This window comes from Tachysurus fulvidraco, chromosome 12 (assembly GCF_022655615.1).
Source record: "Tachysurus fulvidraco isolate hzauxx_2018 chromosome 12, HZAU_PFXX_2.0, whole genome shotgun sequence".
In the NCBI taxonomy this organism is placed as follows: Eukaryota; Metazoa; Chordata; class Actinopteri; order Siluriformes; family Bagridae; genus Tachysurus; species Tachysurus fulvidraco.
The window spans coordinates 22,334,859-22,406,947 of record NC_062529.1 but is presented as its reverse complement, the minus strand read 5'-3'; the positions used below and the strand labels follow the sequence as shown (position 1 = coordinate 22,406,947).

The 72,089-nt window shown below is 40.1% G+C and overlaps 1 protein-coding gene, 1 long non-coding RNA gene and 1 pseudogene across 2 annotated transcripts; all 3 read right to left on the bottom strand.

The window, feature by feature from the left end:
- Positions 1-15,073: 15,073 nt before the first annotated feature.
- LOC113651448 (paraneoplastic antigen Ma1 homolog) lies at positions 15,074-16,315 on the bottom strand. The gene has a single exon (XM_027160208.1). The coding sequence runs from the start codon at positions 16,313-16,315 to the stop codon at positions 15,074-15,076; it is 1,242 nt and encodes a 413-aa protein (XP_027016009.1).
- A 13,618-nt stretch (positions 16,316-29,933) lies between these two features.
- LOC113651452 lies at positions 29,934-32,335 on the bottom strand. The gene is made up of 5 exons (XR_003442662.2): positions 32,053-32,335; positions 30,851-30,933; positions 30,432-30,667; positions 30,169-30,344; positions 29,934-30,089 (listed from the first exon to the last, which is right to left on the bottom strand). It is a non-coding gene; the product is annotated as an uncharacterized LOC113651452 (long non-coding RNA).
- A 4,158-nt stretch (positions 32,336-36,493) lies between these two features.
- Positions 36,494-68,504, bottom strand: LOC125146032 (annotated as a pseudogene).
- Between the last annotated feature and the right edge of the window lie 3,585 nt (positions 68,505-72,089).

Sequence of the window (72,089 nt, the reverse complement as noted above, 5' to 3'; positions counted from 1 at the left end):
AACATAATAAACAGACAAAAAACACACAAAAACAGTTACAGGGCATAAGAAAACTAGCTGTCCCTACAACCACCACCAATAGTAATTGCGATGCATGGTTTAAATCCACTGTGGCGAGGGGGATGCGTAGGGATCTCCAAATGTCTTTGTGGCGATAAGCGTGGAAAGCTCGAGTTATGGGAACAACCGCATCCGAATCACCCCCTGTCCATGAGTCCATGAAAGTGGGTGGCCCTTGCATATCCTGTAGACCTTGTTGCACATCTTTGGTGTGAGATGTCCAGAGTTTATATACAAAAGAATAACGTACAGTACTGGCGTACCGCGGCCTGCCGTATATGGTGGGTAATAATATACGCATGTGCATGTCCACGTCCATATGTCCAACGACGTACCTCATATGTGTGTACCTGCAAAAACAATCCCCTGTCCAGAGAATAATCATTCTGGTGGCACGGATGAACCCACAGTCCTTCAGGGAGGACTAGATTTGCGTGTGCAAGGATAAGTGACACGGGGCGTGTGTCCTCAAGCAACGTGAACCAGGTGTCAGCCATCGGTGGGGAAGGGTATGTTAGCCAGGTGCGATGTGGTGATACACCCAGGTCGAAGTCCCCCCAGATGAAGTCAGACAGGTCTACCTCGTTGTCCAGTTGGATGCACGTGTAGCAGTAACCGGGGGCGTTGTCGAGGTGACAAGCGACACCTCGTGGGCTCGCCTCTAACCGGGCACAAGTGAGGGGTCACTGGACTTGTCTCTGGTCACTCCGCGGGTTCGACATAGCCTGCAACAAAGCCTTACAGACAACAGAGAGACAGGCAATAGACCAGTAGACACAAAATACCAACACCCATTACGAAATCATATGTACAGAAAAGTTTGTGTGTAGTCAGTCTGGATTCAGTCACAATTAAGGCATTAAGGCCATCACCAGTAATGTGGTGCCTAATGTACACAACACTTATGAAAGATATACACACATAGGGGATACAGACAAACAGGGACACACACCAATATGTTACAGTCCTATATATGCGCAACTAGTTCCAGTTCGAATCACTATTGTTCTCGTCCAGCAGTGGGAATGAGTCTGGATCCAAATAAACCAACATACACTGATCCTCTTGACTTAATACATAGTGGAAACTTCTGGTTAGGCCACATCTGAACAGTCATATCTGTAGTGATTGGCACAGCTACCGGCTGATACGTACAGGATCTACTTATGTTGCCCATCCATTTCGGCCCATGTGTTCTGGCTGCTGACCCCAGCAGGCAAAGTGCAGGACATAAATATGTATCATTATATGGAGATTTATCACACTCGTCCACACCTCTAGTAGGCATTACATAGGGAGTTTGATTAGACCGGTCATGGCATATTACACAGATACTGTTTGCAGCAACCTGGTGAGTGGTTTCTGTCAGCCACTATCGATAGAGGTTTCCCTTGATGCCATCAGCTGTGGTATTGTATTGGTTAATACTGTTCACTTTAACGTAACGTCCTGAAGTGCCTCGTGCTCCCTCCGCACCCTGGAGCGGCGGATTTTCGCATTTACTATTGCCTGAACTGCCACGAAAATCAATGCCTGCCTGATGAAGCTGAAAGCCAGGACTCCAGGCAGTGACGTAGACATAGACTTCATATGTTTCAAGGAATAACGTTTTCTACAATGAGGATGTATAAACTGAGTCCGCGTGGAGACTGTAATACCATAAGGCATGGATTAACTTACAATGTCCGCCGTCGTCACCACTGGCAGGTTGGCCATTGACAACAATGCTGGTTGTTGGATCTTGGGTCGCTTCCCCTGGTCGCTTAATTCGAATCTCTAGGGTCAGGGTATGATGAGACTGGCTTTTCGCCCACTGTATCAGGTCTGATACTACTGCCGGAAAGGGACCAGTGTAGTCAAAAGAATACATCATAAAGTACAATGTGTCATTCCATGTTTTCCTGTGCTTGCTAGCATGGGCGAATAATCGTAGAGCACACTTTATGTGACTTTCAATAGCTGTCTCGGCTAATGTCCTGTCAACTCCCGCTATTATGGGATAGGAGCTTTTCCCCTGAAAAACTGTGCGTCCTCCTATAGTGGCGGAACCTGTGCCTGTACTACGCCTGAGCCGTGAGCCTGGTTCAGAAATGTTATAGGGCAGCGAGTCATTATGAGTGTCGTTTGATTGTAGGGTATAGGCACGAATTTTAACTGTAAGAATTCCTACTGTGATTGCCAGATTCAGAAGTATGCCTATCACACATGCCATACAAAAGATTTGTACAGTTAGTCTGTCCTTATATTGTTTATGGGTTCCATCGAGTTTATCCAGTGGTTTCTCATCTGTGCTCTCCTTTTGGGGTGCAGCTAGTTGCACCATGTTTCACAAACGTTCTGATACAACTTTATACAATCTCTAATATCTAAATATCTAATCCCTCACCGAGCTTGTGTAAACTCTTGGGTTATCCTCAACAATGTCATCTACAGGGGCAAGGATTGATGTCTCGACATTCCTTGGCAGGTGGATTTGCTGTGTGCGTGCTCTAGCTCTGGCCCGTGTTCCAGCGGCCGGGCTTGTCACTAGGTCAGGACCATAGGGATCACTATCATCCTTGTCGTCAGAATACGGAATCCTGTATTGCTTTGATTTCAACACTGTCTCCCAGTCTTTTTCTTTTCTTTTGTCGGCGGGTGACTGACCTGCCCGCTGTTGTCCTGCCTCAGATGTGGAGGGCTGTTCCCCGGTTCTTTGTTCTACGGCGTGTGGCTGTGTTTGGGGCTGCGCCCTTGTCTTTGAGGTTGAAGGTTCTTCCCCAGTATCTGAAGGGGCCTCTTCCCCAGCATCTGCTACAGCTGTCGCAGGACAACAATGATTAAGGTGATACCAGTATTCCTTACCTTCGACTTTGACTGCAGTGGGGGTAGCTAACACTACTTTAAAAGGTCCTTCTCTTCTTGGCTGTCTCCAATGTTTTCTCTTGAATGTTCTGATGTACACGTAGTCTCCTAGTTCTACTTGATTATGTGGTTCCTCCACTGCTGTGCCATGTGTAGCCGGACTCACCTGAGAACACAAGAGTCTATGGATATGGGTCAAATGCTTCACATAGCTTGACATTTCACCTTCCATCTGTTCAAGCGATGGTTCCTTATAGGGTCCTCGTGCAAAAGCCACAGGCATCGGCCTGCCTGTCACCATTTCATGAGGTGTCAAGTGTGTTGTACGATTTGCTGTAAACGCATTTTCATCAGAGCCAATGGCAAAGCCTGTACCCAATTCAGGCTTGTGCTGGCGCATATTTTTGCAATTTTCTCTTTTAGCACACCGTTGGCTCTACCTTATCTGCCATCTGTGGCATCTGTATCTCTACTTCTACTCTTACCAGAATTTATGTTTGTTCACTGACTTACTAACATGGTTGTGTATGATTACATGATAACATGATTGTCCCCTAATCTATCCTTAAAATCTCCATCTTCTGACATATGTACTCTAGGGTCTTTAGTCATGTTCCACTTCACTACCCTTTCTGCCTCTTTCATCTTAGGCCCAAAATCTTTGGATTCAAAACCTTGCCCGATCATCAGGGAGATGTGGGAGACTGCATCTCCATCTTGATACCATTCTTGAATCTGCTCAGGGAGTACAGCATATGTAGCTACTCCTTGCTGGCCAATTATCATACTGTCCATGTCGATATCATACTGTTTTCCAGGGTCCTCTAGCTTCACTGCAATCTGGATGTATGTAGTTTAGCCATGGTTTCCATATCGAGTATTCTTGCCATATTTTTTTGATGTATCTTTGTCCTTGACTTCTATCCAATATACTTTGTCCAGTTCTGTCATTTCCTTTTCTTGGCTTACTACTAGGTATTGTCGAGCTAACATTACTGGAAGTGTTATCCACACTCCTGTTGGCCCACAGTGTATTTTGGCTCCTAATTTGCAGAGCACATCTCCCCCAAGTAGATTGGTTGGAGTGGCTGGGAAATATAGTAAATATTCTTTTCCAACGCTTGTAAATATTGCTCCTTTATCAATCAGGAATGGGGCCTGTACTTCATTTTCAATTCCCACCATAATTGTTGGTTCTTGTGCAGGATGCAATGAGGTGGTACACTGCACCAGCTCCCCCTCTTTCTTCTCTAGGCCTCTTCACATTCCTGCTGGGGCTGGGCCAAATGGGCTCCCTCCTAGTGGTGCTGGGGCTTGTCCTTGAAATCCTGGGCCCATCCATTGGCCTGCCGAAAATCTGTGCAGGCACCTGTTATCTTCCTTGGCTTCTCATGTGCACAGCGCAATCTTTGTTATATCCATCTTCCCTGGAAAAGCATCACAAAAAAAGCCTTACGCTTCATGTAATTCCATTATGAAGTCAGAGTACGTGGCATTTCTCCCATTCTCATGATCTGGGAATCTGTGTGTCTCATGCACAGATTTTCATCCGGTCTTTCATACTTAATCTGCTCCTTCATACTTTGCGTGGGCAGCTTTTCCGCATGCAGAGCATGTTATGATGAGGCTCAGCTTTCCCGTGTCCCACGTGATGCATAGGTTTTTCATCTTGTCAGATATTTCTGGAATCATGAAATTCATTCATGAAACTGTTTCTCAAGTGTGCCTCGTACGCTGTCACTTCCCCCTCACTCATATCCTGCTGGGGGAATGAGGCCGCTGTGCGCGTTGTGTACTGTATGTCAGTGAGGCGATGGAGATATTGCGCAACTGTCTCGCTGTCCTCTTGTTCCTCGACCTCAGCCTGGTCCCCAGTCACGCTGTTGAGGTGCATACTCATGGGATAACTCGTTGGGTATTGCATTGGGTATTGCATCATAGTTGGAGGCAGTGGCTGTGTCATCATCACTTGTGGTACTCCTCCATTTTGAGGTGGCACAGCCTGAGCAGCGGTTGGAACCACCATGACTGCCGCCTGTTTTGAGGCATGGAATTTATCTTCCTTCTTCTTCTTTTCATGGCTTTCTTGTTTATTTCTTGCTAGTTCTCCCAGCTGCGCCTTGTGCAATTGCATTACTAAATCTTCTGCATCCTTCTTTGCCTCTCTCCTCCTCTTTCTGTGTAACTCTGTATGGTGTATTACATTCGCTTCGAAGGTGGCCCATGGCATGGTGTTTAGACCCACCACTGTTTCCAGTTGGTCTTGGACTTCCTCAGGGAGTGCCCTTTTTAACATGAGTTTAAACAGTGTCTCACTTGCGGGTGTCTCATCCCATGCTGCTCCCATCTCCGCTCTCCAGGACTCCTGGAGTTTCAGTATGAACTCGGCAACCCCTTCTTCTTCTTCCAGCTTTATTTTTTTTCCACTTTTCCTGGGTCTGCCTTGGTTGGGTAGGCCGTACTTAACTGATCCCACAGGTCATTCCTGTATGGGACGAAGGTTATTCCATCTCCCCTTGGATCATCTGCCTCTCTTCCTAATCCAGCAAGGTGGAATATTTCCATCATTTTTGCTTTTCCTATGGTTTGGCATAGGATTGCCTTCAGATCTCCCAGAGCCAAACTTTGTCCGGTTGTTTGTTCCTCAAACTTTGTGATCCACCTTTGTGCTCCTTCGCACACACTTGGCAGTCTTTTTACCAATCCAGTCACATCCATAAATGTCCATGGCACATAATGCATTTGCTTTCCTTTAACTATCAGGGGGAGCTGTGTTGCTCTCGGTGCTTCTGTCTCCTCCTGTTCTTCACTGGAGCTCTCACTTTCGGGGGTCACCTGCTGCGTCTCCCCACCTTTACCTCTTCCCGTCTGGGATCGGGTCTGCATGTGTCTGTTTCTTTGGATGTCGCCCCATTTTTGTTTATCTGACTTCTTCCGTGTCTTCTTTGTTCTTTGGAGAATTTTAAATTGTTTCTCCGCTCGTCTCTGTTCCTCCTCCAAGTATTTATATTCCAACTCCAATTCCTCCACTTTCATCTCCAGTCGTGATGCTTGACCTCGTAACTCCTCCATCGTCACATCTGTTTTTTGGCTTCGTTCCAGAGCTTCCCTTATTGCTCTTTCCTGCTCTTCGTTCTGCCACATGCCTTCTGTTTCCAGGGGGGTCAGCTGCACTTCTCCCTCCAGTCTCACTCTTACTCCTCTCATATCATGCTGGGGCTCCACATCAACTGGGGCCGCCCTTGAGCTTATTTCGTCATCACTCACTATTTCCATTGGGGTGAGAGACTTTTGGTCACTCCGTCCTTTTATTCTCTCGCCGGGCATCTCTGTACCTTCCTCCAGCTGTTGATGCCGTTGCCGCACCTCCCCTGTCTTTCCATTGGGTGATAAATTCCCATCTGCCTTGGTCTGTTGTTTCTTTTCTTGCTCCTCCTGGACCGCTATGAGGGTCCTTTTTGTCGCACAGTCGTTTGGTTTGCTTAGGGACCCCTGTGCTTCGCTGAGGTTCTTATGATGTTCCATCTGCCCGGTCTTTATTGATCCTCTCCTTCCTGGCTGGCAGACATCTTCCATTCGTGGCTCCATATGTTCCCGTGCCCAATGAGTCGGTGTGCTGTGTCTCTTTAAACCTGGCGGGCATGTGTATTCAGTCAACCACTCCATATTACGTTTCTCTGCTTGCTGCCACGATAAGTGGGAGTCCCCTTCCTCCCATCGGGCATTAGCTTTCTCCACCTCCCTGTCCCAGTACAGGCGTCGGTATTCATCATCTTCCAGCGCTTCCTCTCTTCCTCCTGTAGCCCCTTTTGGGCATTCTGTGTATTTTCCTTCTTCTCCTCTGCTGCCGCCCTTTACCATGGGGGGCAGTCTTCCTGCTTTCCCTTGGGACGTTCTTTTTCTGCTGACGTCTGCCGGATTACTCCTCTGACTTGCCCTCCTATAATCTCCAATTCTATTTCTTGTGTTTCACTCGCCTCTCCCGTATTTATTACGGGATATATGCCATGGTGGTTGGGCTTATATTGTTTGTTGTAAGGTGGGGGCTGGAGCTGTTCCCCCCCCATTCACCTGATGGTGGGGCTGTAGCCTTCTCTTTCCCTTGTTCTTTGCTTTGTTCTGCTTTTAGCTTCTTTAACCCTGTAAAGCCCACCGTTGCAGAATTACAACACCACCTTGTTTATTTGTCCAGTCACTTGGCCATGAACTCACCCTACCTGCAAATTTATTATTATTTTTTTTCCCATGACTGGCTTTGTTAAGATTCGAATAAAATTCCTCAAAAATTTATTTTTCTGTGTTCATTACAATGTCTAAAACACATACATATTTAGTTATTTTGGAAAACTAGAGCTTATGTCCATGCTGTAATTCTACAACTTTGGGCCAAAGTGGTAGTCAAAATAGCCTGTGCACCTTATGTCTTACATAAAGACACTGCACTTCTTACATCATCACAAATCGAAATTTAAACTGTTAGATGATTCATTGTAATTCATTTCTAAATGTGCTTTTCTGTTAAATTTATACTTATTTTCAATTAGACCATAATTACAAGGACAGGTGCAAATGGATATGCTGGATAATATGTAGATTTCTCTTTCAGTTAGTCTATTCTTCCAGTTTACTGCAATTGTGGATACACAAACACACTGTGTAGCAAGTGCAATGTTCACCTGTGCTTTTCAGTAGAAAAGAGCTGTCTTAGGGCCTATCACTGCAACCAATCACAGACTTCCAACCACACCAAAAGTGACAGAACAAAAACAAAAGCAAAACAGAAACAAAAGCTCTCCTAAATATTTTCTTCTCAATACCCATATCAATAAATGCCCATTCATACATCATATTATTATGCACAGTAAGCAATCAACCTGCAAATGAATGCCTGAATGCTCTGTATCTGATCAGACAAACTGAGTACAAATACAGAAATTCTGCTCCTAGCAGAGCCCAACATTGCAATAATACAACATTTTCCTAAAAACTTACTAAAATTTAAACAAAGAAATTTTCTCATGCTTTTTACTTCTCCCCAGCATTTTATACTTACTCTCATCTTCCTACATTTTACCTCATCAAACGTGCCTCCTTCAGGCCACTGCAATTCTCCTTTTGTCCGGTCTTGCCATTTTTTCATGTACTTCTTAATTTCTTGTTCAGCCTTCTTGTGCTTTATTATTACAATTGCAGCTGGAGTAATTAAGTTCTTTTACCTTTCTCCATCATGCACCCTTGTCTCGCCCTTGTGGCACTGTCACGTGGTTCTGTAATTATTGCAGTTGACCGTGTATTCTTTTTCTGGAAAACATGGTTGTGCAGGATTCCTTCTAGTATAATTCTCAAGAAAGACAAGGCAGATATCAAGATCAGAGTATAAGTCCAATAAGTAACTTCAATTAAAATGAAAATTAAATTAAAATTGATTAAAATTAATCAACTGCACATTCAAATAATTACATACTCAAACAAGTATTGACCTATTCATTTAATTAACTCACTAATAAATCAAATAAAATCAAATAAACAATCAATCAAATAAACTACCAGTTAAATCACTGTTAAATCACTTAGATAAATAATCAAAACAAATTGTTAAGTTGTAAAAATTAAATTGTTGTTACATTGTCAAAAAGGAAAAAATACGAAATAAAAAATAAAACTTATAACATCATGTAACTCTACTCGGTTAGATAATGCTCCAAGTTTTCAGCTTCTAAAACCTCTAACACACAGAAAAGAGAGAAAGAAAAAACAACAATCTCATTGGAACCAAAACAATCTGTGTGTGTGTGTGTGTGTGTGTGTGTTACAAATGTCAAGGTGATTCTAGGCCTTACTGGCACAGAGTTACAGAAGCTAAAATGGAGGGTTTCTTTTACTGAAACAAAAACACTACATTAGGTTTTTATGTCTTAATGTAATTATAAATCATATTGTAGTTATGTCTAGTCCTGTTATGAATTAAAAACAGATTCTATGTATGTATGAATATGCATATGTGTGGACCCAGGAAGACTAGCTGATTGCATAGACTTTCAGCTAATGGGATCCGTATAAACAAACACAAACAACAAAAAAATAAAATAAAATAAAACAAAGACAAAAAATAAAATAAAATAACTTACACCTGGTGTAACACTACTGAAAAAACTTTCCCCAACAAAACAAACAAAACTTATGAAGTCAAAAAGAATGGCCCAAGAATTGTTTAAATTCTTTAACAAAATTAAAATGATTTATTATATGAATATTTTCCCACTAAGCATTAGTATCTGCTCACGAAAAGAGAAAAACTCAGAATAGTTCTGTGTGTATGTGTGTGTGTTCAGCTTTGGAAATTAAGTCATAACAGTCACGTTGTTTTCACAGTGTTCTTCAGTAGCTGGCACACCTGGCCCCTTGCCAGATGGCCTTTATCGCTCCTCGTTAAAATCGTCTCCTTATTGGCTAAAGATATCAGGGTCTCACTACTTGTTACTGGCTGGCCCAACTGCCACACAAACGGCTGGTGTTCCAGGTATTGGCTTCTAAGCTTTCTATCTCTGCTCTACGGGGCACCTATTGGCTCATGTGAGGCTGGACTACAAATATGACACCGAATTTGTAGTTCATCAACTAGGAAGTGAGAGCCGGGAAAAAATGGACGGGAGTGAACTCCGTGTCTTCGGTCAGAAAAATAACTATTGTAAAGCGAGCACAGCAATTTGGATTAAAAGGCTTAGATACTTCTTGGACCCTTGGGGATTTATTAAAAAATATTGAAAACTATGAAGCAAAGTGAATCAGATAAATCAGGTGAATCTTATTTTCACTCAGTTTGTCTCATACAGTTCTCTGCTATAATTGAATGCTTGTGTAACTTAAATAAATGTTATGTTCTGCTTGTGTGACTTAGCGCTTTTTTCCGTTGCAACTCATTTTATAAGATCTTATAAGTGCCATAAAACACTTCACAATTGCTTGTTTGTACTTTATCACACATCAAACTGAATCGTCATTCAGTTTGACAATACACAAATACACATGTGCACATAAACAATTCATACACATTACACACCGTACACGTATCATTTATGTATACTTATTGGTGTACACTTATTTATGAATACTCATTTGGCTCTGTCCACTTATCAATGTGTATGTTGCCGTATCCACTTATCGTGAATCGCCGTATACTTATGATGATAACGTGCACGTATATAAACACTTATAAATACTGGGTACTGTAGTGGAAATTTTTACTTTAGAGAAGAACACATGAATCTGTGCTTCTAGGCTTCTGTATTTCCCATGGCTGGTAGTTATTGTGACTAGAGATTTCAGTTGTTTCTTCCTAAAACTGCATTTAATCAGACCTTTCCCATGAGACCTTTTCTGTTCCTGTGGGATTAGCTTGGTCAGAAGATGAACAGGCGATGCTTCTAAGCCAATGGTGGATGATGTTTTGGTTTTACATGTCCTGTTTATTTTATTCCTGTCTATAAAATGCTGGTGTTATCAATAATGGTGGCCCTTCCTCTCTGATTTTACACGTAGAGTGTTGGGTCCTTCTGCAAAGCTGAAAACAATAAACCGTGAAAACCTTTATACTCTTGCCCGTGCCTGTTGGTGTGATATTTTTATGCTTTAATTCTCTCGAACCTCAAAACTTCCACAACAGTTTATAAAAATAGTTTGCGTTGCTTCACTCTGATCAACACTCACTAGGTCCCGCACAGGACTTGTAACAGCATAACAAAGATCTGGCACTTGGCTCACATTTTGCAAATTGACAGAATCATTCTCTGATAGACATCTTGAATCAGACTCTATAGATTCATCCGGTTCAACTCTTGGAGGAATCTCAAAGTTTGCACCAGAGTCTTCCAAATTCTCTGTAACATTCTCAGAAACTACTACATCCTTCTGAGAGGTTTCTTTTCTCTTAGAAGTCAACTGCCGGTTTGCAGGTAAGGGAAACCACACTCCATACATTTCATCCTCACTGTCAGAACTCTCATCAGCATTTTGATCAACCCTGTCTTCTGCTGCCTGCATTACAGGTGCATCCTTCACTCCCTGTCTTGGACTCAGTTCACTATTCTTTCTCCGTCTCAGCACTCTTTTCCTGGGTTTCGGGACACTATTAGGAACCTGCCGCTGTCTCAACCCTTGTCTAATAGGAAGAATGTGATTCCTGTGCAGAATCTTGACAGGACCAGTTCCACTCTCTGGCTTAAGACGAAACACAGGTAAGTTCGACATTTGACTCTGGACAATGTAGGGCTCAGCACTCCATCTGTCCGCCAACTTATTCTTCCCTTGCAATCCAAGATTCCTAATTAGGACTCTATCTCCAGGAACAAGTTGTGAGTAATGCAGTCTTTGATCATACCTTCTCTTATTTCCTGCGTTTTTCTTTCCAGCTTTTTCCTCTGCTAACTCATATGCAGACTTTAGTTCCTGCTGCATGGTCTTAACAAAGCGCTGGTAAGACTTGATGGATGTTCCATCACTAGACACTCCAAAACTCAGATCTATGGGCAATCTGGCTTCCCTTCCAAACATAAGGAAGTAAGGTGAGTACCCGGTGGCTTCATTCAGGCTGCTATTGTATACATGTACAAGATGTCCAATGTGACGGCTCCAGTGCTGTTTCTGCCTTGGATCCAGGGTTCCCAACATGTCCAAGAGTGTCCGGTTGAACCGTTCCGGTTGTGGATCACCCTGGGGATGGTACGGTGTTGTCCGGGATTTCTCCACTCCTAACAGGTCAAACAACTCATGGATGAGCCGGCTCTCAAAATCCCGTCCCTGGTCCGAGTGCATCCGTCTAGGCAGACCGTAGTGAATAAAGTATTTTTCCCACAGAACCTTGGCGACTGTGGACGCCTTTTGGTCCTTAGTCGGAAATGCCTGTGCATACCTCGTATAGTGATCTGTGATGACAAGGACATTACAGATGTTCTGAGAATCTGGCTCTATGGATAAAAAATCCATACACACAAGATCCATAGGTCCATCACTGGATAAGTGTGACAGTGGGGCTGCTCTCTTTGGCAGAGTCTTCCTCTGAACACATCTGGCACATGTCTGGCAGTACTTCTCCACCTCAACCTTCATTCTTGGCCAGTAGAATCTCTCTCTTACTAATCCATAAGTCTTATCAAAACCCAGATGTCCGGAATCATCATGAAGCGACCTGAGAACTACTTCATGGAACTTCCTGGGCAAGCACAACTGCTTACGATGAGGTCTGTCTGGGACTTGAGTGCATCGAAACATCACGCCGTTTTCCATTACTAATTTATCCCACTCCCTCATGATCAAGAAAAGGTCCTTGTGAGCATCCTTCTTGATCTTGGACAGATCTCCTCTTTTAAGAACTCTCCACATCTCTCCAAGACAAGGATCATCCTGCTGAGCTTGTGACAGATCCGCAGAACTTAGTTTTGGAATCATGGAAGTATCCAAAGTGGCTAAATTACAGTAAACTCTGGGGACTGATGTAGGAGATCCTCCCAAGGACGTGACAACTCTGCTGCCAGTTGCGATGTAATTGGACTTGTCCTGCCCTGGCAGCTTACACAGAGATCTCACTCCAGATGATGTTATATTAGTCCATTCCTGGTCTTTCACTCTCCTCTGCGGACGACGAGACAAAGCATCAGCATCGATATTTTGTCTCCCAGGCCTGTACTTGAGACTGAAATCATATGCTGAAAGGGCTGCCAACCACCTATGTCCTGCAGCATCTAGCTTGGCTGTAGTCAGAACATAAGTTAGCGGGTTGTTGTCTGTCTGAACCTCAAACTTAGCTCCGTACAGGTAGTCGTGTAGCTTGTCAACAACTGCCCACTTTAACGCCAAGAACTCAAGTTTATGGACTGGATAGTTCTTCTCAGAAGGCGTTAAACTTCTGCTGACAAAAGCCACAGGCTTTAACCCTTGTCCTTGGTCCTGGTACAGAACGCCTCCCAATCCTTCACAGCAGGCGTCAACATGTAGTACATACGGAAGCTGAGGATTGGCAAAAACCAACACAGGAGCCTGGGTAAGCCTCACTTTCAACTCCTTAAAAGCAGCTTCACAAGCATCGGACAATCTACGTCCAAATGGATCAGAGGCTTTGTAAACCACTCGTTCTGGGTTGGGTCCTGCTTTGATCTTCTTCAAACTTGCGGCAGGTAGACACCCTTGCAACAACTGATTTAAAGGGTAGGACACTTTTGAATAATCTCTCACAAATCTTCTGTAATATCCACAGAAGCCCAAGAAAGAACGAAGCTCTGACACGTTTTGCGGACGAGGCCAAGACCTTACAGCTTCTATTTTCGAGGGGTCTGTTGAGACACCATCTTGAGACACAATGTGTCCAACATAGCTGACAGACGTCTGACAGAAAGTGCACGTGTGTGCTTCAATCCTTCGCTCTGCAACCGATCCAACACCTTGAGTAACCTCTCCTCGTGCTCCTCTAAAGTCCGTCCAAAGATAATGAGGTCATCCAAGTAGACCAACACCTCCAACAGGTTCATGTCTCCCACCGTCTTTTCCATCACTCGCTGGAAGGTTGAGGGAGCCCCACAGATTCCTTGTGGCATCCGCTGGAATTGGTAAAACCCCACTGGGCAAATGAAAGCGGTCTTTTCTTGGTCTTCTTCACTCAGGGGGATCTGATAATATCCACTCCTAAGGTCCAATACGCTGAACCACTGACTTCCGTTTAAGCAGGCCAGAGCATCTTCAATGCGTGGAACGGTGTATTGGTCAGGGATTGTGCGACGATTGAGCATTCTGTAGTCCACACACATCCTTATTTGCCCATTCTTTTTACGGACTACAACAATCGGTGAAGCGTAAGGACTTCTGGAGTCTGCAATAATTCCAATTCAACTTCTCCAAGTGCTGCCTAACATCCTCGATGTCAGCGGGTGGAAGCCGTCGGGACCTCTCACGGAAGGGTTTATCTTCCGTCAGTCTGATGTGGTGTTGGGTACTCTTCGAACATCCCACATCGAATTCATCACATGAAAAGACATGCTTCCTCTCCAACATCTTTTTGGTCAGCCGCTGTTTCCACACTTCAGAGACAGGGGAATCACCAAAGTTAAATGAGTGTTCGTTCAGTTTAGTCGGACCACTATTCTCTTTGGGTTTAGGGACTGTAGACATGACCTCAACTGGAAACACATGTGCAATGGGCATTCCTCGTTTAATCACCACTGGACGAGAGGAGACATTTCTGATTGTAACTCCAATCCTTTTTGACTGGACGACAGTGGTACACTGCACCTCCGCTGCTACTAGCAGTTCCTCAGGAAAACATGATTCCTCTGGCTTGTCTATTAACAGGGTCTTACTAAAAGGAGCAGTAGGATATTTCAGCATGCCATAAACCCTAGCACTCTCCCCTGGAGGCAATTTCACCGGTTTAGAGCGAAGATACCATACCGTCCCTCTACTATCATCATTGTCACGCTCTTCCACGGCAATGATCTGTGCATAAGCATTTCTTATCTCAGGATGGACAGCCAAGGTGTGAAGAAAATCATGTCCCACTCTCTCTCTGCATGCTTCTACCAGTTTCTTTACCACAGATGTATTTGTTCCCACCAGAATGTTTACATCTCCTTTCATGACAGGGTCGGGACAGACCAGCACAAGTGCATCTATGGATTCCGCCACTCCTGCCACAGATCCTGGAAACTCCAGCCTTAAAGACAAACAGCCATCATATGGGTACCGCTGCATGCTCAATCCACATACCTCCAAATTTTCGATTGGTGTTAATGGCAGATGCTTCAAGTATTTCTCATAGAACGATCTGTATAGCGGAGTGACTTGCGATCCACTATCCAGCAAAGCTTTAGCATAAATCCCTTTCACCTGGATAGGAAGAACAGAGCTAGGTCCCACTAACCCACTCAGAAGAACTGCTGGCTCAGCTTTGACTCTTTTGCACTTTGTGGAACGTGTCTTTCTCGGAGCTGCAGGCCGTTCCTCTACTGAGCCCCAGAGAAGTTTCCCGACGACTGTCTCATTTTGATGAGTCGCTGGTTAACTCTCCTGAGATTTTCATCCTTTGTACAGTCACGTTTCATATGCCCATCTTCTCCGCATCGGTAACAAAACACATTGACTTTATTAACTGGTCGGGTTGGTGTTTTACTCTCTGCCATCGCAGCTAGACTCTGCAGTTCATAATGCGTTCAGGCATTATGGGTTCCTTTGCTGCTGCTGACAAACGTAACACCTCGTTCTTAAGTCCTCTTATCTCCCTCTTTAGCTTTTCTACCTCTGAATCGCCTATGTGGGTGTTAGCGGATGACCCACTCATTAAAGGGGATACGACAGAGACGGCTACATTGGACTGTGCTGAACTCCTGTTTTTCAACAGAGTTTCTTCTTCTCGAACTTCCTTCATTAGCTCATTGAAGGAAGGAGGGGCACACAGCTTATGGGTCATTCTCAGGCGCATTGCCACTAGATCACTGGGAAGAGCACCTCTGACTATTTGTTGCATTCGAAGATGATTCATGGCAGAATACTCAATGCCTTTCTTCCTCAGCATACTATGCAGCATCCTGTCCAACCTCAGTATGTAGGCTGACAGCTTTTCTCCCTCACTCTGGTAAGTGCTCCGAAACTTTAGCATTAAGTCTGAAGCATCCTCAGTAGTGCCAAACGCAGACTCTAGTGCACTAAGATAGTCACTGAAAGAAGCAGATGGGTTACCAGTCTTCTCAAACCTTACAATGTCTGCTGCAGGACCTCTGAGACACTCTACAAATCTCTGCTTTTTGACATTATCAGAACACTGCCATTCTTCCAGGATGTGAGTCGTCTGCTCTACCCAGACCTCATACTCATCTTCCCCAGGAGGATTTGGGATAAATCCTGAAAATGGACGTAGCTTTCTATATCCGACCCTCTCCTCAGATGAAGCCACATGACAGGTCTGAACAAGTGAATTTATGGCATCAACAAGCTGAGTGTTAAGATCAGGTGCAGGGGAAGCCAAACTTGGAATGTCAGCTAACGATTTACCTTCTTTTTGAAGAAAAGAGATCAGCTTAAACTGGAACTCATCTTCCTTATTCTGCTTCGGAGCTTCAGCTGCAACATGGACAACCTGTGTATACCAGCAGCCTACTTCAGGTCCTCCAAGTTCTGCATGGATAGACATCTTGGAAATGCTATCAGCTGTTTCAAGCAAGACAAACTGCAGTCGCTTAGTTTTATCAGAAAAGCGATCGAGCACTTTGCATTTCCCTATTCCCAGAGCAGCATCGACCACACTATAAATTACTCGGTCTTCACAATCTGCAGGTACATTGTTCAGAATAAGGACTCTATCCAATGCAACATCTTTCTCTCCACACCAAGCAATAATCTCGCTAACCTCCATTTTGTTCACTTGTGTCATTGACAATGTGTGCTCAGAAAAACAGGTAATGGCTATTAAGGGTTAAAGATCTTTAGCCAAAAAAAAAAATCTCAAAGAAACACAGTATGCAAATAATACACTCTTAGAAGTTTTTTTTTTCTTTTAAAACACAATCTGAATCATCTGAAACATCCCGGACGAGCCCCCCACACAAATGTAGCCCTCTCTCCAATAAATGTGGCTCAAATGTGAGAATTAAGTCTAAGGAAATTTACAAATCAACAATAACCTGGTGAGAGGCACATTTCTAAATTATACTATTCCTATTAATCACGACACCCAGATCTCAGATATTCACTTGATGTTTGTGTTTACCTCCAAATTGGAAATGACAAATATTCAAAGAAAGAAAAAAGAACTCAACAAATGTATTTATTTTTTTTCCTCAGAACTATTTTGTCTCTGTGTATTTTTTTCTTTTTGTGTGTTCCTTTAAATAATCAAATAATTAAATTTGCACAGTCACTCACCACAACAGTAGATCTCAAAAACGTAACCCCAAAAGAACTGAAGAAAGAAAAAAACAATTGTCACTGTACTCTCAAATTTTACCCAGGTGGGATTTTCAATACACAGATGCTGCGCTAGTTGGAGCTCTTTTTATGCAAGGCAGATGTACTCACGAAACAGAGGAAAAATGAAATTCCAATTTCAGAATGACCACCTCCAATTCTCACATTCAGACAAGATGATAAACAGCATCCGGGACATTTTCCATGACAACGATGAAAGGAACCGCGATGAACTCCTCCCTCCTTAAACGGGTTTGATGCATCCGCGAGATTCAACACAGAACTCCCGATTTTGACTCGTCGAATTCAATTTCTTAAGCACACTAAGCACGCATTTGACAAACTCCACACACCACTGTAGTACCTTTGAACTGAATTATTAAATTAAACACGGGTATAATCTTCCGGTTTACGAACAAAATATAGCTAGAAACTGTAACACTGAACTGAAAAAACAAACACGGGAATATTCTTCCGGACAATTTGTAGATCTGAATCTAACAAAACAAATAAATATATGAGAGTATCTCACGTGCAGATCCTCGTGCTAGCTTTCTTCCGTAGCTCTGACTCACGAGTTGAAATGCACGCAGCCTGTCGCCAAAATCTCTCAAACTCCAAAAGTTACACCCACAACTCTTCACAGATAAACTGTCACTCAGAATGTCCGTGAGCCTTGACTAATATCAGTTTTTCTCCAAACCGACCAATTTTCCATGTCAAACTCAACTTTTTCCCGCGCAATATCCTCACTTCCCGTGTTAACAAAAACTGCACACCCCCGTGTCCGTTTTCCTCTAACCCCTCCCCTTGAACTTGAGAGGTCAAAATCCACATCTCTCATAGGACAGAAAAGAAATGATGTTTTCAGAAAACGCAATAATGCAGTTTTTTTTCTTCAATATCTTACATACACACACATTTGAAAATTCCTTTAGAAATATGACTTAAAAAAATAAATAAATAAATAAAATAAATAAAAACATTTGTCAGCGTATGTGTGCCTTATGTCAGACCCAAAACACACACACAAAATAAAACAGTTAAAGATTCAGAAATCCAAAGATTTCTTCAGAGTTCTACATTTATAAAATGCAAAGGATAAAGAAAGAAGTGCTAGTTGAAGTGTTTCCGGAATAAGTAGGTCTTCAACCGCCGCTTGAAAATAGCCAGTGACTCAGCTGTCCGGACCTCTAGGGGAAGTTCATTCTACCACCTTGGTGCCAGAACAGAGAAGAGTCTTGTAGTATACTTGCCTCTTACCCTGAGAGATGGTGGAACCAGTCGAGCAGTGCTGGTAGATCGGAGGGTGCAGGGTGCAGTGCGAGGAGTGATGAGGGCTTTGAGGTAAGAGGGAGCTGGTCCATTTTTGACTTTGTAGGCCAGCATCAGTGTTTTGAATCTGATGTGTGTAGCTACCGGAAGCCAGTGGAGGGATCGCAGCAGTAGGGTGGTATGCGAGAACTTTGGCAGGCAAGCCAGGCAGCTGCATTTTGGATCATTTGCAGAGGACGGATTGCATTCATAGGTAGACCTGCCAGCAGTGCATTGCAGTAATCCAGTCTACAAATGACAAGAGACTGAACAAGTACCTGAGCAGCCTGTGTGGCCAAAAATGGCCGTATCCTTCTAATGTTGTAGAGAAGAAACCGACATGAGCGAGTATATTAGCAACATGAGAGGAAAAGGACAGTTGATTGTCCATGGTTACCCCAAGTTTGCGAGCTGTGCCTGAAGGGGAGATCATATCGTTGTGCAAGGATATAGCAAAATCATGACCTTGGGATGAATCACCTGGGATGAACAGCAGTTCAGTTTTGCTAGGATTGAGCTTTAACTGATGAGCAGTCATCCATGATGAAATTTCTGCCAGACATGCTGAGATCCAGTCACAAGCTGTGGCATCTGAGGGTGGGAAAGAGAAGATAAGTTGTGTATCGTCAGCATAGCAGTGGTAAGAGAACCCATGTGAGGAAATAACTTCACCAAGAGAGTGAGTATACAGGGAGAAAAGAAGAGGACCAAGTACTGAGCCCTGTGGGATGCCAGTGGAGAGTCTGCGTGGAGCAGATATCACTCCTATCCATGTTACTTGATATGAGCGTCCTTCCAGGTAGGAAGAAAACCATTCCCAAGCTTATCCTCAAATCCAAAGACTCTTGAGGGTGGATAAGAGTTTTGTGTGGTTGACCGTATTAAATGCTGCTGAAAGGTCATGGAGGATATGGACGGATGACAGTTTGGCTGATCTAGCAGCATGTACAGTAGCTTCTCAGAGACATCCAAAAGGTCTGTCTCTGTGTATTGAGCTGCTTTAAAGCCAGACTTGTTGGGGTCTTGGAGGTTGTTCTGTGAGGGATAGACAGACAGTTGATTATAGTGTAGCGATTTTTGCTTGCGAAGCAAGGTAAATATTTATGAGTAATTATAACACGTTATAGTGACTCTAAATATTTTAACCTAAGTTGAAATTAACGGTAATAGAATTAACGTTACACTTATTTGGTCTGTTCGTCTGGCGAACAGGCCGTGTAACCTTTATTAATTCTATGAAGGCGGTATCTTCCTGGCCAAGAAAGATTCACTTCCCTTTTACTTTATACTGTAATGTAAATTAAATTAACTTAATATTGCATGCCGTTCACATTATTAACTTAATATTGCATGCCGTTCAACAGATGTTGCAGGTACCTTAAGTTTGTGAACGATACTCAGAGACAATCACTTGTGGCACAAAAATATGGCATTTAATGAATGAGACAAACACAACATAAAACTAACTACACAAACAAACAAAAGAAATAGGGAAAACGAAGATGAAAATAAAATAACACAAAATAAATAAAAATTGGGGAAAGGGAGGAAGAGACTGGAAAGAAGAAATTAGAGAAAGGAAGGAAAGGAATGGCAAGCTTAAACTTCAAAATTAACCACACCCTAACTGGGAAATCGTCACCGGAAACTTAAATTCACCTTAAGACTCAATACAAGGTTCATACTTAAAATACGCATCTAAATTGGTTGGTAAAGGAAACGGTTACTTGCATTGGCTTACTGCACAAGAGTCCGGATGCAACAGAGAAAACTCTGAAGAGTCAGTTAGGGTGAGGTCAGACGTTCTTCCAAGTTCTCCTGAAGATCAGAGCAGTTGTCGTTCTTGGAAGTGAAGTTTGTTGGAACTTCTTTGAAGGAAGATGGAGTCGTCTCCAAGCTGTTCCGAAAGTCTGACCACGGATTGGTGGTGTTTGTGACAATTTAAAGGTTGTGAACCCCACCCATCTTTGGGGAGATGGCCAATACTACGGCCTGAGATTTCGGAGGGAAAAACTCCCTTTGTTTCAGGTGTCTGTGGGCGTGGTTTGGCTATAAAACTTTAAGATGACTTTGAAGATTTATCCAAGGTGTATTAAGATGGTATGGCGCCTGTCGTGTTCAAATAAAATACACCATTGTTCGAGAAATGAGTAACCGATAATTTTGTGGTCATTTGGATACTAAACATGAAGGGTAATGACGGTATAAGGCAGCGGTACATTACATACACAGATCAGTAATCAAAGTGTAACTGATGTTAATACAGTGATGTGTTCTGACACATGAGTAAAATACACCCTTGTCAGGAAAGTAAGGAGTATATAATTTTAAGTCAGGCAAGCCTTAACAGAAGAAACACATTACAACAGGGTTATAAGAATAAGAATCTTAGAGTATCTTATCTACTTGTTTTATTAGTAAAAGGAATGTCTCATTGTGTTTTGTGTGTGTGTGTGTGTGTGTGTGTGTGTGTGTGTGTGTGTGTGTGTGTGTGTTCTGGTTGAGGGCCCCTATGAGTTCAATCAGAGAAGCGGCATGGGGTTATCTGGTCTTTGTGTAGGCTCCAGTCATTCTGGAGCCAGTTATGTGTGTGTAAAACTGGGTTGCTCATAGGTTGAGTGAAGAGTAGATGCTGAAGTTTAGGGTGCCTGGGACCTGAAATCTAAATGACCTGTACCAGACACTACAATAGACAATGCGTTCAAGAATTTTTGAAAGAAATGAGAGAAGTGATACCGGTCTATAGTTACTGATGTCTGATGGATCCAGAGCAGATTTCTTTAGGATGGGAATAACCCTTGCTCTCTTGAAAGTAGTTGGTACCTGACCAGATGCTATGGATCTATTGACAATAGTGGAAATGAAGGGCAGAAGATCTTGCGAGATGGTCTATAGCGTAGTGGAAGGGAGTGGATCCAATGGGCAGGTGGTAGGATTGCAGGACTGGATGAGTTGTAAAATCTCTTCTGCTGCCACAATTGAGAAATGTGACAATGAATGTGTAGGGGAATCCATACTCTGAGATGTGAGTGCAGTCGGGAGTGAAGATCCGGCAGATTTCCTCAATCTTCTCCTGGTAGAAAGAAGCAAAATCTGCAGTCAGGGAGGATGAAGAAGGTGGAGCCGGGGGTTGAGCAGAGAAGAGATGATGTTGTGGCATTTTCGAGGGTCATGTGAGGAAGCTTCAAGCTTTTCCTTGTAGAACAAAGTCTTGGCAGAAGTCACATCTGAGGAGAACTAAGAATCAAGATCTGTGTCAAGTTGTGATTTCTTCTACTTTCTCTCTGATGATCTTAGCTCTCTTCGATTGTTGCACAGCACATCTGAAAGCCAAGGAGCAGAACAAGAAGTTTTCTTGGGTTTAGTGAACATAGGGCAGAGGAAGTCCATAGTTGAGGAAAGAGATGAGAGGAAAGTATCTGTGGCTGAGTCCAAGGGAAGTGAGGAAAAAGATTCAGGATCAGGAAGGGAAGAAAGAGTGCCAGAAGCTACAGAAGAAGGGGAGACAGAGTGAAGGTTGCGATGGGTAAGAGCGAGGGGGTGAGAGGTAGCTTTAGATAGGATATTTAGAGTGATGGTGAAGGATAACAGGTGATGATCAGAGACGTGTAGTGGGGTAGCAGTCACATCTGTAGCTGGAGAAGGACGGGTGAAAACCAGGTCCAGGACATTGCCTCCTTTGTGTGTGGGGATGTAGCTGTTGAGTGTGGGCAGTAAGGAGGGTTAGTGTGGCTGCCCGTGCCCCCCCTTCCCGTCTAAGACTAGGGAGGCCGGTCGGCATACCCGGGCCCAGACCCAATGCCTGAGGGCTGGGGTTCCTAGGAGCGTCCCATTTACGAAGGCTCCCCCTACTTCTTGCCCCGCCGCCTCCGGCATTTTCGGGAGTAGTAGGGTCTGTGCTTGCTCCTCTTCCTTGCACGAATCTCCCTGGTTTAGCACCTGCCAGTGCGCTGTTTCAGAGCACCCGGGAGGTCTGCGTGAGTTTGACACCACTATCAGACAACCAGGCAGCATGGAAACTTCTGCCAGATGTGTCTCAGTGGGCCCTGGGTACTATAGAAAAGGTTACAGGATCCAGTTCTCCTCCCGTCCTCCCTGTTTTCAGTATGTCTTGTCCACGATCGTTGGCAGGCACCAGGCACCAAGAGGAACTTCTATTGCTCCTGAGGAAAGGGGCCATAGAGCATGTTCCCCTCCTGAGTGGGACTCCGGCATGACAGCCAAAATTTCGGTGTTCCCAAGAAGCACAGGGGGCTGCATGAGCTGCATGAGTGAGTGGCATGAAAAAATATATATATATACATATATAAAAGACATACCAGTGGGCAGCCATTTATGCTGTGGCGCCCGGGGAGCAGTTGGCGGGGAATTTGGCGCCTTGCTCAAGGGCACCTCAGTCGTGGCCGGCCCAAGACTCGAACCCACAACCTTTGGGTTACGAGTCAGTCTCTATAACCATTAGGCTACAACTGCCGCACTCTGAAGACTTACAGGTTCAGGATGCTCACGCTCAAGGTTATTGTATCCCAGATCAGGCCCAAAAACTGCTTTGTGACAATCGACCTTGAGGGAGCTTATTTTCACATAGGCATTCTGCCAGAGAACAGGAAGTTCCTCAGGTTCACTTTTGGGGCCGAAGTGTACCAGTATTGTGTTCTACCTTTTGGCCTAGCCCTTTCACCACTGTTACGATCCCAAATGGTGTTTAGCGGTATGGTTGGGAAGGTAACAATATGAAATGAGTATAAAGTTAGATTTCTGGTGTGTGTTTGGCAATCAATGACAAGGACAACAAATAGTGGGCAAAACCTGTCTCTATTATCATACAAATGGTGGTGACAAAGGTGATAATATTTACGATAGCTACAGAAACAAGCTAACAAAAGACACAAAGGGGAAAAGAGACATGAGCGGTGCCAAAACAAAGAAATAAGCAAAACAAAACTGCGCTAGCTTGAAAATAATCCTCTAATCTGAACTACAAAGGAAAGTAATAAAACAAATCTATAGCATCGATGACGCCCTAACTAACCCATACTTCCTATTCAAATAAAAGGTACAGATGGTGGCATGCGCTCCTAACCTAGTGTGTTTAATACAGAAAAGCTTACCTATGTGTTGCATAATGTATGTCACGTGACGTACTCACCTGTCCAGTTTTTCCCAATATAAACAAGGTCATATCCAGAAAGCGAAGAAACACAAGCATTCAGATGCAGAACCAGTGACTAACAAGTCACATACACAAAGTGACCCTCAAGTCACATACACAAAGTGACCCTCAAGTCACATACACAAAATAACTAACAAATTGGGATACATGAACAGTCTGACATACTAAAACTGAAATGAACAGCAATAGAGCCCTCTAACAAATTAGCACGTCTTCTTTTTCCTTCTGTTTCTGTTTCTGATTCTTATCCTGATTCTGGTTGATTGGTGGATCGACGGGTGATGTCACACAGGAAAATGAAGATTGACAGGAGGTGTCCAATGGTAGGGATCTGAAAAGATAGATAGTCGAGCAAAGAGAGAGAGAGAGAAAGAACAAACAAAACACCGAAACCACAAAAATAGAATGTAACAACCATGCATGTTTACAAAGTGCGTGGACGCTGCTCTGGCACCGTTGGGTCTTAAGGGCATCCGTGTACTGAATTAACTGGATGATTACTCATTCTGGCCCAGTCGAAGGCTAGGGCAGCCAGTCATCGAGATGCTGTGCTTGCCCATATAAAATCTCTAGGCCTCAGGTTGAACCCAGAACAGTGTGTGCTTTCTCTCTCAGAGAACCACCTTTCTGGGGATAGTTTGGGACTCCACCACAATGCGGGTACATCTGTCTCCCGTTTGGGCGGCTTCCATCTTGTCAGCATTGATTTGGCTAGGCAGAGGACTCTCTGTCGCCGAGGCACAGAAGGTGCTCGGCCTCATGTCGGCAGCAGCCAATGTTATCCCTTTGGGTCTGCCTCACATGAGGCCATTCCAGCTCTGGCTCAAGGGTGCAGGCTTTCATCCTCGCGGACATCCTCTCAGGGTTATAAGGGTTACGCCGTGGGCTTCGTACCCTTCTTATGTGGAAAAGACCCCGGTTCCTGGCCTTGGGTTCCACTCTAGGGGCATGTCACAGTCGCAGGACTCTTTCGACGGGCGCCTCACTTTCAGGCTGCGGAGCGGCCATCCTGCCCAGGGTCTATGGGAGGGCCCCTATCTCTCGTGGCACATAAACTGCCTGGAGATGAGGGCTTTGTTTCTAGCATTGAAACACTTTCTTCCACAGCAGATTCTGCTCTGGGCAGAGACCAGGTTCCTTTTGTTAAGAGCAATTTTCATTCGAGGGCATGTAAATCGAGAGGCAGACTTCCTGTCGAGGCAGGTGCTGAGGCCCAGGGAGTGATGTCTCCATCCCACGTGGTGGAGCGAATTTGGCAGATTTTCGGCCTGGCAGAAGTGGATCTGTTTGCCTCCAAGGAGTCCACCCATTGTCCGCCATGGCTTTCCCTTGCTCATCTGACCCATTTTTTGCCTTGATGCCTTGGTATGGACGTGGCCGAGGCTCCGTCTGTATGCCTTCCCCCTGGTAGCTCTGCTCCCTAAAGTCCTAGCCAGAGTGTGCCATGATCGGGTCAACCTTCTCCTAGTTGCCCCTCATTGGCCCTCTCGAGTTGATTCACGTTCCTAGCCTCCCTCCTGAACGGCACTCCATGGGAAGTTCCCGTCAGGGATTATCTCCTCTCTCAGGTGCAGGGGGCAATCCTACACCCCCGCCCCAAGATGTGGAAGCTTCGGGTCTGGCCACTGAGGGGGACCAGTTTCTAGAGGGCAGCCTCTCATCTGAAGTGACCGAGACTCTACTGAATGCTAGGGCTCCCTCCACTAGGAAGCTATATGCTCTTAAGTGGAGGCTTTTTCGCCTCTGGTGCAATGAACACTGTCAGGATCCAGTTCACTGCCTGGTTGGTACAGTGCTGGAGTTCCTGCAGTCTTGCTTTTCTCGGGGCCTGTCCCCATCTACTTTAAAGATGTACATAGCCGCCATCGCTGCAAACCACAAACCTGTCCTCAGGGCCTCATTGGGTAAGTACCCTCTGGTCTCTCGCTTTCTGCGTGGTGTCAGGCGGCTGAGGCCTTCCTGTAGACCGCGCCTTTCTTCTTGGGACCTCTCTGTGGTCCTGGAGGGGCTGCTGGAAGCCCCGTTTGAGCCCATGGAGTCAGCCTCTGAGAGGTTTCTGACCCTGAAGTTGGCTCTGCTCCTAGCCTTGGCCTCTGTCAAGAGAGTGGGGGATTTGCAGGCTTTGTTAAATGCCCCCGCCTGCCTAGAATTTTCCCCTGGCATGTCCAAGGCTATTCTGCACCTCGGGGCAGGATATGTCCCAGGATGGCTGGCTGTCCAGTCATACTGCAGACCTACTGAGGAAAAGGAGATACTCCAAGCAGTGCCTGGTGCACTGGGTGGTGGAGGCCATTAGTTCAGGCCTATGAGGTGTGTGGTCACAGTTCAATAGGTGATTCATCGGAAAAAATCAACCTTCTGCCACTTTTCTACAGCCCATCCTTCCTGCAAGCTGTGGGCCTTGGCAAATGCAAAACAATTTTTTTAGTCGTCTTCTGTTTAATGCTTGTTTCTGGTGACCAGTTGTTATGTAGCTCTGTTGTATTAGTAGCTCTGTGACCCTGGACTATCGAACCAACAAACAGTCCTCTCAAACAGTTGTCTTACTAGGTCTGGCTGACCTGGGCCTTTCATGAACTCACTAGTTTCTCCAAATCTTTTTCTTATCCTCTCCACTTGATGTTTAGATACATTAAAGATGTAGCAGGAGACAGGAGACTCAGGCTCTTGATGATCAGCACTTCACCAGTTTCTTCAAATCTTTTTCTTATCCTTTCCACTTGACGTTTAGATACATTAAAGATGTAGCAGGAGACAGGAGACTCAGGCTCTTGATGATCAGCACTTTGGTCTGTGGTTGAATCATTGACATGCTGTCAGAGGTCAGGATGCATTTCAAATGAAGGTTAGGTGTGCTGGGGTTCTTCATCTACACATGTGATAATTACAGTATTTCTCACAGGTGTCCTTCTAATCTGTTACGAGTGGAGTAAAGTTCACAGAAAAAAGACTTGAAAATGTCACATTAATACCAAGGTAACTAAATCTAATAGGACTGAAGAGCATGTCCAGATGCTTAAGTTGCAAAGCAGTTGTGTTGATTGGATAACATTCACTCTTCTGAAAATTTCATATATATATCCAGAAAAGGAGCTGAATAAATCAAGAGTGGACATGATACTGGGCAGGCCAGATACAGGGTCAGATACATAGAGCAACAAATCATCTGCATACAATGATAGTCTGTGTTCGATGCCGTTCCTAATGACACCTTTAAATAAAGTAGAGGATTGTAATGAAATGGCCAATGATTCAATGGCCAAGGCAAATAAAGATGGAGAGAGATGTGTCCCATGTTTCAATGGAAAATACTCTGAGTGGCTTGAGTGATGTATAATGTAATTTCACTCAACTAATAAATTTATTACGAAAACCAATTTTTTTTAATACAGAGAATAAATACTCCCACTCTGCCCTATCAGATGCTTATTCAGCATCCATTGAAATCACAATCTCAGGTACCGTCTTGGAATGTACTGTATGAATAACATTTAAAACAGTGCGAGTATTAAAATATAAATGATGTCCCTTAATATAACCATTTTGCTGGGCAACACTCTGTCTAGGCGCAGAGCTATAGTTTTTGCCAGAACTTTTACGTCAGCATTTAACAAAGATAGATGCCTATAGGAAGCACATAAATTTTGATCTTTGTCACTCTTCAAAAGAAAAGCTATCAAATCTTGGGTCAGAGTACAGTAGTTGTTAGCAAACCATTTTCCAAGGATTCATTTACCACTGACAAAAAATACAGGTGCTAATATCTTAAGAACTCAAGAGAATACCCATCAGGTCCTGGGGCTTTATTGGACTGCATCACTTTAATTGAGAATTTTATTTCCTCAAGGGAGAGTGGGACATCTAGTTCTTGTACATGGTCAGAATCAATGGTAGGGTTTTCAAGGTTGTCCAAAAACTGAATCAAATATTATTGGAATAATAATTATTATCCCAATAATTATTATTCCAATAATAATAATTATTGGAGTAGAATAATTAGAAAATAACAAAATAAAATATTTGTGCTGGCTGGAAAAACAGACGTGCCAACATTATTTAATTAATGAGATGTTTGCACATTCGAAACCCACATTAATTTTCTTTTCTCAACTGTCAACAGCTGTCTTTGTGTTCTTGGACAATGTTAAGGAAAATGAACAAAGGCTGTTTGCCTCTTTACAAGAAATTAAGTCCAAATGCTTTCTTGTGGTCAACACTCCAGGAAATATGAGTGAGAAAATAAAGTGATCAATTAAAGCAGCCGTTGATACTCTGCAATTGGAAAGATATCACATCATTCTGGAAAATCAAACCATGAATTTACCTACATTTTCAAAAATGACCAGTTCTGCCATTACTAAAGTGCTGGGTGAGCATCACGAATCATGTGAAATCAAGGCTATGAAGAGAATTGCTCAAGATTTAGGCCTTAGAATTGATGTAAATGATAGCACAGCCTGTGTGTCAGCAAACAAAACAGCAGAGGAAATCATGAAAAGTATTGGAGTTCATCCCATAGTGGAATATAAAAAGACAAGGTTATATACAAGGTATAAAGTTCAACTCTAAATTGAGAAAGAAGAAATTCGAGAAAATATTTTATTTTAATAAAATAAGCTTTGAAAGGGACATGAAAAAGTTAAATTAATGTCACGTGATCATGTTGGAGGGTCACGGGATTACTTGGGAATAGGAATATTAGTCACCTGTTCACTTAGTGTGGTGGATAGAGGGGGTGAGTCAGGACGATGTGTTCTTTGTTGACCATATACACATATATACAACTTTCAAACATGAAGAAATATCTGTCTGTGCAATACAAAGGGATTATTAGTGTTTGCCTCACTGATACTTCATATGCGTCGCAAATGCATTGAGTTCCTGCTTCAGCCTCTCAGCGGCTTTTAACAATGTAAGATAGCCGCTCCATTTAGTCAACAAAGAACTTCACTTCTTTTTTTTCTTCACTTCACTTCAAAGATTGAATATCGCGTTGCGGAGTATAGGATTCTGCTCAACCGAGATGAAATAGAAGCTAAAACGGCAACAAGAAATGTCCAACAAAGCTCCGAAGAGAAGCACACAAACAATCACCGCATAGGTAAGCGGGGATTGTTCCAAGTTTTGGAAAGCGCGCTGTTATTGTTTGGCACGTTGTTTATCCATTGGGGATGATTGCGTGATTGTTTTGTTTGTTGTTTGGCTTAAGTTGGTTTTGTCCAGAGCTCTGGGGCCTATTGCACAAAACTAGGATAAGGGATTAAGCCGGGATATCTTGGTGATCCTGGCTCAATTTATCCGTGATCCGGTTGCACTAAAGCTGTAGTAGGGGCAGTAGAATGTTATGGTATAAATTACCATGGAGATTTATTCTGTAAAGGTAGCCTGCTACAGACCAGGCTAAGTTCCAGGATCCATTTAATCTCATCCCTTATGTCAGTCAGCAGTCACCACAAACGGAAACCAATAGTTATTCCCCTGCCCACTATACATTGTCATCACATATAACTAGACCCACTGTCATTATTTAAACGTTTGTGGTCATTAATTTCATTTTGGAAAAATGATAATTTTTAGATGATGTTGCTATCATTAGATAATTTACAGTTTCCCATAAACTATAAGGCTATATATAAAATGATAGAATATTAGAGCCACAGAAAAAAAAAAGAAAATTCAGACATCGAGAATGAAGTCATAATATTGTAACCCGTTGTTTTAGAGGAGGACAGTTGTTAAAATGACAGCTGTGGGGAATTTTGTGGAATTGTTCTTCAGTATGGTTTCACACACAAGGACATACTTAATCTTTTGGCACACCAGCATCTCATTGTCTTAAGTATCAGGACTGTAAAAAGAATATGCATCTTTTCCGCAGAAAGAACCAGCCTCATAAATTTATGACTTTTTCCTTCTTCCTCAGTGTGGCCCTAATACTCTGTTTTACTGTATAAAATACACATTCCATATACTGTAAATATAAAAACACAAAGTGTAACATTATGTTCCTTTATTGAATAAGGATTAAACGAAGCAGGTAAACCATCAGTTCCTTTCAAAACTGAAGTCATAGTTACTCTACAAGATGGAAAGCACAGAATCAAAGCATATTATACAACAAAATGATAAATACACATTCAAAGATCTGTATATAACACACCTCACATGTCTGCACACTGAAATGCAGGACAAATCCATACACATCAACTGAACAGACAAATGAATGGATGCAGTAGCCTCCCTGCAAGCTTGTATTACACACAGTATACAGCAAAAGCACTCTGGGGGCCCTCTCCTTCCTCAGACAGGCCACATTGTTCACCCTTAATTTGTGAAGGCAGCGAAAGCATGCCATCAGGACGCCAAAGGTCATTTCAACTCTGGTTTCCTTGGGGTCTGTTAAAGGTGTCAGGAGAAAAGGCTGGCAGCCATACCCCCTGTCTCCCAGCAACACACCAGAGAATTCACCTGTCAACACAAAGTCTCATCATTACTACCTCGTAAACACAGTGATATTCTTGACACAGCCATGATGTAAAAAGTGGTTATTAATAGGGGTTGTGTGGCTCACCTTGTGATAGGCGCTGATAGCCACCATGTGCTGTTGCTGCTGCACCTATCACATTTAATCGGATTCATATTGAAGCTAGTTGACAAGACATACCAGGCCTACAGTATGCCTTTGATGGAGTACTCACTGGATCAGCATCATCTGGTGCTTGTGGCTCTAACAGTAACACAGTGCTGCCAGACACTGCAAGGCAATAGTCAGACAGTCCAAATGGATTCAATATGAATGTGGTTGTGTCCCATGTGGAGATGGAAGGACATACCTTGTATGAAGCAGGTGGCATCTTGGGAGGGACCTATGCTTGTCTTTTCCCCCCAGGGATCCCCTCCAACACAGGCCTGCCTTTATTTAGCTCCAAAGCTATGTCCTCTGCTGGGGTGAGGTCAGCTTTTGGTGACCCACCACCTGTGCCTTGTCTGTGGGTATTCTTTTTCACTGCTAAAACAGTACGGACAATGTGTGAGCAGGCACCTTCTGGCTACCATATATGCTTGTGCATTGTTAAGTATTAGTCAGGGTCTTTACCATTCTGCAGAATGTTCTTGTATTTGATTTTGACTTTCTGCCATGTCCGTTTTACCAGTCGGGTTTGATTGGTTTATCTTGCTATTTCTTGTAGGGCTGGCTTGGTAAAAAGCAAATTAAAGCATTTTGCTGTTTTACAAGGCCTTGGCAATGCATAGCACCTCTGGGTATGTCATGTGACTCACCTCTAAACTGGCTCGAGTCCCTCTGGGCTGATCCTGATGCTGATCCACAGTCTTTTTTAAGCATAGAATAAAGTCATGTTTAATTAGACACATAGCAGATTTTCAGATTGTTAGTATTAAAATCAAGAAAGTGCAAATGTGTTAACACATAACCAAAAAGAATACAAATCAGTACATTTACATAAAAATTTTAATTAATATTTAATGACCAAAATGCTAATACGTAGTTCCTACTTTTAATGACACTTCTGTTAGAAGCCATCTTTCTTCAGGATTAGGTTATTTTTTCAAGCTGCGATACAGATTTTCAGAAATGCCTGTGTGGTGAAAGAAAAGAAGATTATTCAATGTGTTCAACCAAGATTTTCATTAATGTAATATTTGAAGAACAGTTGGTTGGAATTATTTACAGATAAATTATGAAAACAGATGGAAATATTTATTTATTTGTTTGTTTGTTTGTTTGTTTTTTATCAGTAGAGCTTATAAGAATTTGGAATTGATCAAATTTAACAAGAAGGTCAAATTACTTTTGTCAAATATATTTATTTTTTTAAAAATGCTTTCTGTTTGAAAAATATTCTAAGGGAATTTCAGGCATAGTAATTATTACCAAGAACAACTATATTTGATGACAGAAGAGTGCCGATCAACATATCAATGCATCAGGTTCTAATTGTTTTTAACCTTGTAAAAATTATTTGAAGATATTTTGTTTATAAGATTTTATTTAATATATCTTTTTTCATATATTTCAAATTATATGAGACTTATATTTGCATAAAATTCACAGCCATTTTTCAGAAATTACAAAAAATAACTAATAAATATGAATGACCATTGTAGGTTAGCATAGAGAAAATCAGAAAATAGGGTCAATTAAGTGAAAACAAAATTCACACAAACAGAGAGGAAGACTATAACATTTTGATACATACTTTTAAAGCCCCTGTCAACTTTTTTGTATGCATTTATAAAAAATAAGAAACGGAATAACAATAAAAATCCACTTGATTTGACTGCAGTTTTCTGAGTAGGCAGAAAAGGTACTATTGGTGCCTTATTGCTTTTATTAAGTTGTTTTTCAATTAGAGAAGTATAGTTCATGAATCTTCCATTTGGAATGTCAATAAAATTACAGAACTTTATTTTACTTTCTTATTATTGATATCTAATAATGCTTACATTTACACTATAGGAATGATTGTTGTAAAAATTTGTCCACCAGGCAATGTTGGTTTTAATGATCAAATGAATAACTCAAAAAGAATAATGTCCTAGCAATAATATTAAAATTCATAAAATTCTCAATTTTTTTTTTGTGAATCATCCCTTCTACCTTATAAAGGCAAAGGAAAGCGAAAAGGGTCTATATCTTCTAAAGGTAAAAGATTTGAAGCAAAAAAAATATTTTTTAAGGTTTTATCATTGCTTACCATATTTAGACATTTAATGGAGTTCACATGATGATCTTGGTGTTCGTTCTTTTGTTATTGTTGCTTGTTCCCAGTATTTATACTCAGTAAACTGTTCTACACCCTGAGATTGCATCAGAACTGTTGATTCGCTATCTGCGAATGTGAAGAACAGGTTTTGTGAGTTTAAAAAAAGTGAAAACAAAAGGGGGGCTTAATCTTCAATGGGATCTACAACAAGCAGATATGGGTTTGATGATCAGGTGTCCACACACTTTGGTGAATTAAGTTTACTGTAAGTTTCTTTAATGCCCTAACTTAATTAAAATGATAAATAAGTAACACAATTATTTTTCTTATTCCATTTCATAAATTCAGGGAATATTATGTGTCAAAATTACTCATTTGTGAGAGTAACTATGTGTAACTAAGTGTAATGGAGGTGGGGGATAAGGTAGTGCTTAAATTGCTTTGATTGTACCTTCCTGCATACGTAGGTATATTTATAACATGGCTGTTGTTGTGACTGTTGTTGTGAAACTGTTCCTCATTTAACACTTTTCTGGCCTCACCCTCATCTACAGTATTTAAAAACTTTACACCTATTTGTTTTTATGTAAGAGTAAGTTTGGATATAAGGGCATGTCAGGAAATACTGGAATGGCAATTTAAATCGAAAGTATGCAAAACTTGCAAGTGACACCTCATCAGCATTTTTTACCTTCAGATATGACCATGAAAACATAACACGCAATTTTTTTCATTACCTGTTTGCAAGTATTTTTGACCATTTATATTAGTTAGTGATGAAGGGAAAACATATCAAATATCGATTGGAATAATTAATAATATTTTTTTTAAAAACGTATTTTTATACATGCAAGTCAAGTCAAGAAGCTTTTATTGTCATTTCAACCATACATCATACAATCATACAAGGACTTCTTAAAGAACCATATGCAACTAAAATGACATCAATTAGTTTTGTAATACAGTAGTAAATGTTTCTTTTGTGAATTCTTCATTGACACAATTATTCAACCCCTTAAAAACTACCACTCTGAAGAACAGAGGTTCACTGAAGTGTTTTCAATCAGGTATTGAAAACACCTGTGGATGTCAGGGAGCAGCAATAAGCCTAATAAGCACCAATTAGACAGCTTTAAAATGACTGTGATACTCAGCTCCTTCTAGACATTTATTGGTATGGTTATAAACACGGTGAAGTCAAGAGAATGGTCCAGGAAGACAAGAGAAGAGGTGATTACTCTTCACAGGAAGGGCAATGGCTATAAGAAGATTGCAAAGATGTTAAACATACCAAGAGACACCAGAGGAAGCATCATTAGCAAATTCAAGGCAAAGGGCACTGTTGAAACGCTACCTGGTCGTGGCAGAAAGAAGATGCTGACTTCGACTTCTGTGCGCTACCTGAAGCGTAGAGTGGAGAAAAGTCCCCGTATGACTGCTGAGGAACTGAGAAAAGATTTGTCAGATGTGGGTACTGAAGTTTCTGCTCAGACAATTAGGCGCACCCTGCGTAATGAAGGCCTCCATGCCAGAACTCCCAGGCGCACCCCCTTGCTGTCTCCAAAGAATAAGAAGAGTCGACTGCAGTATGCCAAAAGTCATGTGGACAAACCACAGAAGTTTTGGGATAGTGTTCTGTGGACTGATGAACAAAATTAGAACTGTTTGGGCCCATGGATCAACGCTATGTTTTGGAGGAGGAAGAACAAGGCCTATGAAGAAAAGAACACCTTGCCTACTGTGAAGCATGGCGGGGGGTCATGCAGTCCGTCACAAACCTGAGGCTTGGGAGACGTTGGACCTTTCAACAGGACAATGATCCCAAGCATACCTCCAAGTCCACTAGAGCATGGTTGCAGATTAAAGGCTGGAACATTTTGAAGAGGCCATCGCATTCACCAGACTTAAATCCGATTGAGAACCTCTGGTGGGACTTAAAGAAAGCAGTTGCAGTGCGCAAGCCTAAGAATGTGACTGAACTGGAGGCTTTTGCCCATAATGAATGGGCGAAGATACCCGTAGATCGCTGCAAGACACTTGTGTCAAGCTATGCTTCACGTTTAAAAGCTGTTATAACTGTAAAAGGATGTTGTACTAAGATTGAATATCATTTGGGGGTTGAATAAAACTGATAATGATGTGAGCTCAGAAAAGACATTTGTGGTTATTTCATTATAAATGTTATGTTATATTTGACCTATGACCTACTCTTTGATTTAATTGTAAGCAGGATGACTGAATGATGATCAAAATCAATGTCAAACCGACCAAAACAATCAATTTCAGTTGGGGTTGAATAATTTTGAACACAACTGTATATAGCTGTTGCAGTACCCAGTGAAATGAAACAACATTTCTCCAGGGCCAAGGTGCTACATAAAACAAAGAGAGGGCTAAGCACTTAAGTAAGTAGTCCTAGCCACATAAAGTGAATCTGTGCAACCTGGTGTACACAGTGTGAGACAAAAGACAGAAAGACAGTGCAGGACAAAATACAGAAAGACAGTGCAGGACAACAGACAGAAAGACAGTGCAGGACAAAAGACAGCGCAAACAAACATTGCATTACACAAATGACAATACACAAAAACAGAGCCGACCAGTGTAAAAAGTATATTTTCAATCAATATTGCGTGTGCAGAAATACTGGAATGAACACATTAGTATTATAGCAGCAGTTGCATGAGTTATTGTGCAGTATTGTGTAAAACAGCAATCGACTGAAATGTGAACGGCAGCATGTGCAAAGAGCAAAAGCAGTGTAACAGCATTTAAACAGTTTGATATTGTTAGGGATTAGCGCAGATCCGTGATGGATCTGCACAGACTTATGGCCATGTGCGTTTGTGTTTGTTTATGTCACGTGATTGCCCCGTCTTTGTCTGCTCCTCCCGGTCATCACACCTGTTCCCCATTGTGTGTGATTGTCCGTGTCGCTATATATGTGAGCCGCATTGCATTAGGCAGCACGGCTTCATTGAATATATTGTTTGTTCCCTGTGTAGCGTGGTATATGTTTGTCATTAAAATTAGAAATTTTAATTTAATAGTATAGCCAAAACCCCCCACCCCCAGCGGGCCGCGGTAAAATGATCAAACATTGACTGATCTGCGGCGAAAAAAAGGTTGGGGACCACTGATGTACAGTATATTCCATCGCTTACATAAATTATATAATCATTATCATTAAAAAATATTTTTGAGATAGACAGGTAGAGACAGATGGAAGTACAGTATCTGGTTTCACTTGGGCCAATGGCATTTGCGTCATTAATTTAGCATGAATGGTGAGAAGGCGGGTAAAACTAGCAGGTTATGATGATTCTCAGCTGTGTGCACACACCAGGCTTCTAAAGAAACAAATGCTTTTAGATCATAACACTCCCGGTTTTTAATGTATGTTAAAAAATGAACAAAATATTTTGTTTCTTTTGGCAATGTCCTAATGCTGCTATTCACCTATTAACCTTTTGTCTTGTTGGTCAACAATTATACAGTATGTTATGTGTTTATGTAACCCACTCAAATGATTGAACTAATGGATCTAATATTTCTGTCACTATCTCTCATACTTGAGAATAAGTGTTTCTTCTTTAAACTTATATTTGTTTTCTTTTTCTACCTAATGCATAGCATGTTTAGTCGTTGAAAAATGCATTTACATATGTGTGTATATTTTATTTTTTTGGTGGGAAATGAAATAGATTATTAGAGAAGTCGAGTCGAGTGTTGCTAACATCACTTGTGCGCTAGTAGTGGTGAAATATGTGCGCTGCATTTTTTGGCAGCTGCTCAACTTAATCCATCCTCGCAAATCTATGTCTAAATACATGCCTGAACTGTTTCATTACATTACGTTTGCAGCATGTGTTATATGAGCTGGGACAGTTACATCGCAGTGTGATTGTTTTGGATTTGGGTCGATAAGGACATAAGGATATATTCTACATTTACACCTAAAGCTTCATTTTACTGTTTACCCTTGTACCGTATGTATGATGACAATAAACTTGAATTGAATCAAATGTAGTGTATGAGAGATTATTTGCTTATTATATTTTTATTAGTTTATTTTAATAACATAAATATAATAACACACATCTTCACAACCAATTTTTTCTTCACAGACATATTTATGTAGCCTATTTGTATATGTAGTAAACTCACAAACATACCCATATTGTTTGCTCATACATTAGAAGAGAAACTAATTAATACACATAACCATGACATTTAAACAAAGTTGTAATAACTGTATATAAAAAAAAAGTGATTAATAAACATTTTAACAATAATCAAACTATAAGAAAATCCTCACTTCTCAAATATTAATCATTGGAGGCATACCAAGTAATAGGAATTAAGAATGAATTTTTTTCATTATATCAATAGGACAGCTCAAATGATGAACATAATAGTGCCCAGAAAATCACATAAGTTATAACAGTGGTTATGGAATTACAAATTATTATTTGCATTGTTTATTCATGTTTTCTTCAGAAATCCCAATACATTTACTGGGACATTTTGGCAGATTTGTCTCATTTTATATTGAAGTTTTTCTTCAGACTAATAAGAGCCTGCTTTTTAGTGATTTTCTTCCATTCATCTGGATACACAGCCGGTTCTGCTTCAAACTGTTTAGCAAATCTGTCATTAAATGTCACAATCACATACTTCCAGTAATCCGAGGATTCTATAGACACGTCAGGGGCAATATGCCAGTCTGGATAGTATTTCCGATAGTCTTTATAGAGCTGAGGTTCAAAATTTGTTTCTTGAGTTTCAAAAGTTCTGTTGCCAACCACACTAGATGTACAGATCTCTTCACAGAGAGCATTATCATTTAGGAAACCGCAAAGCCCTTTTGGTCTGTGCACCGCTGCATAGTGTTGCTGATGTTCCTTTCCTTCTGCCTCACATGGTATTTTGCAAAATGGACATGTTTTCCCACATCCAAACACCCTCTGAAAGAGCACATTTTGGGGCTTCACAGACACATTGTTCAGTGTCTCTTGGATATCAGTTGACCTGGAGATCTCATCAGTTAACTGCAGCTTCATCTCATCAATACATTCATAGAGACTTTTGGTGAAGGGAGCACAACTGCTTGTATTCTGAAAAAGGACCTGTTCCACTGTGTTCATGGACATTGCAATGTCACAGCTTAAAAATTTGCAAAGGTTCTGGATCAACTTTGTTGTACCTTCTTCATTATTGGGCAACGTAGAGCCATTGTCATCAAGCTTTGAGGTTTCCATTGCTTTTATGATCTTTTGCATTATGTCGTCCAGCTTCTTGATTTTTATGTTTTGTAGAGATATGTCTTTGGAAAGGCATTTAACAATATTATTGTCTATCCATCCTTGGACATAAAAGATATATTGCAAAATGTACCTTTTAAAATCCTCAAAGTTGGATTTTTCCAGTAGCTCCCTTTGAGTTGTGTACTGAAAAAGCACTCGAGAACTATACTCAGTTGGGTTGTTTTGCAGAACTGCATCAACAATGTCAGGTCCAATGGACTGGTCGATGTACTCAGTCACTGCTGGTTTGAGACAGACCTGAGTGAATTCTCTTGCTTTCCTTTGGCACTGGTCATTCTTTCTGTACAAATCAATGAAATCAGTGAGATACTGACTCTTATTTTTCTGTAAACGTTTTAAAGGATCTTGTTCAGCAAGATACTTCTTGTGCATCTCTGTGAACCTACTAGACGCAATGCCACAAATGTGCAATTTTAGGTCAAATTCAAATTTTGTATCGTAATTGGTGCCTGCTCTTTTGAGGTGTTCATCAATTTCATCAAGTAGATCTTTTGTGAAATCAGGTTGGTAATTGCCTTTGGATTGTGTAAAGTGTTCTATCATCGTGCAGCAACTGGAAATAGCATTGTCTGCAATATTCTGTAGATCATGCTTTACACTGTGATGTGCATATATTAAACCCTTTAATTTTCCCAATTTCACATGATCTTTCTTGGCCTTGAACTCTTCTTGCCCATTGTAATGTGTCTGTCTGTGTTTTCCCCTTGTTTCTGTCTGCCGTCTCTCCCTGATGTTAATTGTTGACCCCGCCCACCTATCTGTTACCATGGACACTAATTACATTCATTCTCTTCCCCAGGTGTTTTGTCTTAGTCCTTGTCTGTCTCCGTTTTGTGATTGGTTCTCGTTCACCATATATACTCTGTCTGTTCACTTCAATGTTGTTGGTCGTTGTTGGTGTGTGCATGTCCATGTTTCCGTTTCCTGTTTGTTCCGCGTTGCCTGCCTGTTTGTTTGTGTGTTGTTTAGTAAAAACCTTTAAACTGCATTTGGATCCTCACTCGCCTTTGTCTCACCGTGTCACTTTGTGACACCCATATTCTGTCAAGGTCATAATTGTCTGCAAATATTGTGTGACGTTACGATGTTCAAAACTTGAACGAAACTTGATAAAAACATCCTGAGGAACATCTTTTTCTGTAAGACCAGAGACATTTCCCACCTCACGGCTCCACATACTTTCAAAATCAGCTTTGAGATCCTTGTCAGTCACCTCATCTTCACGATCTTTGTAGTTCTGCAGTAGTTGCATGACCTTGCGTTTAATTATATCAGCTTGCTTATTATGTATGTCTTCTACTTTCTCCTGGTTTCTTCTCATTTCAAGAGCAAATTCAAATCTCTTTCTCACTTCCTCTGTCAATTCAGTCTGCAGAGATTTAACACTATTAGCAAAATCAGTTTTGTACTTTTCCACCAAATGCACATAACGGTCCCTCTGTTTATAGTAGTTTTTCAGTTATTAATTTGGTTTGAACTACAATCTCTGTGTGCACGTTTTCCTTCAGTGTTTCAGCGACTTCTCGAATTGAACTTGTTTTAGCGTTAGACAGCTGAACCTCTGCATTATAGATCAAAGACAAAATATGGCTTCTGAAAGACCATGCCCAGTCTGAAAACTCTTTGCACAGGTTCTCATAGGCATGGGCCACAAGACTGTTTCTGAAACTGAAGATAAAGTTCTCAAACTTCACTGCCTTCCACAAGCTACTCATCCATTGCAGGAACTCTGGGATCTGGGAAGGTTGTTCATTCTTTCTTGCTCTAAGTATCTCAAAAAGAGTTTTCTTAAAATCAAGAACAGCCACACTGTAGCCTGTATTAACTGGTGCCATTGGTGGTGTGACATGCCATAGGCCTGGTAAATACCAGTTATTATTTTCCACATCATAATCCAAAACGTCAGTGAATTGTTTTATGTTAGGCTTCTTTTCCATCCCAGCTGCAATCACTGTCATCTCATTTAGTTGTTCCAAGAGCTTTTTTCTTTCAGTTAGGTTTTTGGTATTTGCTGATACACCACCAACATTTTGATGAACAAAGTAGCAGACTGTCTTTTTACCAACTTCCTTCATGCGTAAAAAAGCATGAACTGCTATCTGTAACACATCCTTCATCTCTGTTGAATTCTCCATTGCTATATTGATTATAGTTACATCACTAAGTCCAATCACAAATGTGGCCAACTCATTGTCATGCTCATAACTGTCTTCCAGTTGTGCCAGAGCTGGTGATTTCAAACCCTCTGTATCAATCAGAAGAACAAAATCACAAAGCAACTCTTCCTTCAAGTCTTCACCAACAGGGATGAGAATCATGTATGCTCCACGTGTGCATCATCCACTACCCACTGCAAACTGCACTCCAAACATAGTGTTGAGCAGTGTTGATTTACCAGAACTTTGAACCCCTAACACAGTAATAACCAGCACGCGGCTCTTTCCCCCAACCATCTTGTGAAGTTCCATGAGAACATCGCTCACCCACTTCTCTGGGATATTTGATGCATCTCCATCAAGTAGTTCAAAAGGAAATCCAGCCAGAAGCAGTTTGGCAGCCAGAGCAGGGAGATTGCTTATTTTAGCAGATATGTTGTTTGAACCAAATGAAGCAACCTTATAGATTTGTCCCATTTCTCTCATGTAATGCTCGATGCCAAGAGAAGAATCAAGAAGTTCCTGGTCTAATCGGGCTATTGCATCTCTGTCTTTCTTTTGTTCACACTCTATGTATTTTTGCCGAAGTTTTGACATGTGTTTGCGTGATCGCATATCCATCTTTAGTCCCATCCATTTCAGAAAGAAGGTTTGCTTAGTACCGTCAGAGCTCAACAAAGCATCAATGAAGATATCCATTGTTTTGGTCATTTTGTACTGATTTTCTTTGTTCCAAATTTCACCATTTTCTGTTTGAAGTTTACTCTTGTATTTCTCCAGGCTCATTCCTCCTGAATTCAGTAATCTACATTGCTCTTTCTCTATTTTAGCCAGTCGTTTCCAATTTTCACCTTGTAGTGGCAACTGTGTCTTTTTATAGTCTGTTATTTGACGAACTCCAATCGTTTTCAAGATTTTCTCTGCCATTTCTTCAGCTGATACAGAGGCTTTTCTTTGAATCTCATCAATGGCAAGACCTAATTCCTGAGCAGCCTCCTTCATGGAATCAATTCTAAATGATTTGTGAGATTCAGTTAGAACAGTCTTAATGGAAGAATTGATCGATTTCGCAAAAGTAGCCAAATTCCCTTTTTGGCTTTTCTTAATTATGTGGTCTTTATTCAGTTGCAGAGTATCAATTACTGCATCAATAGATGACTTCACCACCTGGGTCATATTTCTTTGAGAGTTCACCACAAGAAATATGCTGGACTTAATTTCTTGTAAAGAGGCAAACAGCCTTTGTTCATTTTCATCAACACTGTCCAGGAAGACAAACACAGCTGTTGACACCTTAGTAAGGAACCTGAATTGTGTTTCAAAGGTGCAAGCATCACCTCTTAAATTAGCAACAGCTACTGCCTCAGGAAAGACGTCTATGCTATTGTTCCCACATGGAAGATTCCAGCATATTTCAACAATGCCATTAGCAATTAGCCTAGGTTCAGTTCCTCCAATCATTTCTCTATGAGAAAACAAATCATGGTGCTGCTGTGAATTGTTGAGCACTTGGTTCAAAACTTGAGACTTGGACAAACTGCAATTACTTAATCTCACAAATGACACCAAGGGAATTTCTGCATGAACAACACTGTCTTCAACAAATCCTTTTGATTCTGACATTGATTGGGGACGCCATTCTTTTATGATAGCTCTAAGAGCCCATAACATAAGAGTACATTGATTATGTACTCCTTGAGGTAACAGAAATGGTACTGCAAACTGACACATTGACATTTTCTGTGCCATTTCTTGCTGAAGAAAACTATCTGCACATAAAAAGAGAGCAGTGTGAAGATCTAATAGGTTAAAACTACCATCACTGTCTTCTGATTCATCATTTTCACAAGATGGAGATTCTATAAACCTTGAGTTTTAATTAACCATCAGTAACTTTCTCAGGAAGGCCCATGGGATTGCTTGCAGTGAGTCAATCTTTTCATTGGACAATGTGGCACTGTTGATTTCCACTAATGTCCTCAGGGTCAGCTTGTTTGGGTAGTACTTTCCAAGTCCCAGTGTTTTCAAAAATGAAACAGGTGCATCTGAAAATTTAAACAAATTTCATTTTAATATTCTGATATGTTAAAAATTATATGTTGTGATAAATGATAAATGTCATATATTTGTATCAGGTATCATTAGGTAACAGTTACATTTATAGCTTAAGCAAGGTTTAATAAACAGGGTTTAATAACAAAGGAAACACTAAACAGGACATGGACTGAAGACAGGACAACAGTGGATTCCGCGCTGCACAATGGAAAACAGGTGTGTGGAAACGGGAGGAGCAGACAAGGGTGGGGCAGACACGTGACAAAGAACAAACACATGCACGTGGCCAAAGTCCGGAGTCCTGACACTATCAAAGATATATTGGTCTTATACCACCCCTAAATCTGCATGAGTAGCAGTTCAAAATGATGCAGTCAGCTGGCTTCACATGCTTCAGGAGCATATAGTAACCTTTTAGTAGCCATATAGTGCATCATTTCTGTGGACTCAAAGTAACTAGCTATGGTGGTCACTGAAACACTAAATTTACTCAATGCCTAATTTTATTTGTAATGATTTTTCTTCCTTCCTTTTCTTTATTTATTATTATAAATACTTTTATGCTTACAATTGAAAGTTGAAAATTGAAAGTTAGTTACAAGGTTGACACCCTCCCCTATCAGGCATGCAAGATGGTCCAGATATTTATCTTCGTATGTTATTATACTGAGTTCATGTCTCTCTGAAAAAACAGAACATGTGGCATGGTCAAAAGGATCAATGAACTTAATACAAAAGTTTGGAATGACACAAAACAACAGTGATTGACTTGGTCTCACATCTTCCACTTTTATCCCCTGTTAAAGTCCTTTGTTGTGTTGGCAGTGTTTTTGTCATTTGTCCTTGGAATTCATTCTGCAGCAGCTACTATCATGAGTTCCCTTATGAACATATATTGATGAGCCTGTTCAAGAAGCAGCCATAGATTCCTAAGCCATGGCAATACCATTTCTTTACTTGACCCATAAGATTGTTTATTTTGAATAAAGCGCATATCCTCCTTTTCTCCACACTTTGGACTTTTCATCACGTTGGTAATGTCAGTGTATTCCTCCGGCATTCCAGTTTGCGGCACTCATGGGTCATGTCACTTCCAGGTCACCAAACTATTTATTTCGGCAGCGCTACTCAAGCATGTCGTTCATGCATGATCTTCATCAGATGACCTCTCTCCAGTTATGTCGCGATCTGTGAGTCATTCCTCCGTCCTCCTGTTCCAGTTATTTCTCATAGTCTTGCTGCTGTTGTTCCAAGTGGACTTTTTGCCAGGTTGGATTTACTTTTCCCTTTTGTTTTGCTTAATTTTGAGAACTTCAATTGTGCACGTTGCTAGCTTGTCCTGTGTTCCGGTTTTTGTGCTTTGGCGGTTTTCCTGCCGGTTGGATTATATTTTTGGGGTTTTGAGCTTGCCATGATTTTTTGCTCTTCCCTTTTTCCCTGTGGAATATTATTGCCCGTGTGTGGATTAATTCATGTTTATGGATTGTAACTTCCGCCTGTGTCCGTGGACTATTGTCATACTTTGGCTACTTGTTGCTACCGTTTTCTGCTATGAGTTTTGTACTGTGACTTTGCCCTGCTTATACAGTACCTCTCTCTTTGTTTTTTTCCATCCTGTGTGGATTCACACCTGAACTGTGTCCTATGTTGGATTATTATTATTATTATTATTATTATTATTATTATTATTATTATTATTATTATTATTGCTTTTAAATTATCTTCATTGGATATTTTCCTGTGTTTGGGTTCTTCCCTAGCACCTCCAAACTGTTCACTGATAGTATCATCTGGCCAACAATGAACCCAGCAGGATCCCAGGAGTTACAGTCCCGCCTCGAGTGTCTGTCCAAATCCTCTTCTGCGCATGAGCGTCAACTCAAGGACATTGCCTCAGCCACTAATGAACTCATTCAGCATATGAGCATGCTCACCACAGCATAGACCTCTTCGCCATTACCAACACCACTGGCTCACTCTTCCCTACCTATGGCAGAGCAGGACCAAAAGACCATTCGGGAACCATAGCTATCTCACCATGAGCGTTTCTCTGGAGAGGCTGGACTTTTCTTATGCAGTGCTCAGTGATTTTTGAGCTCCAACCCTCCTCTTTCCGCTTGGATCAGCCTAAGGTAGCATACATGATCTCCTTGTTATCCTCAAAGGCAAAGAACTGGGCTACATCAGAATGGGAGCATCAGATGTCCATCTGAGCCTTGTTTGAGTTATCCCAGTGGGTGGATCCCCAAGGCTCTCTATGATGCCTTCTACCAAGGCCTAGATCCCCAGGTGAATGATGAACTCAGCACACGAGAACTTCCCTACGAGCTTGATGACCCGATTTGTCTGGCAACCCGTATCAATCGCAGAACCCGTGAACATAGGAAGGAGGGACACCGAGCCCGCTCATGGATTCCAAGAACTCTGTATGTCAAGCCCTGCTCAGAACCTCGCCGGTCACACTCGCCGCCATTACCCCAACCCATGGAGATTGGACGTTGCTGCGAAGGAGCTGAGAAGGAGTGACACCGGGCTCACAACCTCTGTCTTTACTGTGGTAAGTCAGGGCACTTCGCCATCTCTTGTGAAGCAAAAGGGAGGGCTCACCGATTATTGGGGTCTTAATTTTATCACCGTTAAGAATCGCTACCCCTACCACTCATGTCCTCCGCATTTGAACTTCTTTAAGGTGCCACCGTATTCACTACATTGGACCTGTGGAACGCCTACCATCTAGTCCATATCAAAGAGGGTGATAAATGGAAGACAGCAATCAACAACCCCACTGACCAGTACCTGGTAATGCCATTTGGCCTCACTAATGCACCAGTGGTGTTCTAGGCGCTTGTTAATGACGTCTAATGAGCGCTCAGATGGACCCCAACAGAATCGAGGCTGTTAGGCATTGGCCACACCCCAGGACAGGTAGGCACCGCCAGCAATTAATATCAATTTAATATCATGAAATATCAAGAAATCTTTTGATCGCAAAACAAATTTTTTTCACTGTATAGAAAAAACAAATAAATTGCCCTTGCTCTTCTAATACTTTGGGAGTGTATTTTCATGAACCTTGAATGATAGGTTTAGGTAGTGACTATTGGAAAATAATAAGTTTTTGAAACTATGATTATTTCTCAGGAAACAAGGTGTTATTCATGAGGAGTGCTTTGATCATGAAAAATAAAAATCTCTGTAAAAATAACGTAGTCACAGACATATGCTTTTGACTACATTATTATTAAAGAGTTTTTTGTTTTGTTTTTTTAACAAAAATAGTCAATTTTTAAACACAATTACACCTGCAGGGGTAATTTAGTATATGTGCAACAGCAACAAAACCTAATAACCTAAAACAAATAATGGCCATAAACATTATGTAACCGCCTGGGGTGAGATTATTTATTTAATAGACATAAAAATTATTACCCAAAATTAGTCAACAACACTGGATATATATGCTACCTTCATTTGAAAGAATGCCAAATGCTACCTGACACCCCCCCATTTTCATGATTTTTGCCTAGATGACATACCCACCTAAAAAGTGGTACAGCTCCCATATACTTTGACACACAGAGGACACACTTGGTCTAATTGGAAAGAAGAGAGTCTCTAGTTTCTGAGACAAGTATCAGAGTGATTCTAAGCCTTACTGACACAGAGTTACAGAGGCTAGAATGGAGGATTTTTATTTCCGTCTGAGTTGTTTACCTGATAAACTGATTACATACATTGCTGTATTTAATGATGATAGGTAAACAACAACTGAGGGTCATAGCCACATGTCTTGGCTTTCACCAAAACAAGTGGCATTTTTTCACAACAGACTTCTAGGCAGAGGGGTTCTCTTTGTTATAGGACTTTTGAACTAAGCATGCAGTCTTTTTATACAAAGTTATACAGTAAACAAATAAACAAGAAAAACCTGAACGGACGGATATTAATATTCATATAAAATCCATTTTTGAGTCTTTTGACTTCACTGACACCCTGAGGCGTGAGAGTGTGAAATGTTTGAGAATTGCGCAAAAAAGTTGAAAAAAATTAATATGCGCATTTTCATTGAACAGCCCGAACTCACCAGATGTATCATGTTGCATCTCGTTGGAATCGTCTCCTTATTGGCTAAAGAGCTGTGACGCTCGCGAAACATCAAATTGCTACTGGAGGGAGTCAATTGTCAGTCAAAAGGAGGGTGACCCACATAGCATGGAGAGACCTCATTGGCTTCTTAGCTGGCTATCTCTGCAACACAGGCACTGATTGGCTCATGAGAGGGCTTGTTTGATTCGTTAGACCCTCGACTACAAATCTGACGCATTTTGAAAGTTTTGTAAGCCTCCGATGAGAAGTAGGAGTCGAACAATTGGCGGAAGTGAACCCGTGTATTCAGTTTCCGGTCAGAAACATAATTCTTGTGAGGCGAGCAAAGCGTTTTGGATTAAAAGGCTTACATATTCCAGTTCCTTGGACTCTTGGGGATTTTTACAAGCATTTTTTGTTGTTTTGGAAAATACATTAACATTAGTGACAATGTGAAGAAAGGGAAATTTAAAGACCAGCGTTAAATTACTATAAATCATATTATGCTTTGTGTGAATAAAATACACACTTAATAAAATCCTGGGAGTCTAAGCTTTCAAACAGTATATAATTTAACCGTGTATTTAGAGGATTTAATGCTTAAAAGTTACAATGAAGTTACAATGAAGTTGATGCACTCTCGCCTCCTAGCGGTGGTGGCTCGTTCTCGCGACGGCGACATGATAAGTGGTTAACCCAGCATTTGGATTAAAGGAATAATGTAACTTTTTACCATGTAATATTGAATATTAGATATCTCTACCCCATGTTTATGTTCTAAGCCCCATTTCCCTCTATGATTATTAACCTCAACTCACCACTGATTTTGACTGAGTCCTTCTGTGATGATCCTGATGGTCCGATTGAGTCTTTTGCTACACACAAAATAAAGTTATGTAAAAACACACAAATGCTATTACAACTCCACACCCACAAACACACAAGACATGAATACATGAAAATATTAATGTATAGTTCTTACATTTAGAGTAATCTGTAGTAGAATCCATGTTTCTTCAGCATTAGTCTGTCATTTTATGTTACAGATCAAATAAATGTTCATTTGCACTCTGGAGAAAAAAGAACATGATTTGATATGGTAAATGTTATCAAATGTAAAATATCAAATTGCAAATCAGTTTGCCTATTGTGGGTCTGCTTTGGGATTATATATATAAATATATAGGTATTCTATAACAATTCAATAGACAACTTGTCAGCTTCTTGCTATTAGCTGTAGCTTCTGTATTTTAAATTCCAATTAAAAAAAAATAAAAAAGTATTTAAAAAAATGTTCATATCCTTCAATGTTTCCAAATATTTAGTAGTTTTTTTACTACTGATTTTGGTTGGACAGGACTATATATGCTAAAGGTGATGTCAAGCCTTCAAAAGTAACATTCAGAATTAGCCATCAGCATCCCTTGATCCCTAGTACAGAAACCAATGTGATGTCTTTCCTGTTTACTCTACCAGGAAATCTCTATCTATCTCTATCTACTTTATCTCTCAATACCAAGATTGCCCAGACAGCATGTTTTAACAGTGAACACATTCAGCACATACTGCTTTTCAAATTACAACAGAATGAATGATCTAAAATACATCTGTTGTAAACTGTTAGACAAGCATTTCTTTTGTTTAATTAGTCTAGTGTTTTACAGTAATTTACAATTTTTCAGCACTGGTACGATAAAATATCACATTAACAACAGAACAAATACAATAAAGCTACTTTTGATCTTGCTTAGCTTCACCTGGCAAATTCCATGAGCGTTTTGTCATATATGCTATAAAACTTGTGTAAGATTAAAGGAATTTCTACTTTTTGTCACTCCTACTCTCTTATGTAGTACTAGCACTGTCGATGATTTGTTTACAGAAAAATCAATATATGTAGCTTAGAATGATTGCTGTTGAATGGTTGGATAATATATTTCTGGATTTCCACCAGTTCTAAAGCAAAATCTCTTTATCTGTCTAGTGAATAATATTACAGCAATCCTTATACCTACAGTCAAGTTCTCTATTTTCTAAAGCACACCTTGTTTCATGAAACAATAATGTATAAGGTTTTTAGATGTTCAAGGAAGAAAATATTTGAAGTGCAGAAAGTATTTTCATTGCTTACCACAATAAGTCAATAACAGACTGTTAGGATGACTTCTCATGCCGACGTCTGTGTTATCTGTGTTTTAACTGCTGCTTGTGGTCACTATTTGTAATCCCTGAGATGGGTGTAGAACAGATTTGTAGAGCAGGTTCTGCAAGTGAAAAGCAGACTGAGGTGAAAAGCAGACTGAGGTGAAAAGCAGACTGAGGTGAGGCTCATGTTAATCAAGGCAATTTGCAATACCATAGCATAAACATGATTTAAGAATTTTTCAAAATGCAGATAATAATAATAATAAGCATCTTTGGTAACAAACATTTCTCCACCCTTAAGTACACATGGGTAGGTTAGGGTTAGGGTACACATGGGTGTACTTTTGCTGACAATCAATATGAATATGTGGTAGTTAGAATACAAGTTTCCACTTCTACAGTTAGAGATTTTTACAATACTCAATCATTTCACAGCAGCTTTACAGGAATTATTTACATTCGTTTAAATGGTATGACCTAGATATGGGGATAAAGTGTATTATGCAGCAGAAAACAGGTTAGAAATACACTTTAATATGCAGTAGATTATTATCACATTATCAGTAGATTAAGAATCATTTGTCGAGAGGCTACCATATTTTGAATTAATAAATTTAAATATTTATTTATAATATTATTTATTCCTTAGTGTGTGTATATATATATATATATATATATATATATATATATATATATATATATATATATATATATATATTAAGGAGTTCAGAGAAAAAGGTTTTGGGCATAATATTTCAAACAAATGTATAAACCAAACACACTTTTCCAGCAAAGCATTTCCCAAATGTTAAAAAAAAAAGGTTTTAATTAATAGATATATTTGTGGTAATTTGACCAAGCAAACTATTTGCAGAACCTTTTGATTAATCTTACAGTTTCTGTAAAAGTTGTGGTGCAATGTTCCTCCAATTTTCAAGCAAAAAATGTAAAACTTCATCCACAACAGAGCAGTAATTATAAACTTTTTTCTTCTTCGTTCATTGCATTCCATATATTTAGGGCAGCGTTTTGTGGAATATTCAATTGATGGAATAATTTCTTCATTGTTTTTCACAGGTTTGTACCTAAAAAGAGAAAATTAGCTCACTAATACCACTGTTGGAAAAGCAGCCACTGCTGTACCTTGTAATTGTTCTACTGGATCTCTCAACTCCAACAGTCTGCCATCAGGCCCATACAGAATATATTTGGATCCATCTCAAAAAATGGCCTCCAAACGTTCTCCAAAAGTTGCTGTCTTTCTGTGTAAGATTTGTTTGCTAATTTCACCCTTGTTTTGTCCTGACACTGATTAATGCCATATAATAATTTCTGCAACAGTACTATCCCTCTCTAACCATATGTATTGATCCAGTTTTGAATACTTTGCGCTCCAGTTGTACCTGGTCATTCCTATTAGTAGCTGAAGTGATTCTAGCTGCAGTTTCTTATGTGTTCTTTCTTTTTTCCGCAACTTTTGTCTTTCTCCTGGGACATATTTCATCTCCAGAACCTGGTCTTCTTGTCAAAATTCAAGGGAGAATAAATGGAGCTTGAAATAAATAGATAAAACAAGCTAAGCTGCTTTAGTCTTACTGGAAAAAAACACTAACTCACACAAGTTCAACGCAATACGTACAACAGGTTTGTCTCTGTTTTTGTCTCATTTCTCCACCTCATTGTGGTCAAAACAAATCTACACCCATGTAATTTAAAGGTATGTTCTTATAGAAAATCTTTTATCAAGAAAGTAAGCAAGAATTATTGGAATGGAACGGGGAACCGAAAGTTAAAACCTCTGAGGTGCCACCTGGCAATGCGCAATGTTTTTTTAATACTTTTACTATTTTGGTAAACAAGTTAAAGGTCATTCTTACCATGTTTTTAATAGTGAATTGTGAAGAAACACATGTGCAAAATGTAGGTACTACACAAAAATGATATAAAACAATATTTAATATTTATTCAAGTTTCCATGCATGTACACATGCATATGCGTTGAATTTCGTAAAACACCATGAAAATAAGCTCATGTTATTGGATCTCTTTTGGAATGTCTCACCAATAACATATACTCCTGGCACTGATGGTCCAAACAGATCTGGCCAGATATGTTTGATGGACAAATGAATAATGGGAAATACTAGTGATTTGTAGGGCTATGTGACATTCTGCAGTGATAGCTCAAAAAAAGAATTAATATGCTTTTGTCTCCATCACAACAAGCTTACACTCCAAAGGTAGGTTTACTATCATTTAGGCTGGGGCAGGATGGCAGGATTTACTCATTATCAACTATTCAACTCTACATTTGTCCTACCCCATCTTATTTCCATGAAGACTTAAGCTTAATGATCACAGTCTTTTACAACCTCAGGAAAAGAGGTCACAATCTTTCTCCAGACTACCCTATGAAGGATTATACCAACGTGGCCTCAAGGCCTTTCCATGGAGGTATTATAGGAAGCCTCTTGAATCTTAATGTATATAATGTGTTTTGCATCTCCATTGACTATGGTCACTTTCAATGTTATGTTAATGTCATTTCTGTCATTTTTTGTATATATTTTGTTATATTTGTTTGTTTGTATAAAATAAATTAATCTGACCGCCCCATAAAATACCTTTTTCCTCACACAACCCACACTCTAAAAAATGATTCATGGGGTTAGTTTGTAAAACTTAAAATAAACAATATTTTCAGCATAAAATAATTAAGTTTGTAATATGTACTTGTATTGGTGAGTTGATAACTCATTTTAATAAGTCTTTCAAAATTAAAATAATGAATACTGTCTTAACTTAATTATATATCGATTTTGAACACACACTTTTACCTTCTCGTAACAACAGAAAAATATTAAGTTAGTGAAACTTGTATATCTAGTGAGCATCCTTTAAATGCTGAGTAAAGGCGAAATTTGCCCGGACGTGTTTTTCTGCCAGAGAAGGACTACTAGGAGCCGGAGAAACAGGAGAATCGAGGCTATATAGGTAAGTTAATATTTTTGCTTTGTTTTAATCTCAGCAGCTACCAACTGTATGCACAAAAAATCGTTGACTTAAGTAAAGTTGTCCGCAGGTTCACAGATTCGAGTTTCCCGAGTCAATAACTCCTGAGCTAAACGCTACACCTCTTTTCTCTCGTAGTAATGTAGTGAGGCGGCTACAACCGCGTTTTCCTCAAAATCAGCTTTCCTCCACGGTGGACAAAATACATATAAACCTAAATATGAAACAAAATGAATGCGGCAAACTTTACTTAAGTAAATCGTTGTTGTCACACACTAAACTGAAAAGACAGTTTGAGCTAAGCTAATTCATCGATTCTAAAGTTAATAGACGTTTAGCTAGCTAGTGTGTTCAAAATAGGCATTATGTTTTGTTTTACAGTGGCAGCTAAATGATGTTAATTGATATCGAACATGTTTAGTGTCGTCCGAATTTAAAGTTTACACTGGGTTGATTAAGACTTACACACACACACACACACACACACACACACACACACACACACACACACACATATATATGCATACATGCATATACATACCTGCATACATACATACATACATACATACATACATACATACATACATACATACATACATAAACCTGTAACAAGTTAAATAGTTAACTAATAAGCAAGTTAATTTAAGCACAATACCTAACATGACAATGTGTGTGCACGCCATCTTTATCTGCTGTGACGTTTTCACAGTTGATCCACCTTGTAACCTTGTAAACCTTGAGCTTTTTGTAAATTTGCCATTACAACATTTGAGTTTTTATTTTTCTTTCATATACAATCTGCAGCATTATGTTTGATGGTTAGGCAGCTGACATTTCTTTAAGTTTGCAATTTTTCATGTGTAGTAAGTTTTAACTCCTAAGATTTAACTCATGTGTCTAATGTCCTGTTCCTTTCCTTGACTTAAAACACTGACATAGATTTTGATCTACTTAGGATGATGAGGTGGCACAAATTTTGACCCAGCCAACGCCAGTATTATTATTGAGGGAACAGAAGTCCTGCAAGACCTGGATGTATCCAGAGCCTGTGCCCTGCTAGGGCTAGTATATGCTCTCAACCTCAGCTACCCAAAGGAACTAAAAAATACTTTTGAGGTGTTTCAGAAAATAATTCTTGAGCTGGATGGTCTGAAAGCTAGGCCGAAGGTAATGTCTTTAAACAATAAACTGTTGTATTCCTGAAATGTTACATGTAAAAGTTTTGTTGTGCATACACATACAGAAGCTGTAATTTTGACAATTTTTTACATGAAGGTTACAGTGTTGTATTTGTTTGAGACTTTATGGCGGCTGTAGTTTATGTGATGAAGGTAAAATTTAATACTTTGCAAAAAATAAAACAAAAGGAAGAAAACTTTTAGTTTCAGCTAGGTGGACCCAATAAGCTGGCAATTGTGTCTGTTGTAGGAATTCATTTTCCACGTTCCCTGTGATTTATTGTTATTATTTTATTTTATTTTATTCTGATATGTACCTACCAGAAAAATACTTGATTCTTTACTTGACTTTACTTGAAAAAATACTTTAGTCCTGGATAATTATCTTTTTGTCAAAGCATTGTTTTGTCAAAGCACTCTTCTTGTACATAAGTTGACATTGGTTTTATAATAAACCAGTTTCATCATAAAACTGGAATTGCTGTGTTATTTCTCCTGACTGAAGTGAAATAAGTTACTTGTACTCAAAAAAATTAAGGTAACAATTTGCATGAACATATCTAAGTAGAGTGGAATCAAAATAAAGAAGTTAGAATAGCTTAAATGATGTAATTTGACCACTTAATATCACCAAAACTTTGAAATTAAAATTAAGTTGTTTCAACTTAATTAAGCTCTTAGAGGTTAAGTCAAATCATGTTGGTTGTACTAAACAAGTTGAGTTAGTCTAACTATAAAAGGTACATGATATCTACTTAATAATGACTGAGTTGAAGCTACTTAAAAAGATGCATGCAAATTGTTACCTTAATTTTTTTAAGTTGAGCCAGCGTTTTATTTTTTAGAGTGCAAGACACTACAGGACACAGAATGAGAAGTAATAGCAGTAGATGTCTCTTGTTTTGCTTTGCATGCCTTAGTCACCTCTGGCTTGTTTATTAGAGATTTGAATTTACACTTAGAATCATGCTTCTTTCTGACAGAATTTACTTCGAAGTGATATACAAATGCAACCAAAATGAAATAAAGAATTATGCTCTCTATGACTATGAAGATGTTTCATTACACCTGAAAAGCCACCCTTATTCTTGCACTGTTTACACATGCAATAAATCATTAACCATACATAAATACATCAATTTGCACTTAAATTATCTAAATGATAATGTTAAGTGTCATTAAATATATTTGTTTTTATGAACTGCTATAATTTACAGGAGAACCATTCTTTCATGGAGAAGACAATAGAAGGCTATAATTATGATTATGAGATTATTTTCTATTTGTGTCTCTGTCAGTCATATAAGGTGAGCCCAGATGTTAATCTGTCATACAACATTATAATATTGTTAATGGTGATAGAAGTAGACACCAAGCAACCATTTAAAACAAGTTTTGTGAGCAATATACACCCCCTACCAACTTTACATATACTGTACAATCCATATTACCCTTTTTTTGTGATTTAATAGCTGTGAGTGTGTCAGGACATTCATAAAAACCCTGAAAAAACCCTTTACACTGCAACATTAACTAAGCATAGTTTTTGATAGATTCTAGAAAAGTCACACAATTGTAAAAAGAGAAAAAAAACCAACGATCCCAATCTAATTTAAAACTTTAATGAAACATAAACAAGTTCATTTCTTTTTTTGAAGATATTGAAATGGTACTTGGCACTGTACCAAAAAATGTGCAAATTCACGTACAACAAGTTTACCACTCCCTTCGTGTGTAGATCATTATCATTTCTTTGTCTGAATGCACCTCCATTGTTGATAATCTTCAACTCCATGTCAACTTAAGACTCTTCAATTCAATTCAAGTTTATTTGTATAGCGCTTTTTACAATGGGCTTCGTCTCAAAGCAGCTTTACGGAACATAAACATAGAACAGAAGTTAAACATAAGGAGAAAAAAGAATTAATATAGTAAAAAATTAAGATATATATAGTTCACAATGTGTATTTATTTATTTATTTATTTATTTATTTATTTATTTATTTATTTATCCTCAATGAGCAAGTCTGAGGGGACTCAGGCAGCAGTGGCAAGGAAAAACTCCCTTAAATTGGTAAGGAAGAAACCTTGAGAGGAACCAGACTCAAAGGGGAACCCATCCTCATATGGGTGACACTGGGGGTGAGATTACAAATATACAGTCAAACAAGTGTTGAATTGGTGCAAAGATCACATGGAGTTCAGATCTCCTCTTGGTATCATAGAGTCCAACTGGAGCTGGTAGATCTGTAGATGTCTCAGGATTTTCATAGAGTCAGCCTCATCTCAGTGGAGGTCCAAAATCTTCATTGCATGGAAGACAATCGGAGCTGGTACAATGTCTGGATGCCTCGGGATGGGTAGAAAGAGAGAAGCAGTGTAGGGGGATTAACATATTTGCTGTTCATAAAAAAGGTGCAAGTATTGTGCTTTGGGTGTAAGCGATCTAATGTTCAGAAGCCCAAACTTTAGGAACTGTTTTTGTTTGTTTCTATGGCATTTTTCTGGTCTAATTACAGTAAGATAATTTCGAGAACTTCTCACGTATTTACTTTTTGATCTCACTGCTTGGGGAACAGACACAGTTTCTATAGGGTGAACTATGTGTGCATTTGTGTCAATGTGTTGAGGTGAAGGATGACTATTGAAATTTAAATTTAAGGAGTAGTTTACCAGTCAGAAAGTGTGCAGCGCCCTGGAGATGTGGTCTGAGAGGATATCCTCTCCAACTCTGCTGGGGTGCAGGCCTCTTATTCACACTTTCAGACACAGGGCCTTTATAATGTGCAGTTAAAGAATTTATAATAATTGATCATTATTATATAATTCTACTATCTGGTTCCACTCAAAATTCTAGTGTGTGTTTGTTTCTGTGTGGCAGTGGGAGCTCAAGTGGCTAAGGCTCTGGGTTGTTGAATGGATGATCAGGGTTCAAGCAACAGCATAGCTAATCTGGGGCTGTTGGGCCCATGAACAAGGCTTTTATCCCTCGCTGTATCATGGCTGACCCTGTGTCGGGATACGCAAAGAAAGAATTTCACTGTGCTGTAATGTATATGTGACAAATATTTGTTTGCTAATTTCACCCTTGTTTATTCCTGACACTGACTAATGCCATATAATATTTTCTCCCACAGTACTATTCCGCTCTAACCATATTCATTGATCCAGTTTTGAATAGTTTGGGTTCTAGTTGTACCTGGTCATTCCTATTATTTGAAGTGATTCTAGCTGCAGTTTCTTATGTGTTCTTTCTTTTTTCCACCATACTTTTGTCTTTCTCTGGGGACATATTTCTTCTCCAAAAACTGGTCTTCTTGTCAAAAATCAACTGGGAATAAATGGAGCTCGAAATAAATAGATAAAACAAGCTAAGCTGCTTTAGTCTTACTGGAAAAAAACACTAATTCGCACAAGTTCAACGCAATACGTACAACAGGTTTGTCTATGTTTTTTGTCTCATTTCTCCACCTCATTGTTGTCAAAACAAATCTACACCCATGTAATTTAAAGGTATGTTCTTATAGAAAATCTTTCATCAAGAAAGTAAGCAAGAATTACTGGAATGGAACGGGGAACCAAAAGTTAAAACCTCTGAGGTGCCACCTGGCAATGCGCAATGTTTTTTTAATACTTTTACTATTTTGGTAAACAAGCTAAAGGTCATTCTTACCATGTTTTTAATAGTGAATTGTGAAGAAACACATGTGCAAAATGTAGGTACTACACAAAAATGATATAAAACAATATTTAATATTTATTCAAGTTTCCATGCATGTACACATGCATATGCATTGAATTTTGTAAATAACCATGAAAATAAGCTCATGTCATTGGATCTCTTTTGGAATGTCTCACCAATAACATATACTCCTGGCACTGATGGTCCAATCAGATCTGGCCAGATATGTTTGATGGACAAATGAATAATGGGAAATACTAGTGATTTGTAGGGCTATGTGACATTCTGCAGTGATAGCTCAAAAAAAGAATTAATATGCATTTGCCTCCATCACAACAAGCTTACACTCCAAAGGTAGGTTTACTATCATTTAGGCTGGGGCAGGATGGCAGGATTTACTCATTATCAACTATTCAACTCTACATTTGTCCTACCCCATCTTATTTCCATGAAGACTTAAGCTTAATGATCACAGTCTTTTAAAACCTCAGGAAAAGAGGTCACAATCTTTCTACAGACTACCATATGAAGGATTATACCAACGTGGCCTCAAGGCCTTTCCATGGAGGTATTATAGGATGCCTCTTGAATCTCTCTCATCTCACTCATCTCACTCATTTTCTACCGCTTTATCCGAACTTCTCGGGTCACGGGGAGCCTGTGCCTATCTCAGGCGTCATCGGGCATCGAGGCAGGATACACCCTGGACGGAGTCCTCTTGAATCTTAATGTATATAATGTGTTGAGCATCTCCATTAACTATGGTCACTTTCAACCATCCCAATGTAATTCTATTTAAAATTTTAATGAAACATGAACAAGTTTGTTTCTTTTTTTATGATTATATAAATGGTAATTGTCAGTTATGGTAGACAAGTCATTGTTCAGATGAAACCCAGGTACAGTAGACTTGATGTGGCAATATGGAATGATACAGAAAATGACTGCCTTTAAACACCAGTTTGTTGTTGTGAAAGTCAAAAATAATATTTCTCAGCTCTCATTTCTGTCATTTTTTGTATATATTTTGTTATATTTGTTTGTTTGTTTGCCAAATTCACTGTTTCTATTTTAAGAAATGCATGAAGAAGATGTTGCAATAAAATAAATTAATCTGACATCCCCATAACCTACCTCCGTTTCCTCACACAACCCAACACACTACAGGACATAGAATGAGAAGTAATTGCAGTAGATGTCTCTTGTTTTGCTTTGCATGCCATAGTCATCTCTGGCTTGTTTATTAGAGATTTGAATTTACACTTAGAATCATGCTTCTTTCTGAAAGAATTTACTTCTAAGTGAATATATAAATGCAACCAAAATGAAATAAAGAATGATGCTCTCTAAGACTATGAAGATGTTTCATTACACCTGAAAAGCCACCCTTAGTCTTGCACTGTTTACACATGCAATAAATCATTAACCATACATAAATACATCAATTTGTACTTAAATTATCTAAATGATAATGTTAAGTGTCATTATATATATTTGTTTTTATGAACTGCTATTATTTACAGGAGAACCATTCTTTCATGGAGAAGACAATAGAAGGCTGTAATTATGATTATGAGATTATTTTCTATTTGTGTCTCTGTCAGTCATATAAGGTGAGCCCAGATGTTAATCTGTAATACAACATTATAATATTGTTAGTGGTGATAGAAGCAGACACCAAGCAACCATTTAAAACAAGTTTTGTGAGCAATATACACCCCCTGCCAACTTTACATATACTGTACAATCCATATTACCCTTTTTTGTGATTTAATAGCTGTGAGTGAGTCAGGACATTCATAAAAACCCTGAAAAAACCCTTTACACTGCAACATTAACTCTGCATAGTTTTTGATAGATTCTAGATAAGTCACACAATTGAAAAAAAAAAAGGAAAAAAAAATCTCGGAGGCAGATGCAAATGCAGATAGAGCAGGTTTTATTAAAGATAGTATCAAACAATCCAAAACAATAATTTGGCTAATTTGATATCTAATAAACAGGCAGAGGCCAAGTGATCTACAAATAAAGTGAAAACAGGAAACACAAATGCAGGTCAAAATCTAAAGAACTAAACATGAATGGAGACAAATCAGTTGCACCAACCAGATCTAGCCAGATGCTTAGATGACAAATGAATAATGGGACATGGTAGTAGTTTGTGTGTTTGTATCCTTCGAGTTTCATGCCTCTCTCAATGTTTAAATTATACTGTTTTTATTTTCTCGTTTTGGTTAATATTTTATGCTGTCGCTTTTGTTTATTACATTTTTTACTTTAATACAACGGTTAATTTTATTCTTCTTCTTCAGGAGATCTTTTTGTTTCCTGACTTCAAACAGCTAACATAATATTTTTAATATTATATCTTTTTATATATTACGATCTGTCATTTCTTGCAGCATAGCACATAGTTTAAGAACAGGCCTAGTTAATCTGTGACAATCCAGAGCCAGGGCTAGGAGCAGGCTAATCCAACCATCTGCTAGCTGCAATGTGTTTCCCAAGCTAAACAAAAATCTTCTGAATTCCTTTGTGAATTTGCAAGTTTGGATTTCAAACCTAGTTGCTTCTTAGACAAAGCATTACTTATGGGAGACTTTCATATTTATTTTGATAAGATAGAAGATCCCCTGAGAACATCAGTTGTTTCCATTTTAGATTCAGAAGGGGTTAATCAGAAAGTAATAAGACCCACTTATTTGAGGTCACACTCTTGATCTTGATCATGATTCTCATTCTTAAATATAGAAAATATAGTCACACTGCCTCAGTTGGAAGCTATTTCAGTTTAAAATGCATAACAATCCATATTACCCTTTTTTGGTGAATTAATAGCTGTGAATGAGTCAGGACATTCATAAAAACCCTGCAAAAACCCTTTACACTGCAACATTAACTCTGCTTAGTTTTTGATAGGAAATGTGTCCAAACTAATCATTGGTGCAACCAGATCTAGCCAGATGCCCTCACTATCTGCTGCAGGGTCTTGTGATCCGAGATGGTGCAGTTCCCAAACCAGACAGCCATGCAGCTGCTAAGAATGTGCTCATTGTTCCATTCTGTAAAACATAGTCAGGATGGGGGAGGGAGATGTGCCTTTCTCAGCCTTTGTAAACAGAAGTAGAGATGCTGCTGGGCTTTTTTGGTGATGGAGCTGGTGTTGATGGACCAGGTGAAGTTCTCCGCTAGATGAACATGAAGAAATTTGGTGCTCTTGATGTTCTCTACAGATGATCCGTCAATGTTCAGCAAAAAGTGGTCGCTCCGTTCTCTCTTGAAGTCAACAACTCAACTTTGTTTTATCAACATTCAGAGACAGGTTGTTGGCTCTAGACCAGGCAGTTAGCTGTTGCACCTCATCTCTGTATGCTGATTTATCCTTCTTTCTGATGAAACCCACCATGGTCGTGTTATCTGCGAACTTGGTGATATGGTTTGATCTGTGCATAGCTGCACAGTTGTGAGTCACCAAGGTAAACAGCAGTGTGCTGAGCACACAGCCATGAGGGGCTCCAGTGCTGTGTGGTGGTGCTGGTGATGCTGTTCCCGATCCTGACTGACTGAGGTCTCCTAGTCAGGAAGTCCAGGATACAGTGGCAGTGGCAGGATACAGTGGCAGACTGACTGAGGTCTCCTAGTCAGGAAGTCCAGGATATAGTCCCAGCAGACTCAGCTTCTCAATCAGGTGCTGCGGTATGATTGCTTCGAATGCTGAACTAAAGTCTATGAACATCATTTGTATGTAAGTGTCTTTATTGTCGATAGTTATTGAGGCAGGACACTGTAGACTTCTTTGGGACGGGGATGATGGTGGATGTCTTGAGGCACGTAGGAACAACAGCGCTGCACAGAAAAATGTTGAGGATGTCAGTGAAGACATCCACTAGCTGTTCTGCACATTCCCTGAGCACACTGCCAGGAATGTTTGGTTCAGCAGCCTTCCATGGGTTAACTCTGCATAGAGTTCTCCTCACATCGACCTGATTGTTGGGGGGAGGGATGGTCTTACTTGCCACTATGTTGTTCTGCACCTCAAACCAAGTGTAGAAGTCATTCAGGGCATCTGGGAGGGAGGCATCACTATCACAGTCACGTGAAGCTGTCTTGTAGTTTGTGATCACCTGTATGCCCTGCCACATGCGCCGGGGGTCTCTGCTATCATGGAAGTGGCTGTGGATTGTCTGGGCATGTGCACGCTTTGCTACTCTGATGGCTCAGGACAGTTTGTCCCTTGCTGTTCTTAGGGCAGCCCTGTTCTGAAGGCTGGGTCTCTTTTCTTCAGCAGCACATGCACTTTAACAGTCATCCATGGCTTCTGGTTGGAGCGTGTGTTGATGGTCTTGTAGACGGTCAGATCAGATGTAGATGTAGCTGGTCAGCTGGCCATGTACTCCTCCAAGTTGACGGAGTCGCCGTTGGTTGCAGCCACACTGAAGATGAATTATACAGAGTAATATCCATTGAGACCAAAACACAACAACGGAATCGGAAACACCCGATTGGTGCGCGTAATGAACAGCTGATTATCAGCTGATGCAGCTTGATGACGTGGCCTGCCTGAACTAATGCAATGCTTGAGTTCAGTCAGGACCACTTTGTCAAATTAAGGTTTATTAAGTGCTATGCACACACTTAGTGTTGGCGGTATGGCTCTGTTCTTAAAATTTAAAAATTAAAATGCACCAGTCCATGCGCACGTGCCTAGAATAAAACAGACCCCCAAAACAAACCATATGCCAAAGAGGGGACCCCCAACATAACTGATGTGGTAGGAAGCTGTACATCTGGGGCTAATCGGAGACAAGGGGAAGCATCACCCTGGGCTGAGCAAAAGGCGGCATATTTGCAACAAGCATAGTAGAATCTAAGTGTAAGGTCGTAGAAATGGGGAAACTTAATACACCCCTGCAGCACAATGTCATGTTGTATATCCACTAAACTATAATGATAAAAGGTAGGGGAAGAATGTGCCCTGTAGAGACTCTGGTTACTCATGAGCTTGATATTCTGACATACATTTTATCTGGAGCTAATCGGAGATCAGGGGAAGCGTCCCCCTGGGCTGAGCAAAAGGTGGCATATTTGCAACAAGCATGTTGCCGGAGTGAGTTAAAGCTAAGTGGATCATAAAGGGGGAAGCTTAATACACCCCGGCAGCAGCAATATGACAAAAACATGTTGTATATCCACTAATCTATAGTGAAAACAGTAGGGGAAGCATACGCCCTATTGAAAAACTCTGGTTGCTTGTGAAGCTTCATACTCAAACATACGGATTAGTGAAAAAACAAAACAACAACACAAAACAGAAAAAAAGAACACACATCAAAGGATGACAGATCGTAATCAAATAGAGTCCATGATTTTTTGCACATCTAACATGTCCTTAATTCCTAGAGAAACGTAAAGTTTGGATGCTGCGGAAGACCATCCTCCCAGACTGTGGAAATCATTGTAACTGAGGCTGCTGTTGTAGCTGCTCAGATGCAAAAGGAGTCAGATGTGTAGAGCACTGGTGAGAGGCCGCAGGATTGGCAGGCCAAGCGTAGATGAGCGGCAAACCAGGATCTCAATCATAAACTTTTAATGTGGATTTGGCTAAACTTGATCTCATATACTGAGAAGCTGCGGAAAGGTAAGACTGCAGAGTGGTGCTTAGTCAAGAACAGTCAGGGCGAATTCTGGGCAAGGCAGGTTTGAAGGAGAGGAATCTGGGCACGGTTTAAGAGTAGACAATTCTTTTGGCCAAGCTCTTTCGATCCACTGATTATTAAAAAATTCTCCAAATCCTCTCAAAGGAGAGGCGTCAGTAAAGAATTTGAGTGCAATGGAAGTCTCTACTGCATCATTGTAAAAAAAAAAGAAATTACATTCCATCCTTCGCATAAGAGGGACCAGAAATGCAGTTCGGATTTGCAACCTGAATCTAACTTAATAGAATCGTGCAGATTCTCGACCGTTTTTGAGATATCACGGAGTCTAGAAATGATCCGCTTAGCAAAATTTAAGTTATAAAAGTTAAAAAGTTATTTTTTTTGTAATGGAGTTGCGTTTCCTAGGACACGCTGGAGGGACTATGTCTCTTGGCTGGCCTGGGAACGCCTGGGTATTCCCCCGGAAGAGCTGGAGGAAGTGTCTGGGGAGAGGGAAGTCTGGGCATCCCTGCTTAGTCTGCTGCCCCCGCGACCCGGTCCTGGATAAAGCGGTAGAAGATGGATGGATGGATGGATGGAGTTGCGTTTCAAGGTATCTTTCATGACTTCCCTAATGCGATTGAGTTTATCGAGGGGCAATGAAGCTTGCATGAGATTGCTGTCTAGATTAATTCTAAGGAATTCTAACGTACTTGATGAACCCACTGTTTTTTCATCTGAGAGAGGGATACCTAGCTTTTTGAAAGTTTCCTTGTGGTTGTGAATTTGGGTAGTCTACAACAAGAAAACCGTCTAATAGGTGAAGGATGAATGGCAGCTTGCGATTATTTAAAAGAATCCAGCAAAGCGCTTCTGATAAAGTATCAAAGATACGAGGGCTACTACGAAAGCCGAATGTGAGTCAGACGGAAAAGTACATTTTATTAAGCCATTTTACTCCATGTCAGGTGCCATTGGGATGGATGAAGCGGAATAATTTTAAAAGCATCTATAAGCATCTTTGCCCAGCCATGCCCCTTTTCCGACTGTTTTAATGAACTAGATAGCATTGTCAACTGAAGCATAAAACATTGAAAAATTAGGGAGAGGTGTTTATGCTTAGAATGTGTTCGTTGTTATGAGGAGTTGACGAGTCTATGATTAGACGTTTTTTCCCGAATACTTCCTTGTCGATACACCTAGAGGGTTAATCCTAAAGACTGAAAAGAGGGAATTGTCAAAGGGGCCGATCATGTATCCTTTATCGACCTCTCTAGCCAGAAGACTATCGACTACTTCAGGTTCCTTGAGAGCAGACTGTAGATTGTTCCAAATGTAAGATTTAAGGGGAAGCATTGTTAAACCAGCCAAGAAACCTTGAACAAGCCCGGTAATCAAATAATGTACAAAACAGCGATTAGGATGCTTCTTTAATGCTTTGTCAAGTTCGGGAACATTGGCAGGCGTTGGCTTTATTTTTTCTTTTTGGAAGGAGCGTGCATTCTCCGGGGACATACGAACTTTAGATGCCCGTCTGTGCAATAACTCCAAGCATGGATAAATTTACAATTATGAAACCTGCACACACTTTCATTCAAATTGTAACACATAGGAGTATGAATCATGGGTTTAACCTTTTCTTCATCATTGGCTTTAGGTATGCGGCCTGCACAGAGAAGGAGTGTGCATTAACACTAGATTTACTTTTTTATTTTCTGGTGCGGGTCCCAAGTAGTGTTAATTTCGTCACCTATTTTTAATTTAGTCTTAGTCTTGTGCCAAATGTCCTTGTTAGTTTTAGTCATATTTAGTCATTCACATATCTTTTTTCAAGGTATCTTAGTCAAGTTTTAGCCGACCAAAAATCTTTCAATTTTAGTCTAGTTTTAGTCAAAAATGTGTAGTCTTTTTTAAAAGAACATATTAATGCTGATTAATGAAAAGCCTTAGATCAAAGTAAATTACCAACTTAAATGCAAGTTATACATGCTATTGCACACACCATTATTGATGATATTTGGAGCAATATTACATGTAATTATTAAACTTGTTTCCCTTACATATATATTTGCTTTTAAACCTAATTATTAATTTTGATTATGATGTGATTGTGACAGGGGTTTGGGAAGAGGTTTCAGGTTGGGGGTGCTGAGTTTTTTCTGTCACCACTTTTGAATAAGAAACAATATCAAGGCTATAAAACTTGTCAAAACTGCAAATCAGAAAAGTATCATTGAGAAGTTGAGAACACTTGTTTAAACAGTGCATACACTCGAACTTGACTGCACATCACATTTTTTACTTATTGATACTGCTTTTAATCGTAATGTAAAGACCGGCCATCGGGCAATAAGCTGTCATGTACAATAAAAGCGCCAGCGCAGCGACAGGAAATATAATTTAACACAAAAAGCCTACACGGTGGACTTGCGCTCAGAATTTTATTTATTTATTTATTTATTTGAGCGGTGTGTGGACGAATTCTTTCTATGCACACACTATTTTATTTCTTGATAACAGACCGCTGCTAACTATAACACACCGTTGCCGTATAGCTTTGCCATGGACACACAGGATGCACTATTTTCTTTAGTGGAAGCAATAAAATTGTTCAGCAGTTTCGTGTTGCAGCCACAGGCGTATGAGGCCTGTACCTTGACTGTAACTCGTTCTGAATATTTTAAACAAAGTAACTCCAATCACCCCACAACATGGTGAAAACAGGGAAAAAAACGGTTTTCTTTTGAATCCCTGAGAGGAGATGGATTAGTATTGGGGGTTGTGTCAGTGGTCTATCAAGGCTAAATGTTATGAAGCTGCTAAAATAAAGACTGTGGGGAGACATAAATAATGCATATTAATTTTTTTATGAATAATGCATAATTATTTTTTAAAATAATTCATATTTTATTTTATACGTGTACACATGGACATGAGGGTGACGCCGTTTTTTTTTGGTTTTTTTTTAATAAATGAATATATTACGAGTGTAGGACAGGGGCGGTTCTAGGATTTCATCTTTAGGGGGGCTTAGCCCTCAGTGAGAATTTAAAATAAGACGTTTTATATTATATATTATATGACAACTCTGGTAATAAGAATAGTGAAATTTCACTGCTTTTGATTGCCGTCTTTCCGCCGATTAAGGTTATAGATAAACGCCTCCAGCTCTGACTGCGAGTGCATGCTGCGCATACCTGTGCTTCTCCGTTCAAATAAAACAGACAGCTGGAGACGCACTTTTGAAAGACTACAACACACGCGTGTAAAAGCAAAGTAAAAAAAAAATCGCTCTTAGATCAAACTGATAAATAATTTTCTTTCCCATCGATGACATGTCCTGCATTTTAATGTAATTTTTATTGTTCATTTATTAAACAATAAAAATTAAATATAAATTTAATATAAATTTTAACAATTTTTATTGTTCATTTATTAAAGTAAAAATTGTCCTTATAGTTTTAGGGTGGCTGAGATCACACACAGGGGGGGCTGAAGCCACCCTAAAAAAGGTGTAGAACCGCCTCTGGTGTAGGGGCATCTGTATTCGACCTGAAAGTAATGAAACAGGCGTGTTGTTTACATGTATTTGACTGCATGCAGCACTGCACAGACAAATCAATCTATGACATCAAAGTTCTGCAAGAGCCATTCAAAAGCTTATCACTCTTGTGTTACATTGATCTCATGTGTCAATCGATCTGCGCCACGCAGGTTGTTAATCTCTCTATTGTGATATGCCTCAATGGCAAATAATCAGACAAAAAATGGTAAATTAGTACATAACTCTATATTGCGATATGCTCAATGCAAATAATCAGACTAAAAATCATGTGTTAAACAGTGTTTATTGTTCAGAGAACATGAACCGGAGCTTATTTTTAATTTAAAAAATACCTCAGCATCACATATTGTATTTAGATAACATTGTATTTTATAAAATATATAAATAATGACTTAAACATGAGGAAATCCGAAGTAGCATCGAGCGGTACCAAAAAGCCAGCCGTGACAGCGGAGATGGTCGCAGATGTGACTGTTTATGTAACCGGCAAAAGAAAATAACACATACAGTATTGCCGACTCATCAGCCTACATGAAACAACTGCCCTCTACAGGTTTTTGAATTTCCCGTGCCGAACATTTGACCCCCCTCTATTGGCTCTCGCGGAATCCCGGAAGTCCTCGTGGCATTCTTCTACCGGAGGTGGGCTTTTTAAAATGACACATCTGTATACGATAGACTCGAAACACTTGATGAAACAGGGCTTGTGCAGTCTCCATAGCAGTGGGTAACCCCTTTAGTGGGACCAGATGACAGGCTTTAGAAAATCGATCGACTATTACCAGAATTGTGGTGTGACCCTGAGAACTGGGAAGATCAGTGACGAAATCCACCGCCAGATGGACCAAGGTTGACGAGGGATAGGTAGAGGTTCCAACAGACCAGCTGGGAGTTTTCGTGGTGTCTTGGATTGAGCACACACTGCAAGACTTAACATACATAGACACATCATTTGACAGGTTTGGCCACCTGAAAGAATTACGCCCCAGTTCCTCCATTCGCTGAATACCAGGGTGTCCCAAGCTCAGCGACGTATGCACCCGTTGCATGATGTGTTGACGAATTGATTCAGGAACATATTGGTGTGATGGGGGGCATTCTGGTGGTGTTGGTTCAGTTTTTATATTCCAGCGAATGTGTGCCACAATTACGGAATTGGTCTTTGGCAACAGGAATTTTCCTCAGACTCGTATATTCTTGACAATGCACATGCTTTACCATTTTTACTTCCTGGGCGATATGTGACTGTGAACTGAAATCTCATTAAAAAAAAAAAAAAAAAACAGTGACCATCTCGCTTGTCTTTGATTCAGATGTTTTGCACTCTTAATATATTCCAAGTTTTTGTGATCTGTAATCACCTGAAATGGACAACGAGCTCCCTCCAACCAGTGTCTCCATTCTGACAGCACTTCCTTAATGGATAGTAGTTCCTTGTTCCCCACATCATAGTTTTTCTCAGCCGTGGATAATTTTCTAGAAAAGAAAGCACATGGATAGCGTTTACCAGGGTTTCCATGACTCTGAGACAGAACTGCTCCGATGCCCATGTCAGAAGTGTCTACTTCCACTATGAATGGTTGGTCTGGATCTGGGTGTTTGAGAATTGAAGCAGTAGTAGCTGGTCTTCAAGGTATCAAATGCAGTCTGGGCTTGTGGCGTCCATAGTAACTTCTTGGGATTACCTTTAAGCAGTGATGTAAGTGGAGCTGCAATGGAGCTGTAGTTTCTGATGAATCTCCTATAGAAATTTGCAAGTCCAAAGAATCTCTGTAATTCTTTGACCGTAGCCACTCTGTCAGCGCTTCGACCTTTTTAGTGTCCATCTCCACTCCGTGATGACTGATCCTGTAGCCTAGGAAAGTGGTACTTGAAACATGAAATTCATACTTAACATACAACCTTAACATACAACCGATTAGCCAATAGGCAGGAGAGAACTTCCTTCACATGATGGATGTGTTGCTCACATGTCTTTGAGTAAATCAGATATGTCATCAATGTAAGCAATAACATGATGGTTTAGGATGTCTCTGAAGATCTCATTGATGAATTACTGAAATACCGAAGGTGCATTAGAAAGGCCGTACAGCATCACTGAGTATTCATAGTGCCCCCTAGTGGTAACAAATGCAGTCTTCCACTCATCACCCTCTCTGATACTGATCAAGTTATATGTACTACGAAGATCAGGTTTGGTAAAAAATGGTAGCTTCCCATAATTGTTCTAATGCTGAGGGAACTAATGGAAGTGAGTACCTGTTCTTGATTGTCACAGAATTAAGACCACGATAATCAATGCAAGGGCGGAGTCCACCATCCTTTTTTTCAACGCAGAATAATCCAGATGCTGCTGGTGATGATGATGGACGAATGAAACCAGATTCCAAAGCTTCTTCAATGTACTGTTCCATGGCATGTGTTTCTGGTATGTTTAATGGATAGACCTTACTTTTGGGAGGTGCAGTTTTGGTAGAAGGTCTATGGCACAGTCCCAAGTGCGATGTGGTGGTAACTTAGCAGCTTTACTTTTGCTGAAGACTTCCTGGAATTCTAGGTACTCTGCAGGAATATTAACTGATTTGTTAGTGATGGGGCTCTCAATACTTGTAGATAAACATGGAAGTTGTATATGACCTTGTAAACATTTGTTATGGCAGTATGGTGACCACTTGGTAATTTCCCTGGAAACCCAAGAGATTTGTGGATTGTTAGCCATGGATTTCCTAGAACCACTGGATGTTGAGGTGTAGTTGTGACATAAAATGAGATGGTTTCTGAGTGGAACAGACCGATCTTGACAGAAACGGGAATGCTTTGATGTGTGATACCCTGTTGATGGCAGTAGTATTGATTGGCAGTATGCATGGAATTACAGGTATGTTGAGTTTTGTAACCAGTTCATGATGGATTAGGTTTAAAGCTGATCCAGAATCTATTAGATGAAACACATTGGGCAGGGCTTGCATCAGTGATAGTCATAAGGAGAGTGAAAAATTTATTGAGCAGATTATCTGGATGCATACTCACTTTACTCAGTGTAGGTTTGTTGGGGCAAAAAAATGACATTGACGTCCTGGTTGACCACAGTAACAACAGAGTTTCTGTACCCGTCGCCTCCCTCAGTCTTCCATGGATGGTTTAGTGAATCCGAACTGCATGGGTTCACCAGGCTCCAGATAACTAGCAGCAGAGGCAGTCATTGAAGTGGTAAACAGGCTCGTGGGACTGTTACGAAGCAGATTATCAATGCGGATAGCCATAGATATTAGTTGTTGTAAATCCAACTCCATATCCTCCATACACATGCCATCTTTGACTGTAACTTATGATGTAGACCATGTTTAAATATTGGCTTCAATGCTGCCTCATTCCATCCACTTTGTGCTGCTATTGTACGAAAATCGACAGCATATTCAGCAGCTGTACGATTGCCTTGGCACAAATCCAGTATCTGCATAGAAACATCGCACCCCCCTGCAGGGTACTCAAAAACTTCACAAATCTGCTTGAAGGAGTACATGAATGATGTACGTAACAGATCGTCTTGATCCCACACAGCAGAGGCCCACTCGAGAGCTTTCCCAGTAAGCAGAGTCATCATGAAAGAACATTTGGTGGTCTCAGGTTGATGATCAAAATAGGTAGAGCACTGACGTATAAACCCCTTGCATTTTTCAGCTGTACCTTCAAATTTATCAGGTAATGAAAATCTTACCGTCTCAGGTCGAGTGGAGGGGAGAGATTGTATATACCGGATGAGATGGTCATTTGCAGATTGTAGTAACGAGAGCTGTGCTTGGAAATCCGAAATCATCTCATTCTGGTAAGCAAATGCAACCTGGAGTTGAGAAATCTCCGCTGGATTCTGATTAGGCAAAGTATTCTGTAATGGAGACTGACTCGGTTGTGTTTTAGAATCCATATGCAGAGATTTATTAAAAAACAGCAGTACAAACAAAGGGGTAGGCCGAGAATCGTGGTCAGATAAACAGGCAGTGGTTCAATAACAGGTAGGAATACCGTAGAGCAAACAAATCCAAATCGTAATCCAAATAACAAGGTCAAGAACAGTCAATGAAACATACACTTGGCAAACAAGGCAGAATGTAAGGAAACGCTCGGTAATGACAGTGTTAAACTGTCAATACTCCGCAACATGTTAAATACTTCAGATGGCTTTTAACACGTGGCTACAGGAAGTAGAGAGAGAGAAAGAGTAAAGTCAATACTCGGGCAATGACGCCCTCTTGAGGTCGGATGATTTGATGGCCGATGTTACAATTACATTGCTTTTAATAAAAACAAGGCCTCCCATTATGAGGACCCTGAAAAGACTAAAAGGTCTAAGTTTGATGTCTTCATTTAAAGATTCAAACAATAGATTAGGTAGAAGAACTTGAAGAGGATCCTTTGTTTGGTCAAGGTAAGACCAACTTTGATAGTTGATCTTGTGTTTTAAACACTAACCCGTGCAAACTAGGACACATCCTTTAGTTATTCTGGAAGGTTTTCCTATGCAATACGAAAACATGTGTCACCAAGGCACACGTACGCCAGTGTAAATTACTTCAGTTACGAGTGGAAAGATAAAGTTTTACTTGGAGACCCGCCACTATTTTAATTTGTGAGAACACTGTTTGACTGCTACACTTTATGTATTTATTTATTTATTTGTTTGTTTGTTTGTTTATCGAACTATTTATTTATTTATTATTTTTTTATTTATTTATTTGCAATTTTGCATTGTTTTTATTATTGTTCTGTTGTTGGTTGAGGAGGAGCTTTTGTGCCTTACATACTATTGATGTACTAATACTCAAGTAAGCCACTAGATGGCACTGTGCTCACTGTTATTTCATGAATACTATGCAATGGTAATAAAGAATATATCGATACAAATGTTAAGAGAAAATAAACAGAGAAGTTGATCATATGGAAATGTATTTGAATAATTGAATAGAACACGATTGTCTTGTGTTTTGGTGTTTTATTTAAATATTGAATGTGATCTATTTTAATTATAATAAATACGGGTGAATATCTGTTTCTCAGATCATAAAAAAGTGTGCCTTCCTATGAAAATGAAATGCCCCCCATTCTGTATGTTCTGGCAAAGGTCCTACCTAATCTTCTCAAGAATTCACATTTTTCTGCTATGATTTTATGTAATGTCTTTGGACTGGGGAAGGAAACCCCCGAGGCACAGGGAGAACATGCAAACTCTGCACACACAAGGCGGGAATCGAACCCCGACCCTGGAGGTGTGAGGCGAACATGCTACCCACTAAGCCACCGTGCCCCCTGGTAGGTTAATTGGCATCTCTGGAAAATTGTCCGTAGTGTGTGAATGCATGAGTGAATGAGATTGTGTGTCCTGCGATGGGTTGGCACTCCATCCAGGGTGTATCCTGCCTTGATGCCCGATGACGCCTGAGATAGGCACAGGCTCCCCGTGACCCGAGGTAGTTCAAATAAAGCGGTAGAAAATGAGTAAGATGAGTGATTTTATGTAATGTTTGTATTGATTGTTGTACTTCTCAACCTAACCTGTCTGAAAAGTTTATTATTGGGATATAAATCTGTGCATTTGGAAAGACTCTGTCACATGTTTTCAGTAATTGTTGTATCTGTTTCCAAGAAGTTAGCGACGCTTGTTTAGTTAGGTAGTTATTTAAGTCGGCCGACAAGATAAGTCGCCCCTGACTTCTCCAGTACCCCCTTGAAGTGGTAGAAAGTTGCCCATGGAAACTGTTCACTTGGACTCTAGCATCTGTAAATTGGGGTATGCGGGCTAAATTCGAGTCACCTATGATCAGAATTGGTTTTTATACCTGAACTTCTCATTCATTAATCTTTCTATTTGTTCTGGGGTGCCTTGTCGGTTCCAGTCACCTGGTCAGAGCATCTTCCACTTCATTATTATTAGGCAAGAAGTATGCTCTGTCAACACACCAGGAGTCGGCTGTGAAACTGGAGAGACAAAAACATAGTTAGTCGGTCATCACCTCGACTAACTATGTGACTTTATAATGTAGCGTTAAACTGTTCCCTATACTCCACATTGGTTTTAACCGGAACATCAGATGAGGGTGGGTCTGAGAAGTCTTGTTCTAGCACTATCCGTAAGTCCGAATTAGGTTTTGCCATTTTATTCACTTCTATTCTTTGTTCTGAGCGTCATCTGTTGTACTGTTTGTTGTACAGACTCTCCAGTCTGGTGCCTCCTTCTGGGTCAGGTAGGGCAGGAAAATATTCACTGCATTTGAGAGATTCAGATCGGCAGGTGGGTGGTCTTTCTGGTATTTGGTGTAACATGGACCTCAAAGTCTGTATTCTGTTTAACCTTATCTAAGGTTGATCGGTAAAGAGAAGAAAGTTTATAAAAGAAGTAGGTTTGGTGACTTGTATAAGCATACTGGGTGGATAAGGGATTATTATTATTGGTGTTCTGGCTTTCAAAATTTCTGAGTGGTGTAAGGCCTGCCACAATTTAAACTATTTCTTTGTTAAAGCAAAATCTTTTTATGTACATTTGACTTGGCTTTGTCTTTGTCTACTTTTGTCTTACTTTTGCTGCTTTTTCCATAGGTCCATAGGTCTGCCAATACTGTGAATCTGTTGCAAAGTGCAGCCATGATGCCAAATTAAACACACCTCTTAAATAAGCAAAGAAGCAAAGATAGAGAATGTAAAACCCTGGAGGGCTAGAAAATCCTTTGCCATCAAAAATAAATAAATAAATAAATAAATACATTTAAAAATAATAATACAAAACGTAGGAGAATTTCAGAAGGATAAAAAAAAAGTTTTGTTTAAAAATAAAAATAAAGGATGTCAAATGATATTAAAACATCCAATGGCAACCTATAAGACAGAAATGACAAATAAAAATGACAGCCGAGAAAGCAGTCACAGACTTTTTTGATGTATGTTGCACCCTGTACAGATTCTTTCAGATGCCTGCTGTTTCAGCACATTAAAGCGACTTCTTGAGCAGAGGTGGACAGGACATTAATCAACAGTATCCTCTATCATTAATTCTTACAAAGAAATAATTTCTTTGCTTTTGGAGATAGACATGGAGAGGACGTATGGTGCTGAGTTGAGGATGGACGCCATTTTAGCTTTTGATAGAAGTTTCTCAGCCTGCTTTTATGTTTATCGCATGCTTTGTAAAGAAGGT

Coding starts and splice junctions, on each gene's coding strand:
- LOC113651448 (XM_027160208.1), bottom strand. CDS start 16,315: ATGACACAAGTGAACAAAATGGAGGTTAGCGAGATTATTGCTTGGTGT.